The sequence below is a fragment of the Watersipora subatra genome, chromosome 8, assembly GCF_963576615.1.
Source record: "Watersipora subatra chromosome 8, tzWatSuba1.1, whole genome shotgun sequence".
Taxonomy (NCBI): Eukaryota; Metazoa; Bryozoa; class Gymnolaemata; order Cheilostomatida; family Watersiporidae; genus Watersipora; species Watersipora subatra.
The window spans coordinates 38953663-39025751 of NC_088715.1; the positions used below are offsets into that span (position 1 = coordinate 38953663).

The following is a 72089-nucleotide window of genomic DNA, read 5'->3' on the forward strand; positions in this document are numbered from 1 at the left end:
ACCCAATGACTACAATATAGCCAGCAAAGAAAAATAAAAGGTAGATAAATATCTCCCTCTTGGAGAAGAGATTGAAAAATGCTGGGATGTAAGAACAATTGTAATTACAGTAGTCATTGTTGCACTGGGCGCAGTAACACCTGCGCATAAAATGTGGTTTGCTCAGATACCGGCAGCAATCAACTCGAGTGAGTTACAGAAAAGTGTGCTATATGAAACACCGATCTTGAGGCGAGCAGAAACTATCACTAAGCTGCCACTACACTATCACTACTCTATCACAGCACTACCACTGCACTATCACTACACTGTCACTACACTATCACTACACTATCACCACACTATCACTACTCTATCACTACACTATCACTATCACTACACTATCACTACACTACCACTACACTATCACTACACTATCACCACACTATCACTACACAATCACTACACTATCACTACACTATTGCTACACTATCACTACACTATTATGCTATCTCCCCACTTCCACTATTAAAGTAAAAACAACACCCATTTTCTAGTTTTTGCTATTCACAGGCAGGTAAAGCATAAGGATCATACTAAGTTTCAAGCATTGTGTAGGCAATTTGATAGCTAAAATCTATACTTTTGTTAACCTTTTATGCATTATTTCATCTGATATAATCTGAAAATATGAGATATTTTCTGTTTAGGAATGTCATTGGCAACCCATGTGATTAAACTGATCTTACAGTTACCTGACATCTAAACACTAAAGATAAATTGACAAGGTGGGTTTACAATTTATTGTAGTTTCTTTTGTATCAACAAAGTTTCTCTGTTTGTCGACAGAGGAAAAATGGTTGTAAAGACGACTTCGTTCCAGTTACCGACCTGAGATCAGTAAAATCTTTCTCAATGTTTTTGCTAATGTTTGATGGTCATCGTTGACAGAGTACAACATGGAATTGACCAATCATACAATATCTCGCAATGTTAATAGTGCCAAAAATTTAAATGTTGCATTTCATTGTCTAAAAATGTGGCCATTTCTCTATTGTCAAAGATTGAGCTGTTATTGTATAGTTTTTGCAAATCATAAACAGAATAAAGGCCTTTCCAACCCCAACTCTCTTAATGGAGGCCTTTTTAATCCCAACTCTCTCAATGCAGGCTCAAACCCAACAACAGTAACTTCTATATAATGGTCCAGCATTTAAATTTTTACTAAATAAGCACAAAAGAGAGCTTCCTGACCTTTTGCAAGGATTTTACAAAAAAAAATTATATTGTAGGCCTATATATCAATCTACACTGAAAACAAGTGTTTAGAAGGCCAATGTAATGGGTTATTGCATAACTAAAATATGACATACCTAAAGAATTCCACTGAGAGTATCTGTAGGAAAGTTCTGGCAACTTGCTGATTTTCTCAACAGTTTTGTGTCTGTTGTTTTTTATCCGCAATAATTGATCCTTATGCTCAGGAGTTACGGCAGCGAGAAGAATGCCTAATGCATTGACATCTTTACAAATGGCAGCGTCATGTAAGGCTGTATTTCCATCAACATCCTGAAGTTTTAAAATCTCGAATCTGTGGCCCGATGAAAGGTCGTGAAGTAAACAGAATAGCATTTCGGTGTGGCCTTCTTGCGCTGCAAAATGCGCCGCTGTTTTTGCACCTTGATTCTGTATTTTTAAAATCATGTGTCGCTGATCAGTTGAGAAGCCTGCCAGCATATGTCTCGTACTCTCCCTGTCATTCCAAGCGGCTGCTCTGTGAATAGGTGTACATTTTGCGGCTTCACTTCTAATTTTCATCAACATATCATACCTGCTCTCTGCCCCTGCATTCTTTAGCACTTCCCTCATTCGCTCTGTCTGTTCTGAGTTTGTTCCCAAATTAGCATAACCCAACAACAGCTGCTGAAGATCAGCTCTGTCGTAATCCATTTACATCGATCATCTGATAATGTCGAGCATCTAATAATGCCGCGGAGTTGCCGACCGATATGAAGATGTATTTTGTCACATTCATTTAGGTTTTCGACTAAATACAGAAATGATTTAACTATTATCTCACGTTACTAGACCCTGTCTTGTAACTACATCACTGATTAGTGAGTGTGTCTATTGAATGCAGAGGCACGCATGTCGGATCACATTGTTGATTTGGTCAAAGCAAATATTGACTTTACGGCTGATCTAGCAAACAAAAGAGACTACATAATAGAGACTTATCTACAATCTTCGACTTTTATAGGCTTTAAGTGTGAGTTACTTTGAAATGACCTCAATTATGTTTAATGGATTTGCGAAATGATTTATAAAAATGTTCAATCCTTTTGTACTGCAGAACGAACTAATCTTGAAGTGTATAACAGGCTCTGCTAAAATAGTAGAGTAGAGTTACGTCTGTTGCTTGGCAGCGTGTGTGATGGCTAAATCGTACATTCAATGTGCGTGCCCTGATTTGTGGATCAGATTGCTGCCTGTTCCAAGGCAGCAACAGTAGATAGTAATTAGCTGAGCCTAAAACAAAGAATCTTGAATTACTTCCTTCACCCATATCGACCATAAAACACATATTCAATTTCCACATTACTGGTGTCAGTAGATTCACTTTATAACCATGGGCGATGACTATTTAATCAGTGTATCAGGAACATTGGGAGTCATATCCCAAAGCAGGAGCTCAAGTACACGAGTGCCATATCTTGATTAGTCATCCTTTTCTTGCGAGGAAACACTACCACAGGTGTATATTTAGGTATATATAGGTGTGTCTTGGAACAACCGTCTTTTCCACTATATGATGCTTGTGCCGTTGCTGGTACTGATGTCGTGTTATTATTGTTATTATTATCTCAAAGAAACCAACGTGACCTTTAAGTGATGTCAGGTTAAAATCTGCTCTTCCTCAAGTTCAGCAGGCTATACTGCTAGAATAATAGCTGCAAAGATTTTTGCATTATTAAATGCTAGATGGAGTAACAGCGCTGCGGAAAAGTGAAAGTTGAAATAAGGTCTGGCATCTAAATGTATCAGAATTTTTAAGAACAAAAGATAGAACCTCGGCAGAAATATATACTTCGCATAATCAATAACTTTTTACTATTATTCAAAGTACAGACGTGATATTAATAATCTGAATGCCATGTCAAACTCATGTATGAAGCTACATGGAAGAGTACGCTATGTAGGTAGTGCGTGTTGCCATGGAGACCAGAAAATAGAACTCTCTCTGATGTACTTGTGGGTGAACTTATACAGACTCTCTGGTGTACTTGTGTGCACACTTATACAGACTCTCTGATGTACTTGTCTGCACACATATACATACTCTCTGGTGTACTTGTGTGCACACTTATACAGACTCTCTGGTGTACTTGTCTGCACACATATACATACTCTCTGGTGTACTTGTGTGCACACTTATACAGACTCTCTGGTGTACTTGTGTGCACACTTATACAGACTCTCTGGTGTACTTGTGCGCACACCTATACAGACTCTCTGGTGTACTTGTGTGCACACTTATACAGACTCTCTGGTGTACTTGTGTGCACACTTATACATACTCTCTGGTGTACTTGTGTGCACACTTATACATACTCTCTGGTGTACTTGTGTGCACACTTATACATACTCTCTGGTGTACTTGTGTGCACACTTATACATACTCTCTGGTGTACTTGTGTGCACACTTATACAGACTCTCTGGTGTACTTGTGTGCACACTTATACATACTCTCTGGTGTACTTGTGTGCACACTTATACAGACTCTCTGGTGTACTTGTGTGCACACTTATACATACTCTCTGGTGTACTTGTGTGCACACTTATACAGACTCTCTGGTGTACTCTGTGCACACCTATACATACTCTCTGGTGTACTTTTGCGCACACTTATACAGACTATGTGGTGTACTTGTGTGCACACCTATACAGACTTTCTGGTGTACTTGTGTGCACACTTATACAGACTCTCTGGTGTACTTGTGCGCACACTTATACAGACTATGTGGTGTACTTGTGTGCACACTCTTACAGACTCTCTAGTGTACTTGTGTGCACACTTATACATACTCTCTGGTGTACTTCTGTGCACACTTATACAGACTCACTGGTGTACTTGTGTGCACACTTATACAGGCTCTCTGGTGTACTTGTGCGCACACTTATACAGACTATGTGGTGTACTTGTGTGCACACTTATACAGACTCTCTGGTTTACTTGTGTGCACACTTATACATACTCTTTGGTGTACTTGTGTGCACACTTATACATACTCTCTGGTGTACTTGTGTGCACACTTATACATACTCTCTGGTGTACTTGTGTGCACACTTATACATACTCTCTGATGACTCTCTGGTGTATTTGTGTGCATACTCTTACAGACTCTCTGGTGTACTTGTGAGCATACTCTTACAGACTCTCTGGTGTACTTGTGTGCACACTTACACAGACTCTCTGGTGTACTTGTGTGCACACTCTTACATACTCTCTGATGTACTTATGTGCACACTTATACAGACTCTCTGGTGTACTTGTGTGCAAACTTATACAGACTCTCTGGTGTACTTGTATGTACACTTATACATACTATCTGGTGTACTTGTGTGCACACTTATACAGGCTCTCTGGTGTACTTGTGTGCACACCTATACAGGCTCTCTGGTGTACTTGTGTGCAAACTTATACAGACTCTCTGGTGTACTTGTGTGCACAATTATACAGACTCTCTGATGTACTTGTGTGCACACTTATACAGACTCTCTGGTGTACTTGTGCACAAAATTGTCGTCAGAGAGTCACTTTTAAAAACACTGTAATCACCTTTTTCAAGTTGGTAACCAGAACAACCTTTTTCCTCACATTTGTTATTTTAATACAACTATTCATTCTAGTGGCACTGGGTTGCGTTAAAAACCTGAAACTTGCCAGCTTGAACTTCTGCTCTATACCATGGTCAGATTTAAAAAAGATAACGATTTGTGAGTTTCTAGCTTCCAGTTCCTAACTTGGCGTAGAAAATGTACATAGAAATACATTTTGGCTCCTACAATATCACTGCATGTTGGCAAGGCCGTTTCTATAGAAACTACAAAACTGCTAATGCTAGTTTTATTGCGTAGTTGTAGTAGGCTGTTGTTGTAATTGTTTTTTTAGTATACTCTTGAAGAGAGCTTGTACATTGAAACTATTAGTATTACAAACCATTATGTATGTTCTACATTACAAAATGATTATTTTATATGACTACAGCAGGTTTTAGCTTGCCTACAAAACAGTTTTACTTTTTATTCTAATTACAATACAAATTAGTACCTGAATTGGCTGCAAGTATCAGCCTGACTACCGGGGTTGGCAAAAATATTGATATTTAAAAAAATATAATATCACTGATATATATCATGATATTTATTGATATTTATGATATTTTTGAAACAAATGACATTTTTGAAAAAGTTTTGAAGCTAGGTTGAACTTATATGGTGTTTACATTGTGATTGATGTCTTTTATAGGTTGCTTGGGACCAGTCAGCAATGCTTAATACCAAACACTTGATTTATTGTAGGCCTAGTGTAATAATAATATTTATAAATACAAAAATGTTCGTTAAACATTGGATTGGAAATCATGACATGAATGCAAAGTGCAAACAAAATAGTGCAAATAGTAAATACACACTATGATAGTCCAAGCATGTTCTAATGTCCGTCATACTCTTGTCTAGTTTAGGTATTTGTAATCATACACCAGCTTGCCAGCCTTCACCACACCGAGACAATTTCTCAACTTGCTGTGAATCAGTCCATGTGAAGAAAACACACACTCAACACTAGCAGTCAGAGTTATATCATCATATTTATAGATTTTATACTGAGCCAGAATCCTTTGCAGATATTCATTGAAAGATTTTTACAGAAAATGATGAGATACTCTGTCATCTCAGTGAGCCAGTGTAATGTGCTTACAATTCTGTTTCTGGGTGTCAGATTGTTCAATTCAAAATCATGGATTATGAAGTTCAAAGGATTTTCAACAGACTGGTCTTCCGAACAGGCAATAAAATATAACAGTTTAAGATGAGATAATCAGGTTGGGAGATAGTACTGAGATGAAGGAATACAATTTAGATCTGAAAAACTTTTCTCAACTCAAACACTAATTGGTCTAGCCAATGTCACCGCCTTGGGCTGGCTGTCTTTGTTTGTCTGTGTTGGGTAAGCCTAATAGGCCCCTAGGCAAGTATTTGATGATTTTAGGTGTTATTTTGTATTTTTAGACTGTTAGCAATAGTTGTAAGGTAAAAACGGAATGATAAAATATATATTTTTGAAAAATATCAAACCTCGATTTTTTTACCTAAAAATATCATATCTATCGGCGATATATATCGATGATATATATCAAGCGATGTATATCAAACCAACCCTGCTGAGTACAAAACAGTTATATTTTAATCTAACTTCCCATTAGAACCTGACTTTTCAGCAAGTATTAGCCTGGCTACAAAACAGTTATATTTTTAACAAATACATGTTACACCCTGACTTGGCAGCAATTATCAGCCTAGCTACAAAACAGTTATCTTATTTGAACTTCATACACTTGAACAGCAGGTATTAGCCTGGCTACATAAAAGTTTTATGACTTCGTACACACTAAATCTTAGAGTTATGAAAAGGCATTATCATTGTATGTTGTTCGTAAAAGTTATATATTATTTAGACTTACATAGCATCTCTCAATGAAACATAATATGCATTAAATATAAAACCATTTAAGAAGTTAAATACACCAAGTCGCAAAATTGTATAAAGGAAAAGTACACACCGAGTGCAGCTGAGTACACACTGCCTTGATGCGTTTTCCACTAATGCAAACAAACTGACAAGAAATACAGGATGGCTAAACTATATAAATGTATTCAACATAAAAGTTAATAAAACAGTAGTTACTACTGGATCAGGGCATCAAATAGTTATTATTATGACAGGTAATACACTATAATAGTCCGCTGTGAACAAACAATAAAATTGTGTTTTAAAACATATTGAAGATATGCCAGTTATCCTCATACTAGCCTGGCATACTTCAATAAGTTAAGTAACAGGGCTGTTCATAGCTCAGTAATTGACAGAATAGGACCTAAGGTTAAGACTTAGGGTTCCCTAGTAATAGTTAATGTGTAGATAAATAATCCAACAAAACATTCCCTACTGATAATTGTTGAAGTCTTGAGACCTCTACGAATGAGAATGTCACTTACCTTGATAACATACAGCCCACAGCTTACACAATCTTTCTGTTGCATAGCCCGTCATCTCATTATCTTTCACAGCATAATCAGCAAGCTTCTCATCAACAGAAACAAGCTTTCTGCAAATATTGTTGCTAACAGTGAGTTTTTGATTAAATCATTTATACTAGAATGCAAAGGCTATAACTGTTGCTTTTTGTAAGATTTACCGACTAACCTAGTGAAGTATTTCATGCTCACCTTTTTTCAATGGACTGTTGTTCTTTATAAGAAAGAGAATCCATTAAATAAATTTTTTTAAGTTTCCTATCTAACAGCTGCAAACAGTACCATATACAACTTATATATAAAGCTATGCAAGCTAATGTAAGTTGCATGTTATATTGTAAAGGAATTTGCCGGCCTTTACTTGGCACGATCTAGACTATTTCATACAGAAATAAATAGCGCGTGATTTCGTTTAATGTTTTATTAGAGAAGGAAACTCACTAGCTGAGGAGCGTACGGCCATTTGCTTTGCTCAACTAAGTGAGCGCGCTCCTTTATATATAATAGCATCACCTGTTCCAGCTAACGGCAAACGGTAAGAATACCGGCTAACAAGGTGAATAAACAGGATCGCTAGTGCGTTGGTATGACAACAAGTGACGATAAGTGATAGCATAACGAGTGAAACAACGATACAATAAAAAAAGACATACAATAAAATAAGACAACAACATGAGTTATGACAAGTGACAGCACAATGAGTAAAACAACAATAACATAAAAAAGACAACACATACAATAAAATAAGAAATGTAACGTCATGGCCCGTCGTCCACCACAATATATACACGCAGAGCAACTATTCCCGCGCCTACAAAACAGTTACTAGTATCTTAGTCAAGTTGCACGCTATATAAAAGATAATATGGAGTCTTATAGTGCCCCGTTTTCCATGGTCTCAACCCAAGTTGTTTAACTTGTTGAAGTTTTAAAGTTAATAAATACATAGTTTATTTTCTATTAGGTAACGGGTGCCTGTCGGTGTACCCACTGAGTTATACTACCCCTGGAATAGCCAAGGTCATTTATCAGCGTAACCATTTGAGTGCCATCTTGAACCGTGCTACATGGTCATCCATAGATCTGACATTACTAATAGCGACAAAGTAGTACAAAGATATGCTGGAACTTCTCTACTAATAGGTTGTTGTTTCAGCCTCCTGAAAAAAATAGCAGTTATCCTTTGTTACAATTGGAAATAAAATGGAAAATGGTGCTAAAATATGGACTGAATAATGATTTTTACAAGAAAATTGTTAGGCAGTTAAGGTATCAGCCAAAGTGTCCCAATTACAATCAAACATACCAAGGAAATAGATTCATAGTCGAGCTATATCATAGTATCCAGCAATTTATGAATTGATTATAGCCTATTTAGGTTTTGGCGCCCATTATCTTGAAGCTTGGTGATATCATTTTGTGTTTCACCCTTGATTTGCTTTGCCCATTTGATCTATTTTGTGTGAAAGCAGTATTTGGTCTGAAAAGCTATATCCAGCAGGTAAAATAACATACTGCAAAGCATAATATGTGTGTTTTCAGCTATACTTGGATGAGATGAATTAACAAGTACTGTACTACATACCACACCTCCGCACAGCATTAAAGAACAACTCTAGATGGTCTTGTGAGAACTTGTACATCAGCAGGTAATCTAAATGACCAGGCTTCAGTAGCTTCTCAACTAAACCGAGCACTACATCAACAACACACACCAATCCAGTAATGCAAACATGCCTACAAACAAACCACAAAAATATGTCAATACATAAACATTGTTAATTTTTTTTACTGTACGTGAGGGATGCTCAAATAGCAGCCTGTGGTACCCCACTACAAGGTCTAAAAAAATTACTTTCTGCACATACTTGAAATGCAACCCATACACAATTTTAGTTTATATCATCATACATCTTGTGATAATGATACGAACTTGCATGAGACCTTTTTCGACCGGAGTGTTGCAAGAGTCTCCAGGTGCGGTGCTCTGAATGAATGAGTTGGCGAGTGTGAGGCGATTGATTGCGAGGCGATTGATTGCACGGCAATTGATGGCGAGGCAATTGATGGCGAGGCAATTGATTGCGAGGCGATTGACTGCAAGGCGAATGATGGCGAGGCGATTGATTGCGAGGGGATTGCAAGGCGAGTGTGAGGGGATTAATTGAGAGGCGATTAATTGCGAGACGATCAATTGGAAGGTGATTGATAGCGAGGTGATTGATTGCGAGGCGAATGCAAAGCGATTGATTGTGAGGCGAGTGCAAGGCAAGTGCGAGCCGATTTATTGCAAGGTGGTTGATTGCGAGTGCGAGGCAATTGATTTCGAGTGCAAGGCGATTGATTGCGAGTGCAAGGCGATTGATTGCAAGTGCAAGGCGATTGATTGCGGGTGGGTGCAAGAGCGCGATTGTCAATTGCTCGGCAGGTAAGGACAGGTTGGCCAAGCCGAGGACTCAGCAGCAGAAGCGTGCAATCGTCAACTGCAAATATAGACGGGGATGAACAGATGCATGAATCTAGACGCATCAATCTAGAATATTTACTATATTTTACACACATCTAGCTATAAAACACAATGCAGACTTCCCTTGTTCTCCCCAAAATTATTGACAAGTATGACTGCATATATAATTATGTGTATGCATACTCAGATCAGGGTCACAATTTCAGTAGACTGCATATTTGGAGTCGTTTTATAGTATGAAAGACAGCTTTCAATAAACCTCTTGCTATACGTGAATCTGTTCCCGTAGGCGGGTAATGCAGCTAGTGTAAACTAAATCAAACGACATAATAATGCTCTAAATAACTTGGCGGTGTAGGATAAAAAGGCGTCACAATGACATTCGACATCTTTTCATCCCTAATCACCTAATATCTTTTCGTCCCACACTCGATATCCCTCTAACTCTATATCTAGCTGTAGTTTCTCGCAGTTTCATATTGTAATTGCAATTGTTGGTTTTAAGCTAGATACGCTTGACAGATTCCCATTTTCCCACGAATAGGCCTGTTTCTTTCCTTCGCCACATTACTACAACGGGTTGCGAGTAATCGACGTATGCCATTCACTGACGCATTTATTCGGTGTCATTTTAGTTACCTCACTCAAAACCAGCATTCTCATCAAGATTTTAAATGTAAAACATGAACTCAGTTCTCGCTAAGCTTACAATCACCGATTGAGCGGATACAATGTACATGTATTTATAGATTGGCCGGCGTCGGTTTCGCCATTTATTTTTTGTACATTGCTTTAATAACTCACATTTTATCATACCACGACGCTGCATTGTTATTATTCAATGTATACTATGTAGATTAAACTTCATTAAAACATCCCATTCATTCGACGCACAATTACCGATTACCACAGATCAATGGACTTTTTAGATTATGCTCGCATACGTTACGCGTACAAGGCTATGCGAATCATGCGTACAGACTAAGCTCGGATACGCTTCGTAATACAATGTATTTATATGTATTTACAATGTATACTACCGGCAGTTTCTCATTTCTCAACTTACCGCCACCCATGTAGTTCATATTCTACATATTCCCTCTAGTGTGTATGTCAACATATTAATAGCTACATGTATTAGCACTCATCGATCATTTCATTTCGACGTTGAGTACATGGCACCAAATACTTACATATATAATCCTTAACAACTGGTAACCTCCTACATGGGGCCGCATCGATGAGGTGGATTAGTTCGCGATTAACATCGCCTGATGATATACCGCGCGATAGACATACAATTAATAAACCAGTCGGCGCATTTACTCTGCCGGTCACGGGAGAACTGAAGAGCTTTCTACGCCGCTGTCTATTTCTTAACAAACTTGCAGCTAGGTTTACCTAACTAATGCATGCGCTTTCTAGCAACTAGCATTTACGATAAGCTACAAGGATAAGACGACGGCATTCGTTTCACTTAGCTAATGATCGCTTTCGGTATGTGGGCTAGGAAAAGTTTGAGGATTGAGGCCCAAAATTGTTGCTACAACGGTAAAGTAAATATATTTAACTACGATCGTCAGGAACTCCTAACAAAGGCAAATCTCGTTACAACATGCTAACAACATCATAAAATCGTTACAATATGCGAACAATTATTTACTATAATAGTGAAGGGAAAATATGAATACAACAATAGAATATTCTAACAAGCAAAGTTAACTCCGAAGCGTGTATCCTTGAAATCTGGAAAGTAGTTCTTCCCTGAAAATATTTCTTCTCTTCTCGAATCGAAAGCAGAAGAGCGTACAGATGATGGAATGCGCCTCTAGAATGACGGGATGTACGAACAATGAATCTTTGCGTCGGTCCGCCTTTGAATGACTTATAACACAAAAGTCAAATATGCATGAGTGATTTCCGATGACTGAAACGACGTCTAGTTATCTAGACGTCTTTTGCTATCTGTATAGAGAAAAATGTAACGATCAAATTGAAAAGCTGAATTGTAAAATGAGAGGTTTTGAATAGTAAAGCATTTTCATAATAACTGACTTACCTCTTATAGGTCGACAAATATACACAAGCCATCGCTTTGGAAAGGCTCCCGTCAACGAGTAAGCTCACTCGTAAATACATTCGCCATCGATTCTTCCCTATAAATTGAGCAGAAAGGCGAGGTGAAAAAATTACGCGATTACGCAAAAGCGGGTACTGTATCATACTCTAGCATACACACGTTGATGAAACCAGGTAATGTATCATATTCTAGCATACACGTGTTGGTAAAACCAAGTACTGTATCATACTCTAGCATACGCATGTTGGTAAAACCGAGTACTGTATCATATTCTAGCACACGCATCTTGGTAAAACCAGGTACTGTATCATATACTCTAGCATACACGTGTTGGTAAAACCAAGTACTGTATCATACTCTAGCATACACATGTTGGTAAAACCGAGTACTGTATCATATTCTAGCACACGCATCTTGGTATAACCAGGTACTGCATCCTATTTTCTAGCATACACATGTTGGTAAAACCAAGTACTGTATCATACTCTAGCATACACATGTTGGTAAAACCGAGTACTGTATCATATTCTAGCATACACATGTTGATAAGAGCTTTAATGCAACATACCGTACTTTTCGGACTTTTAACTGTACCCCTATTTAAGCCGTATCTGCTTTATTTTCAAAAAACGATAATAAAACAATACATAGGCTGCACCTTTGTAGAGGCCGCAGAACTCAGGATGGTGTTTTTTAACGCGGCGGAAACTTTGCTAGTAAAGACGGAACAGTGTCGTTAGGCTGTCGTTAACTGTTCCATATTAACCGACACTTTTTAAGCGAGAGCCTAACGGAACAGTACCGTTAGGCATTGTTTCGCTTTTTCTTTCATAAATACACAGTCAACCGAGTACTTTTCCATTCTGCTCGGCAGTTGCACACGTCAAAACCCGAATTTAGAAACTTGTCAAAACTTAAAGGTTGACCTGCAACAAACTTCACATTAGCGTTATTTGGTATCAAAAGATTTGCAATGTTTTACTTTGCTGTGTTGTGAGTTTAAGATATGTAGAAATGTCATTACAAGCCCCTAAAAGCTCAAAAACAAACCGTTAATCGCAGCTACCATGAAAACGCCGCAGATTGAAATCCTTTTATTTCTAGAGTTGCTCTGATTTTGGTATCGGAATCAATATAGGTGCAGATATGGGTGTTAAGTATCTGAATCGGTATCGACCGATCTTTTCTGAAACTATCTGAAACTTCCGATACTTTTTACATATCATCTATTTTGCAGAAAACCGTATTTCAGCCTGCTACACTAATAAAAAATTATCAGCTGCAAGCCCCTTACTTTTACCTAATGAATTTTGGACCTGCCACACAATTTATTTCATGTCTATAGCCTGATCAACACACCTGAGAAACCATTTTGATTTAGTAAGGACGTAATCACAAAGTGTGGTATTTCCCAATTACAGCGATAGGATTTATTGCAGTCAATCACGAGCACGATAACAAAGATGGGAGACAAAAACGCAGTGTAATATTTCTATTTACTAGCATTACGAAAATAATTTAAACAGTCTATGCATAAAGTTACCTATCACACTTTTGATCCTGACAATACATTGCATCGTCAGGATACATTGCATCATCAGGAAAAAAACTGTTGTACAAATAACCCTAGTGGCTTATCGGTATTTAGCCTGTCCTCCATCATCTGTAGCAAGTGAGTCCCCCTTCAGTACGACTGGCTGCATTGAAGGCGGTAGAAGAAAGATACTTCTTACTGAGAGAGTTGAATCACTAACGGTAATTGTAAAAGAAACAGTGATTTGCTTTATACTTGTACAGGCGCAGCAGTTCATCCAGCAATAAAAGAGGGACTTTGTTATCACCGAGAGAACTGTACCACTAACAGTAATTACCTTTATTTACAAATTACAAGAAACATGGACTGTTTTGTTACTATATGCACGATTTGTCAGTATGTGAATATGTATATACACATTTTTTTTCTCCATAAATACAAACAAATAAATGCAATAATATTTATATTTTCTTTGCATTATGTTTACATTTGCATAAAAAATGAACAACTATCTATACAACACAAAAGGTCTGAATCGGCATCTGAATCGGCTGGTGAATTTAGAATCGGGGCATCCCTACCATATAGACCGCATATCTCGCATAGGCCAAATAGGCTGTATAAACTGTATGGAGCGAATAGCCATTGATGAATAATAATGAACAACTATATAGACCGTATGAACCATATAGACCGTATAGGTCATTTAGACTGTACTAGCTGCATACCCGCCTACAGGAACTAATTCACGTGCAGCATAAAGTTTATTGAGAGTTGTCTTTCATACTGTATAAAAACTTCAAATATACAGTTTACTTAAATTGTTGCCCTGATGTATTATTATGTAAATTGTCTTCTGAAATTGTTGCCCTAATTAGGCATACACATATACATGTCAATGTCGAGGAGAACAATGGAAATCTGCAGTGTGTTTTACAGCTAGATGCGTGTAAAATCTAGTAAATATTCTAGATTCATGTGTCTAGATTTATGCATCTGTTTACACCCGCCTATATTTGCAGTTGATGATCGCGCACTTCTGCCACCGAGCACTCGCCTTGGCTGACCAGTCTTTATCCGCCAAGCAGTTGACAATTGCGCTCTTGCACTCGCCTCGCAATCAATTGCTTCGCACTAGCAATCAATCGACTTGCACCCCCCTCACAATCAATTGCCTTGCACTCGCCTCGCAATCAATCACCTCGCAATCAATCGCCTCGCAATTAATCGCCTCGTAATTAATCGCCTCGCAAACAATTGCCTTTCACTCGCCTCGCAATCAATTACCTCGAACTTGCCTTGCAATCAATAGCCTGACACTCACAACCAATCGCCTCCCAACCAATTGCCTCGCACTCGCAATCAATCGCCTCGCAATCAATCACCTAGCACTCAATCGCAATCAATTACCTCGAACTCGCCTTGCAATCAATAGCCTGACACTCGCAACCAATCGCCTCCCAACCAATAGCCTCGCACTCGCAACCAATCGCCTCCCAACCAATCGCCTTGCACTCATAATCAATCACCTCGCAATCAATCGCCTAGCACTCATTCGCTTCGCAATCAATCGCCTCGCACTCGCCTCGCAATCAATTACCTCACACTCGCCTTACAATCAATGGCCTGACACTCGCAACCAATCGCCTCCCAACCAATTGCCTCGCACTCGCAATCAATCACCTCGCAATCAATCGCCTAGCACTCAATCGCTTCACAATCAATAGCCAACTCATTCATTCAGAAAGCCGCGCCTGGATACTCTCGCTGCACTCAGGGCAAAAAAGGTCTCCCGCACATCCCCGAGTGAGGCCATGGCCTCAAACCGCTAGCTGCATTACCCGTCCACGGGAACAGATTCATGTACAGCAAGGGAATTATTGAAAGTTGTCTTTCATACTGTAAAACAACTCCAAATATGCAGTTTACTGAAATATTTTGCCTTGATCACACTATGCATACACATAAGCAGTCGTACATGTCAATAATGTTGGGGAGAACAATGGAAATCTGCAATACAGCTAGTGTACAATGCATCAGTCTCAAACCACTCAAATCGGAGTTGCCCTATTTGTGTACAGAGAACTGATAATGAAATTAACATTGTTAGGCAAACTGAAGCTCTTCAATATGGCAGTGTTAAAAATTGTTGCATCTTTTAAAAATTATACAAAATACTTTGCCATCGCCAGCATTTATTGAATGAAGACTTCTACATGCTTAAAACACTAATCATGGCTCACCAGTTTTTCTTCTATAGCCTGTGTTTTGACATGGTATATACAAACAGTAATGAGGTTGTGTCGATAAAATTTATACGTTTAACAGCACAGACAGTATGATGTCAAGGCAGATACAGCATTAGCACCTTACAATAATAAAACATAACACCAACATCATAGCCTTTTTATGAGATACAATAAGGAAAACGAATGCATGAAAATATACATATACTAAAAAATATTAGTTCAACGCAACACTCGCAGATAGACAATATTTTTTGTTTTTCTGCCGGGTGTATGAACAAATAGTTTTCGGCTTGTGCCTAGTTTTGAGCAGGCGACGTAGAGCTGGTCATGGCTAAAGCAGGGTGAGAGTAAGTCGATACCAGCTGCTCTCTTTCTTTTAACCATCGACTATTGCAACCTTCGGAGTACTCGTGCAAGTTCTGTAGTAGTAAGTTACAGTAGGCCTACGTGTAGCTGAAAAAAAATTAGTAACTCAGCTGCTGAAGGAGATGAACTTGTCCCAATATCACGAACAGTGGCAAATCCAACGTTATTAAGTAGTTGATATTTGTATTCATAGTCAATACTTAGGACTGAAAACTAATGCAAGTTTAGCATTCAAAGATCACACACAATTCTTGAATACTATTATATTCTACCGGAGGCAAATAACTCCTGCTTCACAAATTATTAGATATTACTTCTACAAACATAAAATGAAGTGTTTGCGTTTTTGTTCTCTGCCGTTGTCCAAAAATATTGGTTCTTAAATTACTGGTTTGGAATTGTTTTCTGCCTTGCATCGGTATAACATATCGGAGTTGTATTATCACTTTTTGTAAGGTACATATTATTTATATTAGAAAATTTATTGTAGCAGGGCTACAAGCTCATTGCAGGATGCTAGCTAAGTATATAGTTCTTATTATTAGTTAATATTGCCTTTTGCGTTTGCTTTTTCTTGAAAAGCTTTTAAACGCCTACTACTTATTATTTGTTTTTTTATTTGGTCATTTTCCCGCTATTTTGTATTATAACCAAATATTCAGCATCTTGTTATTATACACACAAACAATCATGACAATGTTTTTGTTGAATTATAAACTAGGAAAGCTTCATATTTGATGTCAGCTTTTAGTTTCTTTGCTACCACACAGTTTAATTTGTATGTAAACTAAAAAAATTTATAAAATGTTTCCTGATAGCTATTTAAACAAAAACTTCTTCATTTTTAGCCCAAGTGATGCAAAAATGTACAGAACTAAACCATAAAGTAAAATAGCAGCAATGAAGTCAAAGTTATAATAGGCAGCTATAGCTAGAGCTATGAGTAGCTAGAGCTATGAATAGCTAAAGCTATTGGTAGCTAGAGCTATAGGCAGTTAGAGCTATGAGTAGCTAGAGCTATGAGTAGCTAGAGCTATCAGTGGCTAGAGCTATAGACAGTTAGAGCTATGAGTAGCTAGAGCTATAGGCAGCTAGAGCTATAGGCAGTTAGAGCTATGAGTAGCTAGAGCTATGGGTAGCTAGAGCTATGAATGTAATTTGTTAGTTTACATTTAATAATACAGATCCCTTTGGTGGAAAAGTTGGCTCTCTCAGCAGTTTTTTGCGAGCTAAAACCTTCATTTTTATGATGAGTAATTTATGTTGAAATAAGGTATTTTTTGTACAAAGTCTGTCCTTTTTTTCATGTATCAAACCTGTTTTTAACATATGGTGTCATGAAAGTGTACTAGAGCTAAAAAAGTAGCTGTAGTATTAGCTCTCATATTATTTAAAAAAATAGTACAATAAAATAGCTTTGTTGAGTTAAAATAATATGTTAGCATCACTTAACCCTAGTTTCAATGCTTAAACACAACTAAACTCTGCCTTACCTGTTTTCATTACACAACTTGTCAACTATATAATATATAGCATATCGCAAGAAATTGCCTATGCACACACCTCTACACACTAAAAGCTCCAACCTGTCTTCAGTATGAGGTTAGCTGAGACGAGAGTTTAATGACTGTTCTAGTTCCTGAATACACAGCTAGTATGATAGCTTTCTTTGATCTTCAGTTTTCTATTCAATTCTCTATCCATACCATATTCATTATGAATTAAACATCGGCTACCAGCGATAAAAGAATTTTGGAGCTTTGATGATCTACTTACTCCAATGTTCTAGGCTATTATAAAAAAAGTTGAGATAACAAATTATTATGTAATTTTATGACTACATGCTACTGTAAAATCAAGCTGATGCTCTTAATAGTTCTAAATATATTCTACAAACTACCTCTGCACGTACCTGTAAAGACTAGTGCAACATTTTAAAGCAACGCACACGTTCTGTGCGTGGTTAGCTGGTTGAATAAGGCTGCACTTATACAGAACTCACTCACCAGTGAGTAATGAATACATTTGATTAAGTTATTCAGATGTTATGGTACGGCACATAGGAGCTTCTTGTAGACATTCTTTACTATATTGAGAGAAGTGTTCATTCAAAGCTACGGTTTGAGGTTGTGAGAACCAACCAGAGGTTGTGCAACATGTGACTTTGCTGCCCGTCTCCGTAGCATCTACATCAGTTGGCCGTCTAATATTGCCATATAACTATGCACATACTTATTATTTATGTTTTACTGGCACTCATGACAATCTCTCACGACACACTGGACTGCTACAGTTCTAGTTATGACACCAGTTTTTGACAAAACACTGTATGCCCGAGATGTCACGTTTTTGTTATTCATTGCATGTTCTATAAATGCACATGTTCATTCAGAGCTATGCTCCAATAGCCTCATATAGCAATTGAAGTTATTGTATAACACGGTTGATACCTCATGCTTACGTGTACTAGAGCCTGTACTTACTATCACTCGTACTTAATATCACTCGTACTTACTATCCCTCGTACTTACTATCCCTCGTACTTACTATCACTCGTACTTACTGTGAAGTTCTTAAAACTTTACTTACAAAAAGCGGCAACAACTGTGCTGACTAAAAGAGAATAAGGTTTCTACTGGTGATGCTTTAGTTGTGTAACTTTATTACTATATGAATCTAACATCAGCATCTGCCGCGAAGTCTGTAATAGACGATACTAAGATAAAACTACAAGTTAACCTTGATAGAATTAAATGCAATTACATGATATAATGAGCACAATAATAAAACATATGAATGAATATATGATTTAAGCCAAATAATAACAATAATACTCAGGAAAGTATAGAAATATGCATATGTAGTTGACTGACCTTTTGCCTCCAATGTCAGGCACATTGTTGAATATAAGCTGAATATAGAGTAATGAAATATGATTGAAACAAAATATTGATATGTTGATTGCATGAAGGCAAACAGTAAACTAACTAAGAAAGAATGAAAAACTGCTGATCTGGTTGTACGGTGTTGTGACATGGTGTTTTCTCTAAATTTTATTGGTGTGTGTTACATCCGGCCATATTTCTGGATCATTTGGGACCGGACACACCACGCCACAAAGGTCAGGGGTTGGCTTGACCACCTACTGGCAGCAATAAAAAATGAGGACAAAGGCATGACGTCTGTTGAGCCATCTCAGGTCAAATATTTCCTTCACACTCCCACCTTATTTTTGGCAAAATTAACCAGATCGAAAAGTTATAAGAATATTGTACTACTGCTACAGTTGAGATATTATAGCTACTAAACTACTACTATATGCTATAATAGACTATCTATATTACCATGTGCACCACTGCTCACAACTAGTCACGTTTTGAAGGGAGGAGAAGCACCAGTTTTTGAACTGGCCTTTCCAGTACAGAAGCTGCCTCCATTTGATTCCCCTTCCTATCTAGCATCTTATTCGTGAGACGAATCTTTACACGCCTCACTAGATTATCTTTCCCTGGGAAAGTTTCCTCAATCACCCCTGTCCGCCATTGATTCCTGGGAGCGTTGTCATCGGTCAGCAATACAATGTCACCTTTGACTAGATTCTGGCACTTGCTTTGCCATTTTTGGCGAGTGTCTAGTGTGCAAAGATAGTCTACCTTCCATTGTTCCCAAAATATGTTTGCGAATTGCTGTACCTTCCGCCATTGTTTTCTGTCATAGATTTCTTGATTGTCAAAGTCTCCTGGCGCGGTTGATAAGGTTTGAGGTTTGGCTCTCACAAGGTGATTTGGAGTGATAAATGTTTCTGATGGGTTGGTTAAATTGTCGGTCGCCAGTGGTCGACTATTGACCGTATACATCGCTTCATAGAAGGCGGTTCGAAGGCTAGGGGTGTCTAATCTTCTTTTGAAGGTTTGTGTCATGCCATTTAGCACAGCCTTGACAGTTTTGATGCTCCGCTCTCACAGGCCTCCTGTGTGACTAGCAGAGGGAGCATTGAACTTGAATTTGATCATGTCATCTTTGACCTTATTTCTAGCTTCTTGGCTGATACATTCCAGCTGTTTCTCTAGTTCATTTCTGGCGCCTATGAAATTAGTGCCTTGGTCGCAGTATATAGTACTCACTGGACCTCGTATGCACATAAAGCACCTCAAAGCGTTCAAGAAGGCGTCGGTGGACATTTGTTCTAGAAGCTCAATGTGTATGCCCTTAGAATACAGGCAAACGAAAATAAGACCCCATCGTTTCGCTTCTGTTCTCCTGTCTTTCACCGTGTAGGGCCCAAAGCAGTCGATTCCAACGTGAGTAAACAGGTATCCAGGCTCTGTTCTTTCTTTGGGCAGGTCACCCATCTGCTGGTCTGCGGTCTTTCCTCTAAGTCTCTTACAGACCACGCATTCGTATATGGCATCCTTGACTAGCTTATTTCCTCGAATGACCCAATAACCAGCTCCTCTTAGAGCTCTGAGGGTTGTTGTTCTCCCTTGATAATATACTTTTTGATGGTAATATCTTACTAAAAGCTTAGCTATGTGGGTGTTCTTGGGTATTATGAGTGGGTGTCTTTCTAGAAGACTTAGGGCAGTCAAATTTTTTACCCTCCCACCAATACGCAGTAGTTGGTCGGTGTCTAGATATGGATTCAGTTTGGCAATGCTACTCTGTTTCCAGGTAGTTCCTTTGTTGATGTGTTTGATGTCTTGCTCATAGGCTTCAAGTTGTGCTATTTTTATGATGACTTTCTCGGTTTCTTTTAGGTCATTCACAGTTAGTATAGGCTTCTTCCAACATTTATTCAATATCATTTTTTCACAGTTTGCTATGGCTCAAACAAGGCTTTTCCAGGAGCTGAACTTGCTGAAGATGTTTTCTGCGATTTTTATTTCTTTAGACTGGCATTGCAGAGCTGTTTTGACACGCTTTAGTTCAGGGTCTTCATTTGCAACTTGTTGATAATCTGTTTGATCTCCAGACAGGGGTGTAATGTTCGAAGTTTGCAGAAACTCAGGACCTTCCCACCACCTAAATTGCTGCGAATCTTTCACACGGGATCTTCGAGAAACTATGTCAGCAGGGTTCATTGATCCTGCGATGAAGAACCATTGATCGGGGTGAGACAGATTGCGTATCTCCTTTACTTGGTTGGCTACATACATGTGGTAGCGTGCATTGCTATTCTTTATTCTTCCTAGTGTGATTTGGGAATCTGACCAGAAGAACTCTGCATCAAAGTCCATCCATAGCTCTGATCGGAGCACATTGCTCAAGTGTGCTGCCTCAACTGCGGCCTGCAGCTTTAGACAAGGCACAGTCATTGTAGACTTCAGCGGCACAACTCTAGATTTTGCAATGAGCAATGCTACATGTACCTGTTGTTGTTTGTTGGTGAATCTTACATATGAACAAGCTCCGTAGCCAGACAGACTGCCATCGCAGAAGTGATGGAGTTCTGTGTGAGCTATTTCACCAAATTCAGGTGGTTTTACTCACCTGCTAATCTTTAGCTTTTTCAAGTCGGAGAGCGATTCCATCCAGGTCATCCACTCGGTCTTAATATCAGAGGGCACTTCTTCATCCCACTCAACTGAGCTTTGACAGGCCTTTCGCATGATGTTTTTGCCGAGCAATGTGAATGGAGCCAGTAGTCCAAGTGGGTCATATAGTTGCGAAATGACAGAAAGTATTCTTCTTTTAGTGAAAGACTTAGTTGTCATGCTATTTTTAAACATGATGGTGTCGCTGTTGGAGCACCACTCAAGGCCTAGCGTCCTTTCTGTTGGCAGCTTGTCTTTCAGGAGGTCTAATACTTGTACCTCACTTACTCTCTCAGAAATAGGGATTGTGTTTAATAGCTTTTGACTGTTGCTGACAAATTTGTGTAGCTTTAGGTTGGCACTGCTGCATACCTCTGTAGTATCCTTTACAAGCTTTATGGCGTCTTCGATTGCTTCTGTGCTCATGATGCCGTCGTCGACATAGAAGTTTTCAGTAATAAACTTCCAGGCTTCTGGTTTGTCTTCTTTGTGTTCAGAGGCAATTTTTCAGAGTGCAAAGGTAGCCACTCCTGGTGAAGAGGTAGCTCCAAACAAGTGACGTGTCATCCTATATTCCACGATCTGTTCTGTAGCGTCATCTATCCACAGAAACCGCAAGAAATTGCGGTGTTCTGGTGCTACGATGAAGTTATGGAACATTTTCTGCACGTCACATGACAGTGCTATGGTATTCTGGCGGAACCTTAGTAAGATTCCAACTAAGTTGTTCATCTGATCGGGTCCAGTCAGCAATAACTCATTATGCGACTTGCCCATATGTTTTGCGCTAGCGTCGAAAACGATGCGCAGTTTTTTCTTCTTGGGATGGTACACTCCGAAATGAGGAATGTACCATGTTTCCTTATCTTTGATGTTGCTGGGTGCTAACTCAGCATGGTTGTCGGAGATCAACTCTTTTATGAAAGTGCAGTATTCTGCTTTGTATGCCTCGTCCTTCCTGAAACGTTTTAGCAACTGTTCAAATCGTTTTTCAGCTTGTATCTTATTATTGGGAAGCTGTGGTTCTTCCTTAAGGGGCAATGACAGACTAACAGATCCGTTTTCCAATTTTGTCAGGCCATCATTTAACAACTCTAAAAACTTCATATCATTTTGTGATATCCTGGACAGATTGTGTTCTTCTTTGCTGAGAGCTGTGGTGTGCACATGCTGAACATGATTGCACTCGGAGACTTGACCACATAGCGTCCAGCCGAACAATGTTTTGATTGCAAAGGGTAGGCCATCGGCGCCTGAGATTGTTTCTCTCGGCATGAGTGCCTGTGAGCAATCAGTGCCAATAAGTAGTGCAACAAGAATGTTGAGCTTTGGAGGTAGATTTCTTTCTATTGACCAAAGGTGTGGCATATTTCGTACATGGTTCCTGTTTGGAATCTGTGCCTTATTGCACGGTATATCATCCTGCTCATAAGCTGATATCTTTAGCTGTTCAAGGTTGGCAGCTCCAAAGCCTTTCAACAGTAAATTATAGTGCTTTAGTTTTTTGTCGTCTCTCCATTTAGTGTGCGAATCGTCACGTTTTCTTGGGTATAAGTGGGAGTTGTTTTCTCGGCTATATCTTCGCTGATGAAACTTGCATCTGACTGGCTATCTAACAGCGCGTATACTAGCTCTTGTTTGTTGTTATGTGTAACAAAGACGGGCACAATCATACTGAGGAGCTTCTGTGACTGTTGCTTTATTGCATTGGCATTTAGTGCCTTGGGTTTGCTATCAGTTCTCTCATTCGAATCATCTTTTTTGTCTGCGCTTGAACCTTTTGTGTCATTTTCAGCTGTAGACTTGTCTCAGGGAATGAAATAAAAGGCTGTTGGATGAGTGTTGTGGCATGTGTTACATGTCACATTACTTTTACATTCTTTCTTGTGGTGACCCGAGTTTAAACATCGGAAGCATAGTTTATTTTCAGTAACAAAGCTACACTTATCCTTGTAAGGTGGTTTGGTAAGTTATCGGCACTCGGTAGTTTTGTGTCTTCCTTTTTTGCAATACAAACAATTTGTGGCGGCTTGAGTGCTAGTTTGATGCGCGTTGATTTGGCTTGTTTTGGCCAGAGCTTCATCGAATTGCCTTTTGCCTTTTGAGGCACCTTCCGAGCTTCTCTGACCTTGTCGCGTTTTATGGTGATAGGCGTCTGCCGAGTCATTCTTTCCTTTGTGGTTTGCATATTCTCCAGATTCTCGCAAGGAGTTGTTACTTACTTTAGCTTGAAAAGCTACAAAGGATGCGTATCTGGAGAAAGGCGGGAAGCCTTGCTTTTCTTCTTCTTCTGTTACGATTGTCAGCCAGCGGTTAGCAACCCATTCGGGCAGGCATTTGATAAACTTTTTGTTTTCTTTTTTGTCGCTTTAGACCTTTAGATTGTTAAGGGATGACTGTGCTGCTACACACTGCTTTAGAAATATAGAGTACTTTTTCAGAGCATCCTTGTCAAACTTGCTAATTTTAGGCCAGCTTTCTAGTTTGTCACGAAAGCCGTCTTCTACAAGATCGGGCCTTCCAAACTCCTCATCCAAGGTTTGCAAGGCTTCTTGGTAGACATCTTCCGTCTGTAGGCGGAAGTATCCACTTATTGTTTCTTTAGCTTCACCGTCGACGTATTTTCTGAGCCTATGGAGCTTCTCTATTGGCGAACCAGCCCTTGCACCAATTAGATAATTGTAGGCTACATGCCAGTCCGCGTATTGTAGTGGGTCACCTGTGAATACTCCAGGTGGGGCAATCAGTGATATGTGCATGTGATCTGTTATTACTTTGGCTACTTCAGCCGGGTGTGATTCTGTCATTGAACTTTGATAAGGTGAGCCGTGGGGAACATAAGGATATGGTTTTGTCACAAGTGATGGTGTTTTGGGTATGAATGCCTGAGCACTCGGTGTTGAGATTATAGGTGCACCTGCCTGTGGTGCATGTAAAGGTGCCGCATATGCAGGCACTGTCTGTGTTGGTTGAATGTGTGTGGGCCATGTATGTGTTTGCTGTACATGTGTTGATACTGTGGGAATGAGTGCTGCATGTGCTAATTCTACCGGTGGGGGTGCTGCAGATGTGGGTACTGTATTTGTTTGTAGTTCCTGTGTAGGAGCTGCGAGTGTTGATCGTACATGTGGGGGCGCTGCAAGTGTGAACACTGTACTTGCTTGTTGTACTTGTGCAGCTGCTGCATGTGTAAACACTGTGCTTGCTTGTTGTACTTGTGCAGTCACTGCATGTGCTGATTGTGTTGAAGTGTGGATGCTAGGTGAGCTAAAGCGTCGCATGTCTACTGGGAAGTTGTCTGCTGTTGCAACAAGGTTTGCATGCGTGCTCTACGGGCTTCCATCATGGCTGTCATTACTTTCATATCCTCTTCTAACTTCCTTCTTGATTCTTCTACGGCTTGTTCTAATTCCTGTACTCTTCTTTCTTCCTCTCTATCATGCATTTCCTCCTCCCTTCTCCTAGTACCGTACTCAAACATAATGTTTACAACAGCCCTGTACTGTTCATAGAGCGCTGCTACATTTACATCAGGTTGAATTTCTGATGATTTCTGTAGTTCATTAAATTTGGAGTGAATAACTGCTGTGTTTTAATCTAAATCTGTGAGAAAAGCTTCAACAGTTTGATAAAGCTGACTGTCAGCATGTCTCAAAAACTCTTCATTTTTGTGTAGTTGTTCACTCATGTTTTGAAGGAGTGAGTGCGACAATTCTAAACATCTATTTTCCCTGGCTTTTAAAGACAGCTTTGTTTCGCGCTGCGAGCGTCGTTGCTGGTCAGCACCTACTACACTATTTGCAGCATCGCTAGCGCTTACTGGATTTTCATCTAACAATTCGCTTTGACTAACGTCAGCAACTAATATTTCACTTTGACTAGAGTCATCAATTTGCTCAGTGTTTTGGCTTGGTTCACTGAGTTGATCTGAATCAAGACCATTACCAGACATTTTAGCTGATTAGCAACACAATTTCAAACTTGTGTGCACTGCTTAGTTGCTATTAGATATGAATGCTATACTATTACAGCCAAACTTCAATAACTCAATAACTAGCACTGTCTACTTACTGCACAGGTGGTTGTAAACAAATGTGTATGATACACGCTATTGTGAGCTTGTTTTAGTTAAACAGAGCTATATCTCATATCTTAACCAACTGATGGGCTAATGAGTGACCAGTGAACAATGCCTAATGCACTATTGTTGTCTGATTAAATGCTATCCTACTTAATGGAAAGTTAACCTACACGTATACATACATGAGTGATGACCCTGGGTCTCTATAAAAACTGCCGCCAGCAGAAGGGCAAAACTGAACCTTTCTAACGTTTACCGGCGCAGCCAACCAGTCTCAAACCGGACCGTCGATATGACAAAATGTATGCACACACCGAAGACTAAAGGTGAGCGTTTTTCTAGAGTGTCACAAATTTGTACAACCAGCTCAGCTTACATAAGTAGCAAATGGTATAACAAAAGGTCAAAGCAGATATCCAATTCCAAATGAAGTCAACATAAACATATTTATGTAAATTCTGTAATGAGGCAAGGTTAGACAACTCACACTGTTTGGTTGTAAAGGAATGCTAATAATCAATTACTTAGCTTCCAATCCTGTGGTCCTCGATTCCAGCTTGCTTGCATGTAAATAACGATAGTTACGGTTCATTGACTACGTGTGTATCGTATGGTAAGAGTAATTTTGTTTAGTGGATGAAGAGATTTTCCTATGCTAAATGACAATGTCTTGCTTTGGGTGATGATGATGTCCTTTGGTGGGCGATGAAGATGTCCTATGGTGGGTGACGAAGTTGTCCTTTGGTGGGTGATGAAGATGTCTTATGGTGGGTGATGAAGATGCCCTATAGTGGGTGACGAAGATGTCCTATAGTGGGTGATGAAGATGTCCTTTGTTGGGTGACGAAGTTGTCCTCTTCTCTTTGGATAAGACTTCACTGTGAAGTTCTTAAAACTTCACTTATAAAAAGCGGCAACAACTGTGCTGACTAGAAGAGAATAAGGCTTCTACTGGTGATGCTTTAGTTGTGTAACTTTAGTACTATATGTATCTAACATCAGCATCTGCCGTGAAGTCTGTAATAGATGATATTAAGATAAAACTACAAGCTAACCTTGATAGAATTAAATGCAATTACATGATATAATGAGCACAATAATAAAACACATGAATGAATATATGATTTAAACCAAATAATAACAATAATACTCAAGAAAGTATAGAAATATGCATATGTAGTTGACTGACCTTTTGCCTCCAATGTCAGGCACATTGTTGAATATAAGCTGAATATAGAGTAATGAAATATGATTGAAACAAAATATTGATATGTTGATTGCATGAAGGCAAACATTAAGCTAACTAAGAATGAACGAAAAACTGCTGATCTGGTTGTACGGTGTTGTGACATGGTGTTTTCTCTAAATTTTATTGGTGTGTGTTACATCCGGCCATATTTCTGGATCAATTGGGACCGGACACACCACGCCACAAAGGTCAGGGGTTGGCTTGACCACCTACTGGCAGCAATAAAAAATGAGGACAAAGGCATGACATCTGTGGAGCCATCTCAGGTCAAATATTTCCTTCACACTTACTATCACTCGTACTTTCTATCACTCATACTTACTATCACTCGCACTTACTATTACTCGTACTTACTATCACTCGTGCTTACTATCACTTGTGCTTACTATCACTCGTACTTACTATCACTCGTACTTACTATCACTCGTACATACTATCAATCGTACTTACTATCACTCGTACTTACTATCAATCGTACTTACTATCACTCGTACTTACTATCACTCGTACTTACTATCAATCGTACTTACTATCACTCGTACTTACTATCACTCGTACTTACTATCACTCGTACTTACTATCACTCGTACTTACTATACCTGGTACTTACTATCAGTGATACTTTTGAGTTTATTGTACAATTGTGGTTTATTTTGTAAGCATTTTTGCATCTTGGAAGTGTAATTTTGTTGTTGTTACGACTAACCCATTTGCATTGACGACTAACCCATTTGCATTAACAGAAAAAATTTTTTAACTTTGAACGTACATGTAGTTGTTTGAGTTTGCTAGACACCCATGCATGCTTTAGAGGAGACTAGCTGCATTACCCGTCTACAGGAACAGATTCACGTGCAGCATAAGGTTTATTGAGAGTTGTCTTTTATACTGTAAAATAACTCCAAATATGCAGTCTACTGAAATTGTTGTCCTGATTAGAGAATGCATGCGCATATACATGTCAATGTTGGGGAGAACAATGAAAATCTGCAATGTGTCTTACAGCTAGATGCGTGTAAAATCTAGTAAATATTCTAGATACATGTGTCTAGATTCATGCATCCGTTCACCCTCGTCTATATTTGCAGTCGACGATTGCGCATTTCTGCCGCTGAGCCCCCGCCTTGGCTGACCAGTCTTTACCCGCCGAGCAGTTGACAATCGCGTTCTTGCACTCGCCTCGCAATCAATCACTTCGCACTCGCAATCAATCGCCTTGCAAATAATCGGCCTGCACCCGCCTCGCAATCAATCGCCTTACACTCGCCTCGCAATCAATCGCCTCGCAATCAATCGCCTCGCTCTCGCAATCAGTCGCCTCGCACTCGCCTTGCAATCAATCACCTCGCACTCGTCTTGCAATCAATCACCTTGCACTCACAACCAATCATCTCGCAACCAGTCGCCTCGCAATCAATCGCCTAGCACTCTTCTCGCAATCAATCGCCTCGCAGTTAATTGCCTCGCACTCACCTTGCAATCACCTTCCACTCGCCTCGTAATCAATCGCCTCGCACTCAATCACCTCGCACTCGCCTTGCAATCAATCACCTCGCACTCGCCTTGCAATCAATCACCTTGCAGTCGCAACCAATCGCCTAGCACTCAATCGCTTTGCAATCAATCGCCTCGCACTCACCAACTCATTCATCCGGAAAGCCGCGCCTGGAGACTCTCGCTGTACTCGAGGCGAAAAAGGTCTCCCCGGCATCCCCAAGTGATGTCACGGCCCCAAGCCTAGCTGTGCTACCCAGCGTTGCCCGGGTAGTAAAAAATGTCTTTGCACAGAAAATTGATTTGTTTTTAACATATAACAACATTTGCCATTTTAACTTTCAAACTACATATCATGAAAGAAGTGTTTTGTGTAGTTGAAATAAATTAAGAGAAAATAAAACAACTGTAAAGGTTTTCAAACCAATGTAAATTTAAAACTTCATAACTTTCAGTGACCTATATCTTTTGATAACGTATAGTGGAACCTCAGTTCTCGAACATAATCAGTTCTAGGAGTTCAAGATCTGAAACAATTTTTCCCATTAAAATAAAAGAATGTAAATTTTAATCCGCTTCAAGGCGAGAAAACAACTTCGGTAAAGTATTTTTTCAACATTTTACACCATAAGCTGTACTTGTACCCGGGTAATAAAAATGTCTTCGCACAGAAAATCTATTTGTATTTAACATATATAACAACATTTGCCATTCTAACATTCAAAATACATAGGTAACATGAAAAAACATGATAGGTAACCTATCATGACAAAAGTGTTTTGTGTAGTTAAAATAATTTAAGAGAAAATAAAAACAACTGTAAAGTTTATCAAACTTTGTCAAACAACTGTAACTTTCAAACTTCATTTCATGAGAAAAATGTTTCGTGCAGGTCAAATAAATTTTAAGAGTAAAATGACTATAAAATGGTTTAAATGTAACAGTGAAATAATTATCAAGTAATAGCTAAATTGAGTCTGTTTTGCTACGATTACAATATGAGAGGATTCGGTAATGATACAATAAATACGAACTGAGAAAACAAAATAAAATTCGTGAATATGTTGAATTAATAAGAACAATTCTTGCATAGAAGTGTGTGTATAAAAAACTTACTGTTTCACCATCAGCTATCCATCAAAACTCTGAATACGACGATACTGGTATGACTATGTGCTATGTAAAAAATCAAATATCGTAGTGTCTTTGTCGGATCGAAGGTGAGAGAATCTGGATGCTATTCCTACTCGAGATAATGAAATTGTCCGCGTGAAAAGTAGTGACCTTAACAGCGATTAGCAATTGAACCTTAAGAAAGCCAGAAATAGAGGTTCACAAAAACGGCATCGTGTTTCTTAGAGTTAATAAAATGTAATCGCCATGTTCTAATATCGAGAGAGTCTATTGTCAATATCGTTTTGCCGAAAACCAATTAGCCCTAGTACGTTGAGGACAAAAAAGCATCGCGTGTCATGAAGCTAAAAGAAAGCCATAGAGTTGTAATTATTACATCATTTTTGTGTGAAAACAGCAAACGATGAATAGGTTATGTATACAAAGTAATAGAGGTATGTACTAACAGGAGATTCCCGTTAATGCGCCCTAGATACCTAGTACCGGCTAATAGTCCGAAAAGTATGATACTCTATAAGGCACACACACACGCACACGCACACAACGATTGTCGTTTATATAGTAGATCTTGAAACTCTACTGGTGCTGTTCGATGTATGGCAATGCATGGACTGAGGCAGCTTTTTGTTGTTTATTTCCAGCGATTGTATTTTCACACAAGAATAAATTATATGAAGACTATTAAATAGATCAAATATTGGCTTAAACTGCAATTCACATGATAAAGGAAATAGAGTCATGCTATTGCTAAGGTGTTGATAGCTTCAGGGCTACAAGCGCAAAAGTTACTTTAGTTGCATATTTCATTAAATTGTAAATGAAAAGAGGGAGCTACTATAGTGAAACCAATCTTTTGTTTTCTCTGTAACTTCCTTTAGACTTTTGAGTTATTGAGCGTGTACAATTGTGACAATTCAGCAAAAAACTTGAACAACAAAAAGGGGAAGCTGTTTCATCACTTGCTCAAATAGGTCTGCCTAACAATCAGAAAACTAACCTTCTATCAGAGTACAGAACAAATCCTTGTAAAGAAAAGAATCAGTTTTATTTCACTGATTATCAAAAATTGCACAATTATCCGGTTCAATCCCTGTGAGGTGAGTTCAGGTAAAATCCTCCCAAATCACTGTCATGCGCTTTTTCACGGGCTTTACAAATGCTGACACAACTCCCAAACTCCGTTTGAAATTCTACTTGAATCATAAGCTGCAGTCTTTAAAGCACCATTTTTAAAAGTGTTTACTTGCATTTGTGAGGATGCTCGCCATTAGCGAATGTCTACCAATATTAGCAAGTGTCTCCCAATATTAGCAGATGTTTACCAATATTAGCAGATGTCTACCAGTATTAGCAAGTGTCTACCAGTATCAGCAGGTGTCTACCAATATTAGCAGGTGTCTACCATTATTAGCAGGTGTCTACCAATATTAGCAAGTGCCTCCCAATATTAGCAGATGTCTACCAGTAATAGCAAGTGTCTACCAGTATCAGCAGGTGTCTACCAATATTAGCAGGTGTCTACCAATATTAGCAGGTGTCTACCAATATTAGCAGACTTCTAACAATATCAGCAGGTGTCTACCAATATTAGCAGGTGTCTACCAATATCAGCAGGTGTCTACTAATATTAGCAGGTCTCTACCATTGCTTGCAAGGGTCTACCAATATTTGCAGGTGTCTACCAATATTAGCAGATGTCTACCAATATTAGCAGGTGTCTACCAATATCAGCAGGTGTCCACCAATATTAGCAGGTGTCTACCAGTATATGTTTTCTTGTGATAACTCCTACACTACCTGATTAATATACTCTCAGCCAACAACTGAAAACTGTGTTGTTTACAATGACCGTAATCCTTGAGCTAACTATTCTGGCAGTTTTCACTTGTTTCTATTTTTTATCAGCCCACACCAGCATATGTCATAACTGGGGGAGTGCACATACAGCACATGAACGCCTACACAGATAGCCTGCTCTAAACATGTGTAGAGACAAATCGTTGATTTTGCTGCCACCCACCAGCGTCAGCTAATTAAACCATTCACGCTGGTAGGTGCTTACATTTGCCAGCCACTCCGCTGGTCAACAGGATATTATTAAGTCATTAATTATGGACTGATGACAAATGGCTAAAATTAGAAATCATTGGCCCATGAAATGCGTTTCATGGAGAGAACGATCTCCACACGGCGCATCGGCGTATAAAACTCTTGTAATAAGCAACTCGTTTCATTTGTCCTTCGCACATCAAGGGAGTACATTCGCACATCAAGGGAGTAGTCTTGAACTCTGTCTACTAAAAGAGTTTCTTTTCTGAAAAGACAAGATGGTGCTTGCTAAAATTCTCAGCTTGCAGCTATTTCTTGGATTGCAAATCTGCACTGCCACTTTTCTTGGATTTGTTGGTAAGGTTTTATTACTGTGGGGTACCTGAAATTTTCCTTTATTTTTTAACAACTGTTTGATGAGATTTGGCAGAGTAGTGCCATTAGTTTTCAGTTATTAAATATTGTTTATGGCTGACCGTTGAAAAGGTTTAAAGTTGAATTTAATTGTTAAACCTGCTTTTAAACAATAATTTTACATTTGTATTCTCCTTGGAATATTTTTATTGGAATTAAGTAAAGATCTGTCAAATTTAAAAATATCTTTAGAAAATCTCACTAAATATGATTCATCGAAAACATGGATGACTAAGGTCTCACACGAAACAAAGGAAAGTGTTACATATTATATATATATAATTTATATAAACAGCTAATATACTGTATATATTAACTATCTGAGTAGGATAAGTATATACTTAAAAATATAAATAGTTAAAAATCATTAAAATAAAGAATACAATGAGGGCCTTCATAGGCATGCCCCCACTTAGTACTTAAGTCCAGAATTTTCAAAATTCTGGACTTTGTGAATCTTTGTTATTTTATACATTTATGTATTTATATTGTACTTGGTATGTTTCAGTTTATACATTTATGTATTATTTATATTGTACTTGGTATGTTTCAGTTTATACATTTATGTATTATTTATATTGTACTTGGTATGTTTCAGTTTATACATTTATGTATTATTTATATTGTACTTGGTATGTTTCAGTTTATGCATTTATGTATTATTTATATTGTACTTGGTATGTTTCAGTTTATACATTTATGTATTATTTATATTGTACTTGGTATGTTTCAGTTTATACATTTATGTATTATTTATATTGTACTTGGTATGTTTCAGTTTATACATTTTTTGTTACTTCAACCTTCAATTTACCATTCCGAATCTTCCACAATACTTTAGATTAGCAAGTTTTAAACACTCTTGTTCAACCCACTCAATAATTCATGATTTCTGTTTCTTCATTTATGTTTTGGTATGTAATGAAAAACTTCATTTTGTCACCGATTACTCATGCCAATAAAAGTTATTCAAATGAAGGATAAAAAGTCAAAAGCGCTTCCAACCTTCAAGTAAGAGTAAAATAACTATGCATGCTTTGATAGACTTGAATTGCTATAATTGTCATGGTAACATCATCTGATTTAACCATTTCAGTAGGCTAGAGGGTCTGCTATCTAACAGCTATAAACCATATGCTTGTTTTCATGAACTCATTGTTTTCAGCATAGTATTAGCAACTCCTTGAGAACCCATTTCCTGCAACAAACTGAGATAAATTTAAAGTTAAAAATTTTGCAACTTCCTAATTTCTATAAAAATCTATGAGGCAGCCCTTCCCACCAAACGAACCACGCTGATTAGATGCAGTGTGATTCATTCGATAGGAACTTGCAACCACAGCCAGGTCTATCAGCTTGCTACAATCTGTGTTGAAAAATATTATCTACACACAGTCATAGCCTCTGGTTCATATTCATAATGCTCATTCACTGCTGAGTGGTACAAGAATCATCCCTGTTTTGCAATAGTTTAAAACAATAAAACTCGCTGTACATTTGTGACATCGCATGAATCAACGGCACAAACATCGGCATGCGTAAAGATGTTATTTATGCATTCATGAGGCATGCGGAATATTCTGGAATGATTATATCTTGAATACTTTTATCGCTATACATGAAACATTGCATTAATAATGGATTGTTGACTCATGTAGACTTGTACCAATATGACTGGTAGAGTGGTTTGTGCTACATTGCATGGTGACTTGTACCAATATGACTGGTAGAGTGGTTTGTGCTACATTGCATAGTGATTTGTAATTGTATCTGACATTGGCAGTCTCTTCTCTAGTAATGTTCCTCCTTTACTTACTGCGCGTTTCTAAAGCTCTGAATATTTAGTATGTTATAATTCATATTAATACTATCTGAAGTTTTCCCTTGTCTTGAATACTCAAAGTTGCTCTAAAATTAACTAAAAAAAGCCATACATTTCATGTCAGCTTTTAGTTATTTTCCTGCCATGCAGTTTATTTTGTAGGTAAATTAAAAATATATTAAAATTCCTCTCAAGTTTGAGTAATTACACAACTTATAGGGAAATTTGTTTACTATTCTTTTCCTGTTATGAAATTATTTTTCAATTCAAAGTTCTATGTAACAAGTTAAATTTCATTTTGCAAGAGTTTCTTCTTAGAATGTAATCATTGAAACATTTTATTATTGTATTATGTCGATATTAATTACAAATTAGTGCCACGTTATTACTATTATATCATATATACTATATATTCTCATTATGAAGGTTTCTAAAAAAGCCTCATAAAAGACATGCCATTAACAAACCTTTACGTCAGTCAATTTTATTTGTGTACCAGTATGGTAAGCAGAGAATTCTCTACCTTTTACAGAAGTGGATGTTGCATTAAGTGAAATTTTTAAACCAGAGTAATAATGCATGTAAATATGCAAATAAATTTTGAATAACTCGACAAATTTACAAAGGCATCAGTGAAGGCCAAGAAAGGTTGTAAGTTAATCTCCATATTGCGATGTACCGTAAAAACTGTATTTGAAAGCCACCATTAACTGAACGCCACTATGGGAGAAGGTTGAAAAGTAGAGCCCTATAGCATTTAACTAAAGACTTTAGAATACTTGACTTTCTATTAAGCTAAATGTAACACTTTATGGTGTGTAAAGTCCATTATTAGCTCATTGTAGTTTTTAGTCTGATGCACTTGCAAAACTGTGCTTGAGATAATCTAATACCTTTGGGCAGTATGGGTTAACACCTGGTTCACAGGCTACCCTCACACCTTGGACAATTATGATAACTGTACCATGATGTCCCATTTAAGACATTGGCGAACTCATGATGATTGCAGGCTCTATTAGCGTACCAGAGGATAGTATGCATGCATGTCCGACACCGTGTCTGATGTTTGTTGCTTCCTAACATGATTGGTGGTAAAACCTATGTTTTAGAGTGTCACACAGACTGCATGTAATTCTACCATCAGTATAATTATGACAGAATCCTTTTTAAATTTAATCTTCCAACCTAAATATTAAATAATACAAGTCTAATATGTGCTCCAGTTTATTGTTGCCATACTATATCACTGTTGCAGCAGCGCAGAAATCAGCAGAATCTATTTTTTGTTTGGGTTTCATCAAATGTATTTAAGTATTACAAAAACCGCTTATATAATTCTGACATTTTAGTTTGACTGGAAAGAGGAAAGAAGCCAAAGTTTTAACTCTCGCCTAGATTCACCAGTTTGTATTGCGCGTTGTGTAGGCTACCAAATTCATTGGCATTATTTAAATGCATGATTGCGGCAAATGCAAATAGAGGCGGTCATATCTTAAATGGAATTTGGCAAACAAACAGGAAAACGCTTTCACTTTATTATATTATTTATTATTTATTTCATTTATTATTTATTTATTATATTGGGGAGTTTTTTACGTGAAACTTTTAAATTGTTAATATCATAAAATGCATGAAAGGCTTTTAAAATATGGTTAGTTTAGCCTGGGTTTTCTCTTAAACACTTATTATGACTAAAAGTAATCTGATGGTCTTTTTGTAAGTACTTTGGCGGCGGCAGAAATTCAGCTGCGCTCAGAGTGAAAGCATCTCCAAGGCCATTAGGTAGACTGCTAGGTAGGTAGACTGCTAGGTAGGTAGACTGCTGGGTAGGTAGACTGCTAGGTAGGTAGACTGCTAGGTAGGTAGACTGTTAGGTAGGTAGACTGCTAGGTAGGTAGACTGCTGGGTAGGTAGGCAAGTTCGAACTATAAAGGGAATATGAATGTAAACAGGATGCTATACCGACAGGTTCTGGTTTTCCCTTTCATCTTACAGAAGTTAACATCTTTTTTATTATCCACTTATTTAAACCAAAGCTTTTCGTCTGGTGTTAGATTAAAAAGCTTTGTTGATTGTCAGCAGCATGACTCATACTTGCCTGATCAAAACTTGCCACCTGTCAGCAGATGTAAACCCACCTATGTGTTATGACACATCATTCATTAGATGTCATTTCGTTGAAAAACTTTGCCCTCTACCAATATTTATCTGATGCAATATTTAAACTGTCCCAAGTGCGGATGACTGATTGTCAATACAGCTTATCAATACCTTTACAAAAGCATATCACACCGAACACTTTGTTGACAACGATGAATAAGCAAATATGAGCTCAACCATCACTCACTTATAAATAATAGATAAGATGTCTGTGTTGTCTAGAGGTCTTTGGCTACAATGGTCAGAGTGATGTAAGCCATGAGGTCAATGAGGAGTACTTGAAGAATTGTAAGATTTCTAAAACCATTTTTGAGATAACTGTGGGCCTATAGGAAAGGCATGAGTGATATTATAAGAATTGTACTCTGGCAGTAACGCCCTCAAAGATTGTACTCTGGCAGTAAAGTAGGCCCTCAAAGATTGTTAGGCATAATAAGCACCTGCATAGTTAATCTGAAACAAATTAAAGCAAGTGATTGATTCAAGTGGTACAGTGAAGGTCTGCTGAGTTGAGTGTTGTGGGTTCAGAGCTCACATACAAAGCTATATTTTTCCCAAGCTCAACCATAGCTTTGAATAAACGGATGGACAGACCATATTATATATGGAGTATATATATATTATGGAGTTATTGTATTATATTCGGTTACTTTAGATCTTCAACTCTGAACGCTACAGCATAAATAGTGATAGAAATGGTTCTTAATTACAGTGAAGTTAAAATAAGCATATTTATTCTTCTGTCACAAACAAATCCATATCGCTCAAGTTAGAACCGAGCAGGTTGATGTGAAGCACCACCATTGGCACTTATATATTTGGACACGCGTATAGCTAATTTTATTTAGGACCAGCCTCCTGGTTTTCTGTCAGATTATTTCTGCACTGCTCAGTTTTCACTTATTCATTCTGTTATTGTTGCCTTCACTTGCCCACACCTGCCCACACCTGCCCACACCTGCCCACACCTGCCCACACCTGCCCACACCTGCCCACACCTGCCCACACCTGGATAATCTGAAAGCTCTCAAGCATAGTATTTCTTTTACGGCGGAAAATAGAAAAACATATTATCAAATAGCCCTGACTTCCTCTTTTACTATTATTATAAAAAGTAGCGTGTGTGTGTGTGTGCAAATGCGTGTGCACAAACGTGTGTGCGTGCTTGTGTGTGCGTTTGTCTGCAGCAGTATTGTGAGGAAACCCTATGTTGTCACTTTGTCTTTGACCATAAACAATCTTCCTTTGGAACCACTAAAGCCCGCTTTGAACACTCTCCTTTATCCTAATCTTGCATCATTACTTTGAACCAGTTGACTAAGGGTCCATGATCAAAGACAGTACGGTTTTTGCAAATGTGGCGGGAGATTAGCTTTTGAAATTTTATACAGAGAGACTAATCCTCGACTACTGAGAATGAGTTATTCTATACAGTTTTATTCAATCTTCAAATTACAAAAATTGCTCGCTTTTGCTGTAAGTGAATAAAATGACATGTTTATATGTGGGTGTCATTTTACAGCATTTTTATTGTTTTCAGCACAATGCAGGCATTTTATTCACTCATAGAGATTTTGACGAGTTGCAGAGGAGTTGCACTGTTTCATATTTCAATAAGCATCAATTAAATTACTCATTCCTTGATAATGACTCATTATTAGGCTGCAGTTTCATATTATTTTTGGTCAGCATATACAGTCAAACATGGATAACTCAAATTTCACGGACCGAGCAAAAGTGTTCAAGTTATCAGAGCGTTCAAGTTATCAGAGCACTGTCACAAGTCCATGTATTTATTAGTAGATACATGTACATACACAAACTATAATATATATCAAAAGCATAAATGTCTTGTTTCAAATTAAATGCTTCTAATGTAAAGTTTAAAGATTTTCTATCAAAAAATATAGAAATTTTCTATCACTTGAGATTGGTTTGTTGTTTGAGGTGATGTGATTGTCAGGACGTTTTTTAGATTGAAATTAGCAAAACTTGATCGCTGTTGAAATGCTCAGAAAAAACCATCTTTTTCTTTTGAGCGTTTTAACCAAGATCAATTTTGCTGATTTTTTTTGAAGTTTATGCGAAGGTCACCTCACTTTTCCTCGCTTCCGAAGGGCCATCGCTAAGCGGATGTTTGGTAAAAATCCAATTTCACCAAACCTTTAGAAAATTCATTGTCAAAAATATTTTGCCGATGATGGTAATAACGGCGCCTATATATGAACTACTAAAAGTTGAGGTTTATCTTTAGGGCTTGGAACAAAGTGAATTCGAAAGCGATAACAACCGTCTCGGTAGCCATTGGGCAAAAAGCTGTTCGAGTTAACAAAGTTGAGGTCAAGTTATCTAAAGCAATTTATCATTACGTGGGAGTGGACCAAACAAAACTATTCGAGTTAACCATGTGTTCGAGCTATTCGACGACGAATTATCCATGTTTGACTGTAATCGCAAGTAGAGGACCAGAGAGAGTTTAAAAAAAACATTTATGTAACTTAACTACTTTTTTTAATTCGTTGTTAATAAATATTTCCAAAACCAAACACATTTTCATATCCTTACTTTCAAATCCTTACTAACGAAGATTTAGCATAACATGTTGTTCTAAATATTCATAAGGTTAGATGAGTTCAGTACACCTTATTAAAAGTATACGGCTGATCAAAAGGATTTCGCTAAACAGTGAGTAAAAAATATTTGCGTTTCTGAAGACAGTTATTTTAACGGAAGCTCAATATTTGCTCCCTTATAGTATCGAACGATTTTAAAATTTTATTAACAAAAAACAGAAACTATAGTAGGTACAACATAGATTAGGCAACTCCTTATTCTGTATTTTTGCAGATGAAGAGGTTCAGAGACACGAAGTAGATGCTTTCATCCCAGATGTCATCGTAAACACTGGTGGAATAATAGAGCTGACTTGTGCTGCTTCAAGCTCTGATATGGTATCTTGGCAATATCCTCGGATGGCGGAGGTAAGAATCTCCACTCCCTTAATAGGTTTTTAGTAATTACCTTAATATTTACAACAAGTTAAAAAGTTTCATGTTGCTATATAATATTTTTGTGTGTTTTTCACAGTTTTCATCGATTTTATAATCTCTGTGGTTCTAGGATCACTTAAAGGTTGACTTGCAACAAAATTTACTTTACAATTATTTGGTATCAGTAGGTTCACCATGTTTTACTTTGCTGTGCTGCAATTCAAAATATGTGGTAATGTGATAAAAAGCTCTTAAAAGCTCAAAAACAAACAGTTAAAAAACTGCCATAGGTTGGAATCCCTCTATTTTGATGATGTACTCAACTCGATGTGGTTATTGTTTTGACAAGCGATGTTATCTTGCGAAATGAAAAGGCCAATAAAGGGCTCAATATAAGCTAGCACTACTTTTATGACAAACACTTTGGATTTTACCCGAAAAGCCCTTATCAAATATGAATACTCGCTACTTGACAGTTTCGTTTGAACTTGGTCTAATCATATAGTCATAATCTGATCATATAACCTACATTTTTTGCCAAATGACGCGAACAATTTCTGCAGTATTTTTCGACCATCACAGGTGACCAACAAGCTCCTCATGTTTATCAGAAGATGATATCCACCTCTGCGAGCTATTGTTAAAAAACTAAACTTGTTTTTAGGCTAGGTTTTGAGATATCAGTGCTCAAAGTGACAGCATTACAATGATAATGAAAAGATGCGTAAGTACAATAGACATGGTTTTATTGAATGCGTGAAGTATATTCGTGGAAATATTTTAACGAATGAGATTGCATAAAAGTGTAAAAGTTTAAAGAGGCTGCCTATGAGCCGTTTTAGGAGGGATTCCAACCTACCGCCATTTTTGTGACGGCTTCGGTTGACTGTTCGTTTTTAGGCTTTTAAGAGCTTGTAATCACATTTTCAAATATTTTGTACCTACAACACAGCAGAGTAAGACATGGTGAATCTTTTGATACCAAATAACTGTGATGTGAATTATGTTGCAAATCAACCTTTAAGGATGTTTCAAAGCAGCGATAACCTTTACCTAAATAATTTTTCAAATTAGTGAAGCAGTATTTTCTCATATATTTTATGATTTATTTACTCATTTTAGTAAAATTTCTGTTGCTCAAAATAAAATTGTCAACTTTTTTTAATTAGGCTCAGTCAGATAGTAATAGCTCTTCTCTCTGATTAGATCGTTGTATTGAGAAAGACAAAGGTTTTGAGAAATTTTTGTGAGGCATATTTAAGGGGCCAACAGCAGCCCATTGCAAGTGGCTGTTGCTTGCCCCAACTCCTCCAACCTCTTCTCTCTTTTACCTTCTTTCCTTCCTCCTTTTTACCTCCCCTCCTCCTCTTCTCCCACCACCTCCTCCACCTCCTCCTCCTCCCCCTCCCCCTGTTGCTGCACGAGTTTTATGGCAGTGATTTATTAGGCTTAACTGAACTGATTGAGTGCTTTGCACCAAAGACCTACTTAAATCATGACACAATAACTGAGTCATAACTATAGAAGAATCTCATGACTCTACTGTACTGATGTTTGGTGGAAATATTGTTGATATTGCTGATCAAGGTCAGTAAGGCGAACAGTGCTGTCTATAAATAAAAATAACAACTGCTGCTTTGACCAACAATCACAAACCAAGTTTATAGTTGCTAAATAACCATAAGAAGGAATAGCAAATACTTTTATTATGTTTCCAAGATGGCCGACGCATAAGTTTGTGTCATCCGCAATATGGAAATGGCAAAAACTCGCAGGACAAGGGAGTTGTGTTCCCTCAAATCTTTGTGAAATGTTTCAAGCTTGCGAGAGATGGAAACACCGCTTGCAAATCATACGTCAGACAAAGTTGTGCAAGTCAATTGTAAACATTTATCACAATTTAGTCGTTCCCATTTCGAACACGTGTTGCTGAGTGAAACAGGAGTGCACCATTATGATCTTTCATGTAGAATTTTTTTTTTAACAAAGCACCCGCACTGATCTGCAATATGCTGAATAAAGTGCTGCGCTGTAACTTAAGAGGCTCTCATTTCCACATCCACATCACCCGCGCTATGGAAACGTTGCGTGCTGATGTGAAATGGTGCGTGCGACAATGCAATGAACTTTCTCATACAAATGTTGGTCAGCTGACCATTGAGTCATTACCAACAGTTGATCATATAGTCATTTAGGGTTAAGAACCGCTATGGAACTCAGCCAATTCATCTGTGAAGAGTTGTTATTAACAGCATAAATCACTTGAACGTATTCGTATGAGTCCATTTTGAACTTAAATATCAGTGAGAGTTTGTGAAAAGGCCAGGGCGCGGTGAGTTTGATAATCTCCCAATCAATATAATCCTGTTATGACATCAGTAAAGGATTACCATACATCCAGAAGTCGTTCTTTCATGTGGAGACTATTCATGAGATGTCTTTCCTTCAAATTGCAGTGACTTCTAATTCATGTAGGCTACTGCCTGCCTGTTATACCGCAAGCTATACACCCCATGCTCTGCACCTTGACCAACCTAGCTATTGCGCACATGGAGCCTTCATCAATCATTTTTAACATTGTGTTTTTTAGTAATTGTCTCACTTGATGAAAATATAAAATTCAATTTTAAAAAAGACGATTGATATTTGAACTTAGATCTGCGCAACAATTCACCAGCGTTGCGTTTCTGGAAGATTATATACCTAATCAGTTAGTGGAATGATTGACACCCTAACAGGACAGTTGATACTCATGGAAGCTTTGCTAACCACCAGTTGGGTCATCGTCAGTTAACCCAGTTAAGCCATTTGCAATATTACACTGATATTAATACCTGACTTTGAGGGAAGTATAGATGTTTTAGTCATTCAAACCTCTTTGAAGCCTCTGAAAAATCCTTTCGTTATTACATTACTGATGGCAGTAGAGCAGATGCTTTCACAAGCGCAATACAATGCAGTCTCACTTCAATATATTGCTTACATTGGATCACTTTCTTTAGAAAACTTGCCTGCTGACTCGGTGCTCTGCCTCTACTACAAATTATAAAGGACGTGTATGGCCACTCCTCTAGTAATGCATTTAATGTGTTTAGATGGACAAAAGTTTGATAAAAACATACAAAATAAAGAATTGACAGCAAGATATTTTATCAAACCTTCTACTGTTCAATCACTAAATATCCTATAGGTATATATCAATGAAATGGAATTCGCCCTGGTTACGGGCAAACAATTCCCACTTCGGCAATTGGGGTCCTTTTCCCAGTGATTATTTAATCTTGTTGTCTTACGAGCCTATGTTAAAGATTCAGTAGCAATAACCAAAGAACAACACCACGATCAAGATCAAGACAAGTCGAATTATTATTAAGCACCATATAGATATATCATATAAACGTTAGCTTACCGGGGTTACCAGGGTTACCGTTAATACAAAATATCGTAAAGAAAAGTCGTTGAAGCAAATAAATCACCGAAACACACATGAATATATTATATCATCATCAAATATCCTACAGTTTCAGTTTCTAAGTTTGTCATATATAGCAATTAAAGCAGCATATAAGTGCGCTTCCAGTTGATATGGACTTTTCTTTAGCCAATGATAAACATCAGGAACTTATACCTTTACACAGCATTAAGAGGAAAACAATTGGACAATTTTGAATGAAATCCTTAAATCATTGGAAGCAGCATTGTCTCTGAAGCTATATTTGAGGTTTTATTCCAACCATCACTAGCAAATACAAACATATGTAAACAAAGGTGTACTACTGCAGCTTAACTGTTATAGCCGATGGCGTAACGAGAGGGACAAACAGGCAGAATGAATATTGGCCCCATTTTAGAGAAGTCACTTCTTTTTCTTTTAATTCTGAGCATTCTAAAATCAACTTTAGTTTTAAAAAGTCTTAGTAGTCAGATCACTGAAAACAACAATCAAACTCTCAAATGATAGATAAATATTTATATTTTTGATAAAATCTAATAGCTTCTGATGCAATCACGTCTATAACCACAGTCATTTTCAATTGTAGGAAAACTCAACAGCTGTAACTGAAGTCAGCTTACACACAACCAACAGCGATGGAGAGCTGATAACTCCCTACTACACTAGCAAACTTATTCTTGCAAATGTTACCCGCGAAGACTCCGGCGACTACAAGTGTTTCTGTAATGGCGCAAAAATGCTGGAGCACTTTTATGGGTCGCACCTTGGACGAACCCTCATCAGCGAGTTGACTGTCTATGTCTATGTTAGAGGTAGGTCCTGTTTAGTTACACATGTTTGGAATTCCTTCGGAATGATTCAAGTCTAGCATGAAATCTTCTCCAGATGTGGCTGGCTGTCATTAAGTGTAACAGCAATTCTGTGTTCTTGAAGATGCAAAATTTAAAAAACTAACAAATGAAATAGCTGCAGGGGTTGTTATATTTAACTCTCTCTGGTAACAAGTGTATAAGCAGTCCTGAAGTGTCTCGTGTACACTCCGAGCCTATTACCAACAAGATTTGACTTTCAAAGCAAAAAAGCTGCAATGACTCACCTCCCAGTTAGTGTAGATCCCAAATAAATATGCATTGAAAAGCTGAGAAATTTCTCTGCAAAGTGATATTTTTCGCTTGCAGATCTTATAATCTGAGTTTCGATTTGTTGCAGTTGGGAACTTGTTTTAACATTCTGAATCCGAATGCATTTTGGACTTTGTAAATATATTTGAAAATTTTGTATGAAAATTCATTGATTGATTCATGTTTCTAACTGTGCACAGGAAATATTTGGCTTTTTATCTGTAAAATATACAAATAATGGCTGGTGTGAAGAACTGGAATGGATATGATGAACACCCAGCAAACGCGTGTCACTCATCATAAAATAATTGTTGTGATATTCTATTGGTCTGCATAACCATCCGGTGCAGAAAATAATAAACATCATGGCTGTGCAATGAAAGTTTGCTGGTACTTAGGCTATTTCTGAAACTTGCCATAAATCTATTGCAATTTAATCGAAGCTTTGAAGTCTAATTGGCAACAGGGAAGGGTGGGAGGAATTTATGACACGACTCTTACTGAACTCTGCAGATAGTGATCTGCACTTAACTACAGGATACAGTAAATATAGTATCTACTGAATCAGCCCTCTGCTCGCTATCGGCCAATCAGCCAATCAGCATGCATGTATGGCAGCGCTAGTTGGTACAGCGAAAGGCAGCCTGTTAAGACGTCATCACAGCACCGTTAACAAATAGATTAGTGAATGGGACAAACATCTGCTTGAAATTAATAATAACCGTAACAGTAGTTCTTGTTGCATCAACCTTGTGTTTGTTTACATGTACATTCTCTGTTCTGTATTCTTAGTAAATAAAACTGCGTCTTCATACGTCATAAGTTAGTCATTCCTAGAGTTCTTCGGTGCACCCAGGATTCATCATTTGAAGGATGTATTTTTACTGTTCTTATCCTTTATTCAACTGATACAATAAGTTTTTCAGATTGTGATTGCTAGAGTGGCACCCAGTCTGTGTTATTACAATATATCATGTATTATTCAGCCCTAAATAATATCAAAATTGTAGATATTTTATTTTAAACTGCATTCGACTGCGTACCTGTTTGGAAAACTTACTGCAATTTTTGTGTAAGGTTTCAATGGAATCTAGCAAACTTGGTTACCTATGATCAATATTTTTCTAACTGTAAAAATACCGACCTGTGAGTATTTTTTGAAGTAAAAGAACCTGTATGAACAAAACAGTGTCTCTACTTAGTAAAAACATTAAACTGCATGAAATCGTGTGAATCTTTTTAGCTATCTGGTCAGCAAACACTTAATATTTATTTAGAGCCAACCAACTAAATTACATTTTGACTCTTCAAGAGCGACATATTATTTTTTGTCAAAATAATTGAAATAATGAAAAAACTCAAAAGCGCTTACAGCCTTCAAATAGTTGTTTAAGTTACTAGGAACGTAAATAGTAGAGAGCCATGTGACCGCAGACCAGGTCGAGGGCTTTCCTAGGCCTGCCCCGCAAGTAGGTAATCAGCTAGACAATTCTAGACTTTTTGAATCTTGTTTATATTATGTATTTCCTTAATGTTTATATTATACTTTGTATACTGCAGTTTATAAACATTCTGTTAGCCCAACCTACAATTCAGTATCTCAACTCCTCCGCAGTATTATCAGATTACCAACTTTAAAAACACTTTTGTTTGACTCACTCAGTAATTCCTAATTTCTGTCTATTCAATTTTGTTTTATATGTAACGGAAAACATCATTTTGTTGTTAATGACTAATGCCAATAAAAGTTATACATATTATTTAGATAGACAAATGATAAAGGTGAAAACAGTTACCACCTTCAAACAAAAGTAAAACAGTTTTGTATGCTATGATAGATTTTAATTGCTATAATTGTCATGGCACCATCAAAATGTGGTTGAAACAGTTTAGTAGGAGTTTTACAAAGTAAAAGCTATACACGATGAACTCACTAAACTCATTGTTGTCAACATCTGTTTTGGGATTGTTTCACTAGCAATACTCTAACATTATAGCAACAGTTTCACTAGCAATACTCTAACGTTATAGCAACAGTTTCACTAGCAATACTCTACCGTTATAGCAACAGTTCACTAGCAATACTCTACCGTTATAGCAACAGTTTCACTAGCAATTCTCTAACGTTATAGCAACGGTTTCACTAGCAATACTCCAACGTTATAGCAACAGTTTCACTAGCAATACTCTAACGTTATAGCAACAGTTTCACTAGCAATACTCTAACGTTATAGCAACAGTTTCACTAGCAATACTCTAACGTTATAGCAACAGTTTCACTAGCAATACTCTAGCGTTATAGCAACAGTTTCACTAGCAATACTCTAGCGTTATAGCAACAGTTTCACTAGCAATACTCTAGCGTTATAGCAACAGTAAATGCAGCAGAACAGACTGTAAAATCGTGTTAGTCTGTTGTTAGATAACAGCACATTGTTCAACGGAGAAAAGCAATCAGAAAGGATGCCGGTTACGGGAGTAGTCTCAGGCACAGTGGTTTTCCCCTGTGGTGTGAACCACCCGAATGTGTCCATAGAATTGGTCAGGGAAAAGGGCTACAACAGGCAGAGTGTAATTCCGGTGAGTCGCTTAGCATCTTGTGGTTTTTATTCATAGATAATGACCTATGCTGGTACTAATGCCCGCTGCTGGCATCCTTGCAAATTGCTGGCATTGCTGGTAGAACAGTCACAATATTTGAACAACATGTTAGCTTATATTTAAATATGGCAGCTTTCTACTCCTGTTGGTGGTTGTGGCACTAGTTCATAGTCATCGGTGTAAATGGTGTTTGGGTTTTTAAGTTGTGAATTACTGAAAGCTGTTTTATTCACATGATATTAAGACTTTTTATTGGAAAATAAAAAGCATGAATGTTTTAGCAGAGCTGACAGTTTATCGCTCTATTGCCAGTTTATCGCTTTTTGTTGCATGCATTTAAAATATGCTATAGAATCTTAGAGATAAGTTCTGTTAAATAGCTGGAGTGTTGAACTTGCAACTAAACACGCATACCTCATAACATTCAATATAATGACACAAGGCATTTAGCTCCGCATATCTATTATTATCATCTTTATGAGCTTTAAAAGAGCACTGGCCAATAAAAACCTCCCTCAATCAATGAATATTATTGTATTCAGTCGTTGCTAATCAGTTACTAAAGAAGTTCAATGAGTTTAGTTGGAAGTGTGCAGTTTGGTCATTACAAAAAATCTTTGAAAGACTTCTTGGTGAGGTGCTTAAAAAATTATTTTCATTGCCTTTGTTCTAATTTCTGTTTAATTTCTGACCTCTTCACCTCTCAGTAATATACTAGAGTTGTTAACCTAGCACTAAATTTATTTTTATATCAAAATATTTTCCGTGTCATTTTTCTGCGCAGTGGGTTAACTTATTTCTCTAGTATACTAATTTGGTACGACTAAATTTTGTGGTAACAACTGCAACCCTGTTTTGCAGTTGACACTTTTCAGGCTGTGATATATCTAAATATATCATAATATATATATATATTTATGTATATACATGTATATCTATATATATATATATAAATATATATAATATTATATGTTTATATGTATTTATGTATATATATATACACATATATATTATATATATATATATACAGTCAAACATGGATAACTCGCCCACGGATAGCTCGAACACATGGTTAGCTCGAATGGTTTCTTTGGTCCGTTCCCACGTAATGATAAATTGCTATAGATAACTCGAACTCAGCACTGTTAATTCGAACTGTTTTTTGCCCAACGGCTACCGAAATGGTTGTTATCGCTTTAGAAAATCACTTTATTCCAAGCCATAGAGGTAAACCTCAACTTTTCGTAATTCATAAGCGTCGTTATTACCACCATCGACAAAATATTTTTGTCAACGACTTTTCTAAAGGTTTGGTGAAATTTGATTTATACCAAACATCCACTTAGCGATTGCCCTTCGGAAGCGAGGTAAAGTGAGGTAATCTTTGCACAAACTTCAAGAAAAATCGGCAAAATTGATCGTGTGTAAAACGTTCAAAAGAAAAAGATGTCTCTTTTTTAGCATTTCAACAACGATCAAGTTTTGCCAAAGTCAATCTAAAAAACGTCCTGGCAATAACATCACCTCAAACAACAAATCAATCTTAAGTGATAGAAAAATCTCTATACTTTTTGATAAAAACGTTTTAAACTTTACATTAGAAGCATTTAATTTGAACCAGGCCATTTGTGCTTTTGATTTATATTATAGTTTGTATATGTACCTGTATCTACTAATAAATAAGTAAATACATGGACTTGTGACAGTGCTCTGATAACTTGAACGCTCTGATAATTCGAACACTTTTGCTCGGTCCCTTGAAGTTCGAGTTATCCATGTTTGACTGTATATATATATATATATATATATATATATATATATTATACAAACCAATAGATTCAGCAATTGGCCTACTTCAAGATCATGTTGCCTAGCAACACATTTCATGTTCAAAAGACAGTGTTGCAGCTGCTCTTTCTGTCTATATTCTCTATATTAACAATAATAGTTGTTGCTCACCATATCATAATTTATATATATTTTAGATTGATGGCAAGAAATATCAAATTGATCTAAAGACAGGGTTCACAGTAACTAATCTTTCTATCAGGGATGCAGGGACGTATGCCTGTTTAGCCTCGATGAATGAACACTTTGTAGATACCAGGCAATTTTATCTCCATGTTATGAGAGGTATGAGATAGTTCCTGTAAATATATATTAAGCAAGATGATGCCTTTGTTGTTAATTAAATATTATCAATTTTTCTTCGCATTACCATGCACTAGTTTATAAGAAACAACTGAATCACTTTGTTTCCATTCTTCAAATGGATTCGTAGTTTCTCGCTGCCGATGAACTCCTACCCTATTGTTTCAACGATTCGTAGTTACACTATAGATCTTTTCCAGATTTTCAATGTACCCCTCCAAACCAAAATTGTTACAGTTTTATAGCTTTTTTGGTCAAAGTCACTTTGCAATTAATGCATAGTCAACTAGTTGCACTAACTAATCCATAATTCCTCATCACTATGTTGAATTTTTTTAGCCAAGTATTATGTATTTGAATCTATCAGCTGCGAGTGTTTCTATTATTTCAAATAGTGCTTTGACACCGAATGCCTTCGCATAAAGTTTTATCATTTTCATGATTTTTAAATAAAGCAAATCCGAACCCACTCGAAGCACGGAAAAACAGTTACAGAAAGCTATTTGACTATGTTCTTCCATACAGTCCTGTCACTCTTTCTTACAGCGCGTCCATTACTCCAAACACCACTGCTGATTGGTCCAGCTTCTATCTCGGTAGGCCTATCAACAAACTTCAAGTGCCAGGTGGCTGCTGGAAGAGATCAAGTGACAGCAATTACCTGGTGGAGAATAATTAATGGCGTCGAGGAAGAGGTGAGATAAGACAACTCTAAGTATTGAGGGTTTGATCAAAGATCTCTGTACAGTTACTTTCTAAGTACCCTTCTCGGGCTGTATTTCATAAACCAAGACATTTAAACCTAAATTACAAACCAGATAGCTTTAAACAGATTGCGCTATACGCAGCCCAATTTACAGTAATGTATTTTCAAGGCCATTTTGCCCTATTTCTCTTTGTCAGCACTTTAACCACAAAGTCTACGGCCACACAAAATGTACGGCCACACAAAGTGTACGGCCACACAAAGTGTATGACCACACAAAGTGTACGACCACACAAAGTGTACGGCCACACAAAATGAATGGCCACACAAAGTGTACGACCACACAAAGTGAACGGTCACACAAAGTGTACGGCCACACAAATGAATGCGCAGAGAATCACTTTAACAAAAATAAAAGTTATTTTGCTAGATCGTGGGAAGTTCAAGAGTAACAGTTGAGGAGCCGTTACTGTCGGAGTCTATGTGCAGCGGTAACAGAAGCATGTGCAGCTTCAAAAGACAGCTGACGAGCAATGGAGGGCTGGCCAATGAGAGCCAATACATAAGAGTAAGCATATATTAGAATTTATCACTCATTTCACACTTGCATTATCATGATAATCAATAGAGCTGTACTAAATTTTGGAGTAGTTTCCTCTTGTGCTGTTACCAAAGTTTAATTTAAGCGTATTTTTGCACATGTTGTTCATTTTTAATAGCATACTCAGTCTATTACGTTCCCAGAAGACCATAATTAGCTTTTATGATTATCGTTTTATATGCGCATACAAATGCAGCCCAAAAAGGGCATTAATTTTTAATAATTTCTTACTTAAAGCCCATAAAATGAAGAGAGATTTACGACTAAAAAATTACTCCGTGTACTACATGTAGTACACGGAGTAATTTGTGGCTTTTGTGCTAAACAGCAAAATAATACAACTGAAAGTAAAAAATGAATTTTGTAAAAGAGCTTTTCAGTTGTAATTTTCAAGAATATATCAAAATTGCTAAAGATAATTTTCTCTGTTTCATTGGGCGCTACCAACTAACATTGTTTGCTTCCTAATATACTTGAAAATAATACAAATAATTCTTTTTTTTGTGTTAAAAAAGTGTAAAAGCTTTTTAATGAGTTTCCCTAGCCGTTATCGTGCCACGTTTAGTGGTTAGATTCCGGGCTAAGATGTGGCTCAGAGGTCTAAAAATCTGACCTACAAACGACAGGTTGGGGTTCCTTAAAAAGGTCACTGGTGACAGAAATGACATCCAACCTCAAATAGCTCTCCTCAGCTGGGTATGTTTCTCATCATCAAAGCTCTCTTGCCACCGGACTCAGGCATGTCCAGCCATGATCATAGAGCCCCTGTTTGTATAACACTGGCTCTTGAAACACGCGCAGCTTCTGTTTGCAGTAAACTAAGCAGACATCATACTTGATCTTCGAGATACTGCTACACATGGCAAGGGCGAAGGGCGTAAACTAGTGTAAAGCACCAAGTAAATAGCAGGATATACAGAGTTTGCATTGTTCAACTCTCTGAGCCTTTTTCACTAACTTTGCTCATCAGCTTGCCCTGAAAAAAATTTCTAACTACATGTATAAACACGATAATAAGAGTTGTTTCCTTTTACCTTACAGCTAACTGGACGAATGAGAATACACAATGCGGAATATTCCGAGGAAGGCAGTTATTTGTGCAAAGCCTGGTCTAGTGGGCTGACTCTCAGCAGCAATGTGATAGAGTTGCGGGTTAGCGGGCCGGCTGTCATCATACCTAATAATAACAACAGAAACGAAGAAGAATATAGTATATTTGAGGAAATATAAATGATAAGCCACATCTACTGAAATGTAGCATAAAGGTCTAAAAATAACAAGCTGATGAGACCAAATTGTTATAATATGTATATTTATATAAATAGTTTTCTACTAGAATACGTTTCCACTTTTTAATTTTACCCTGAACTATGTAAATACGCTTTTGTCGATGTATTAGGACTACCAATCATTTCTGGAGAGTTGCCAGAACTACAATCTCAGCATTAACTAGTACTAACTCTGTATATGAATAACTGTGTTTTATTGTTTTAAAAATTTTACTGATTTGCATTTCTGGAAGCAACTGGGTGAGGTATAAATATTAATATGACATGATTTTTTATACATTAATAATTATTTATCAGAGAATATACGTGTGGATTTTGGTTTAAAATGTGAGTCATTTTTGAGCAATTTTCTGTAATCAGCAAACTAAACACTTTTCCGGTTTGCAATCAGCTTCAATCAATATAAAGATGCTAAAGTGAATATTTTAATCTTTTAATTGCCTGTCCTTTTGTCTGTCTGTCTAAAGCAACAGTTGGAGGTTGAACAGACGGATTGAACTGAACAGGATATGAAAATGCAATATTCCAATCTACCATGCAGCACAATACCACCTGCACCAATCACTTGCCCTCCTATTGCTATGAATGATTGTGAGCATACTTATTCTCTGCGTTTTATTGGCACATATGATTATCTTTCATTGCACTTGAGACTGCAATGGTACTAGCTAGAGTAGAGCTCACCCATCTCTCTGAAGCAATGATTGGAAGCAGGAAAATAAATTTCACTACACAGGATTTGAACTCTTGACATGCAGCTTGGTGAATCACCACTCACACACTTGCCTCAAACTGTTACCTTATGCCACACACACACTTGCCTCAAGCTGTTACCTTCTGTCACTCACAGCCCCGCTTCAAGCTGTTACCTGGTGCCACTCACACACCCACCTCAAGCCGTTACCTTCTGCTATACTCACAGACCTGCTTCAAACTGTTACCTTCTGCCACTCACACACCTGCCTCAAGCTGTTACCTTCTGCCACTCACAGACCCGCTTCAAGCTGTTACCTTCTGCCACTCACACACCTGCCTCAAGCTGTTACCTTTTGCCACTCACACACCCACCTCAAGTTGTTACCTTCTGCCACTCACCGACCCGCTTTCAGCTGTTACCTTCTGCTACTCACACACCTGCCTCAAGCTGTTACCTTCTGCTACTCACAGACCCGCTTCAAGCTGTTACCTTCTGCCACTCACACACCTGCCTCAAGCTGTTACCTTTTGCCACTCACAGACCCGCTTCAAGCTGTTACCTTCTGCCACTCACACACCTGCCTCAAGCTGTTACCTTTTGCCACTCACACACCCACCTCAAGTTGTTACCTTCTGCCACTCACCGACCCGCTTTCAGCTGTTACCTTCTGCTACTCACACACCTGCCTCAAGCTGTTACCTTCTGCTAATCACAGACCCGCTTCAAGCTGTTACCTTCTGCCACTCACACACCTGCCTCAAGCTGTTACCTTTTGCCACTCACACACCCACCTCAAGCTGTTACCTTCTGCCACTCACCGACCCGCTTTCAGCTGTTACCTTCTGCTACTCATACACCTGCCTCAAGCTGTTACCTTCTGCTACTCACAGACCCGCTTCAAGCTGTTACCTTCTGCCACTCACACACCTGCCTCAAGCTGTTACCTTTTGCCACTCACAGCCGCGCTTCAAGCTGTTACCTTCTGCTACTCACAGACCCGCTTCAAGCTGTTACCTTCTGCCACTCACACACCTGCCTCAAGCTGTTACCTTTTGCCACTCACACACCCACCTCAAGCTGTTACCTTCTGCCACTCACACACCCACCTCAAGCTGTTACCTTCTGCCACTCACAGCCGCGCTTCAAGCTGTTACCTTCTGCCACTCACACACCCACCTAAAGCTGTTACCTTCTGCTACTCACAGACCCACTTCTAACTGTTACCTTCTGCTACTCATACACCTGCCTCAAGCTGTTACCTTCTGCCACTCACACACCTGCTTCAAACTGTTACCTTCTGCTACTCACACACCCACCTCAAGCTGTTACCTTCTGCTACTCACAGACCTGCTTCAAGCTGTTACCTTCTGCCACTCACACACCTGCCTCAAGCTGTTATCTTCTGCCACTCACAGACCCGCTTCAAGCTGTTACCTTCTGACACTCACACACCTGCCTCAAGCTGTTACCTTTTGCCAATCACACACCCACCTCAAGCAGTTACCTTCTGCCACTCGCAGACCCGCTTTCAGCTGTTACCTTCTGCCACTCACACACCTGCCTCAAGCTGTCACCTTTTGCCACTCACACACCCACCTAAAGCTGTTACCTTCTGCTACTCACACACCCACCTCAAGCTGTTACCTTCTGCTACTCACACACCCACCTCAAGCTGTTACCTTCTGCCACTCACAGACCCACTTCTAGCTGTTATCTTCTGCCACTCACACACCTGCCTTAAGCTGTTACCTTCTGGCGTTAGGAATAATTGTGAATATAGCTATTACACTTGATGGTCTCTCATGGCACACTAGACTGACATGGTACTAATAGATATAAAAATGAAAGGTGATTACATGCATGAAGGATGGGTTTGAACACTGCCCTTCTGTTTGCTGATCTATTTATCTCAAGAGAAATGGCTAGTTGTAATATAATCCCCCTTCATTCTCTTCCAGCTTTCGACATTCATTAGAATCAACCGCTTATAGGTTTCTTCTGTATTGCTGTTTCATCTATCCCACTCAGGTCACTTGTAGCTTTCTTCGGTGTCAATAAACCCATTTAGGGGTTTCTTGCATTATCTTCAATGATAACTCACTTCTTAACACCCTTCCTTTACCACTCCTCATTGCTTCAAGCAGCGTGTTTATACCACCTTAGCGCTACTAATCTTACACGAAGGATCGACTATATAACAGCAGAAAGGGTGAATGCTTTAACCCTCCACTTCAGGAATTTATCTTGAAATAAGCAGCTGCATGCCGTGCACCAAAATGCAAGGTCATAAAATAAAAGAAAGTTTAGTGGCCCTGTCAATGTATCCATAACCGATTCAATGACCTAACACAGGGCAATGAACTAGTTGCTGTTGATGGTCAACGGAACTTGTGCTGAGAGTACAGTAACCTTTTAGATTAATGAGAGGTCAAAGAAAAACAATAAAGCTGCCTTCACACCATTTGATTTACAGACCCAGTTTATGTGGCTGATATCTGAATTATTTTATGAGAGTTACCAGCCCAATTTTTTCAATTCACATTAAGAAGAGTTTGAACCGGAAGCAGGTGATTTTGCCAGTTTTATTTGCAGGGTCAGATAACTTTAGTTTATATATTTTAGTGAGTCAAGATTTACATTTTGTTGACTCTCCTACAAAAACTTTTGTGAACATTTTTTGCGAGATACCAATTATGTTGCACTGCTCTGTTAATTAGTAATAATAAATAACTATAGAGGGGACGATCTTTTGTTAACATTATTTGTTTCAATTATAATGGCATAGTAATTGAAGCAGAAGGTTACTATCAACAGAATTAGTACTCAGGTTTAAAGCTATGACAAGAGACATGCACAAATTTGAAAACAAATATGGCTTTCACTTCACCTCACAATGTGTGATTTGCTGTGAAAGTGGTTCCATTGGCTGCTTAAATTGAAAAGTTATCTAGAATCGTTCACCGATCACCACAACCTGATAAAATTCCTCTCCTATTTTAAAAATTCAATTAAAATTCCTCTTTTAACAATAGCTTAATATTTTACGATTTTTATATATAGTTTACTTAATAGCAGTTTTTATATATTTAATATATTAAATATATGAATATCAACCTGTGCAATCGACCTGTGCAATGATTGACTCCAAATATTGGTTTTCAACTGTTTGTTTTGTGATTTTTGTGTGTTATGTCCTACAGGACTAGGGGTACTTTCATTAAATTTATGAGCAATTCAGTGTTCGTTCTGATGATGTTTCAGCCGTAACAAAATAGAAAAATACTGCAGCGATACGCTGGTGAACATCGATAAGAAATAATTCCCAGCCATAAAAATGCATTCTGGAAAACACCAACCAAGTGAAACACGTCTTGCTAGCGATAAAGTTGTAATAGAGAATGTCTAGCGTTATCACTCTGCATGAGCTTGCTGAGCGAGTTCTAGCGCAGATTAGCGCCACGCAGCGCGATATCACACTAAATGTCACCCAGTGTGTTTTCACCTTTAAAATACAAGAATCGTTCTTTCTTATGTCTTCTCATAGTGTAAAATCTGTGAAAGTGAGATAGGCCTAAAAACAAAAGCGGAAGTTGTTTACGTCGTTGCCTAGACAGCGCCCTATTGACTTACCTAAATTGATTAACAACTTCGAGGAAACTAATGATACAGAATTTTATTAGCAGTTTGTGCAGAAAGCAGGTGAGCAGAATTGCTCAAGCGTGTTTAGGCACACACCAGCAATGTCTCCGCCCTCCTCATGACCACGCGATAAAATCGCCTTGTATGGTTGGACCTTAAATGTCAATTGTTATCTACTACATCAAAGCTGTCTTGTTCTTTTTGCAGTCACTTTCGGTGACAAGAAATGCATATAATCATCTGTGAATACGAAAGTTGGCAGACAACCATCAACAAGGCCTAAAAATCAGGGTCAAGTATCATTTGTCCGTCTCAAGTAGTCTAAAGGTAAATTATATCAACCCGAACTAGAGTTGTCTGCCCACAGTTGATTTTGCTGAAGTAATCGCTCAATCATTGTTATGAAACTTTCGGTTACATACAAGGTTATCTTTACACAATTTAGTGAGCAGCCACAAAAACTCTTTTTGTCTATTTTTCAAAGCAAAAACGAGTGATTTTAGCAAAATTTAAACAACTAAACGTAGCACACCAGTTCATCAATATTTTCTCAGTCTATCTGCTGTTAATTCTACTGCATTCTCCTTCTGCTACATCTATTGCAACCCGTTGTCATTTTGGTCACTTCTATCTGCACCATTGAAATGATATTATGTAAATAAATGAAACATATGAGACAATTCCTCTGCTCTACATACTTATAGACTCTGAATGTCTAGTAATCTCGTTACATACTCTCTTGATAAGGAAATAATATAGCTAGTAATTAACATGCTTCCTAAAACATTTCTATATAAGGTTCTTGAAGTCACTACAATCAGTTTACAGTGCCATCTACTAACTGTACTAATCCAACCATTTATAGGAACGCCACTATAACCTTCACTATAGTAAGAGCGATATTTTGTAACGTAAATTTTTTTCGCTCAACAAAAGAGTTGTAAGATCAGACTATCAGAGCTCCACACCCTGTATATGACTTATATACATGTGAAAAAATAGGCTCACTTTAAAAAATGCCGAGCTCAATGACTTTCCCTTTCCTATATATATGGTACTACAATAGTACTACAATGGTACTAAAATGGTACTAAAATGGTGCTACAATGGTTCTACAATAGTACTACAACGGTACTACAACAATACTACAATGACACTAAAATGGTACTACAATAGTACTACAATGGCACTAAAATGGTACTAGAATGGTACTAGAATGGTACTACAATGGTACTAGAATGGTACTAGAATGGTACATGTGTAAACCAACCACTAAAATCGCTACAACTTGGAACATCATGCTTTAAACTCAACTTGAAAACGACTGAAAATCAAAACTTATTAGGAGCTGAAAAGAATGTGTTAGGTCACAGACCTTAATAGCAACTGGCAAAGGAATTAGCGATCAAGCGTAGTCGGTGATTGGTAAATTAACAAGAGGATTATATTATTATTTCAATGGCAGTATTAGTTGTCACTCATAAACAGTAAAAAATGGTAATAATTTGTGATGAGAGGTGATAAACTCGATATTGAACAGCAACAAATAATGATAATATTAATAACATGCGCTATCATGGTTAAAAAACTTTTCTACAACCATTCTTGTCTGCGTCAGTCTAGGAATAGCCATCTAGGTAAAAATGACATAAACATTGATAATGTTGGCAAGTCTAATGATATCTTAAACTTCATAGTAAAAGTTAATTGCGATTTACTTCGTGTTTTTTATTTGGAAATTTTCGGTGCACCACGTACGTAAAAATTTAGTCGAGTGTTTGCTGCTGATGTCTCCACAACAATCGCCTTTACTGCTGTTTGTCATTTTACTTCAGAACAATTGAGTTTCTTTGGATATATAAACAAACAATTTCTGTTTGCTTTCCACACTCAGAACGTATGTCTGAGTTTATCACTTCATAATAAAATTAGCAGTACCGAAGAGTTACTGGCCCACACTAACTTTAAATATATAAAATAAATGTAAAAGATGTATATGCATATAAACATCTTTATATATGTATATATGTATATATATGTATACGTATATTTATAGATATAAACTCCTAACTCCCAACTCTGGAGATATGGGTATAAAACTGTTTCTTCACTTCTGTTAACCCATATGGGTGGTAATTTCTGCTCTAACTCGCGTCTCCTACTAGAGACCTGGGAGTTAAGAGTTAGAGACCTGAGCACTAGCCTTAATTATTAGTCTGAGTCCATTTCATCCGCTTTGAACCAATAGCCCATTTTTCACTGCCTCGTCCTGGTTCAGCTACAGGCAGCGCAAGCCTTGCTTGACTGGGTAACATTCGAGGCTTCCACCGGCCTTCCACCAATCAATGAAGGTCTCAAAGGCCGGGGTATACATAGCCGCCTCATAGTACTTTTCAAGTTAATCCGACATGTCCTTGTGTAATGCATCAGTAGCTGCTTGCCTTAAAAAAACTCAATAATATGTACATTTGCATATCCTAAATAGTAATATGTCCCAGTGTTATGTAATCTTGTCTTTTAACTATTGAATCATCATTGTTCACACAGAGTATGTACTTCAGCATGAATCATAAAATGTACAATCATTTGAGAAGCAAAAATCATTACTGAATAAACTGACCAGGGGATTAAACACACCACTGGAGTAATGAAGCAAGAAGCAGAAGGTGGTAAGTTTGTTGAACAGAGAACATAGGGGCTTCTGACATGATTTTATCAAATCAATTTACACAGTGGCAAATAATAACCATCAGGTATGTTATGCCATGATGATTGCTGACATGTCATAACAGGCATGTGTGACAAAATAGCTTGTAACTGAAAAACATGTATTAATTTTTTTTATGTTGATCATGTGCATTGTCTCGTGGCCTACCAATTCTGGCGCTGTAGTTCAGAAACCTTTGGTATCACTTCCACTTCTGAATAACTGTTCTCGCTAGAATGATAAAAACAAAACAATTGTTCACAAAATTTAACATATCAAGCCACCTAATGAATTTTAGTGTTTGAGTAATCATGCCCACATATGACCAAACTTTATATCGTATAACACAAGTAGGTTCTAGTTAAAAGACATTATTTATACTTTCGTACTGCAAGTGGTTCGAATGAATTCTTGGTCTCAAAGAATTTCCAATCTTTAGTAATAGCAAGCTTTATGGTTGGCTTTTGTTAGTCATACATGACCACTCCATTGTAAGCGTTGAGGGTTAATACTAGCTAGGCCAGTACCTTTTAACAGTCTCTTCATATTCAAGATTTTCTTCTGCTTCTCCTTCTATATTAATCATTTTATTATGTATAAAAGTATTGTGGTGGAGCGGCTCCAACCAGCCTTTCTGTGCTTTCTGACCTGTAAAATAGTTCAGTGTTTTATGAGAGTTCACTGTGAATAGTCAAACTTTACGTGTAACAAGGCCAAGCAAACTCGTTGATTTTTTATCATTTTAAACAGTAATTATAGTCCTATGGTATTACCTGTTGAAAGCCAAAACAAATCCTTCCTTTGGTGCTGGAGTGGCTTATAGTGGTGTTCATTTGTTCCATGTTCAAATTCACTTTCCATCACAGCCTACAGGTGCCTACAGAGGTTTCCTGTGTTGCCATAAGTGCAGCTACACAAACTTAGGTCAGCTTGAACGAGTCTCGTAGTCTCCCTATGACAATTTCGTACTGGTCACCCACCTTCTGCAAAGACCAAGTTATATATATCTATATACATAAAAAACCGTAAGGTCATTATTGCAGCAGAACTTAATATACTTGAGGAATTCTTAATGGAAATATGTGGACTTGAAAATTGCACTCCAGTTATCCTGGGAGATTTCAAATGTGATCTACTGCTCAGTGCCTCAGACCAAAGCAAGAGAAACAATGTGTTGGAACTTTTAGAACGGCTAAATTTAAGACAAAATATCACAAACCCCACGAGGATAACCCTCACTGTCAAAAATCTCAAGAACATCATCATCACTCGTAAGTACCTGTCCCCACTGAAGGCAGATGGTATCCCAAAAAGCACCAGCGATCTGGACATAGTTTTTTATATAGATAAAACTATTCATGCGTTGCCTTATGAAACAGTAACTTTCTGTGCCACAAAAAACTTCAACCAAGAGAATTTCTTGAATTATCTTTATCTAAGCGATTTGATTGCATGCCTTCAAGAAATCCGACACAAGACATTCGCCCCCCCCCCCCCCCCCCCGTGTAACTCAACTTACCCTACTCTAAAATTACATCCAATAACAGAAATTGAACTAATCTACCACTTGCTACTCACATGCTTTATTACCGCTGATGAGATAGCAAGTTGTTTCTTTCTGCGTCTCAGCTCTGTCCTGCCATGGGCAATATCAAGAAAGTAATTACAAATTGATGTCTCAAATTTTGTGATCAGATACTCAGTCAAATGGACACAGTTAGATGCTCTAGCTCGATGAAGAACTGTGTTCTTGAGAAGTTTACGTAAATGCTGCCTCCACAAAATCGTTGGTGTTGTTACCTTAAAGATCGAACATAGATGTTAAGTATAAAAGAAATACCTCGGCAGCACAGGCCCACATAAAATCATACAAGAGGCAATATATAATAAAGCTATAAGGCCACACAATTCGGGCTTAAATGAGTATAAACTAGACCAATGAAAGAACAATAACATTTCATGCAATCTCTTATCGTACATAATACCAATTGCATACTCATGCCAAGCATTGAACTTTGTTGTGTACACTATTATGTATGACATGCAATGCAACACCACATTCATTTGACCACAGCCCCGTGTATATACCTAAAAAACTAAGGAGATGATGAACAGAAGCAAGGAACAGTGAACAGTATGCAAAAAGTTTATTTTAATAGCCACCTCTTGTGAGACTGCTTTGGCTGAAGCACAAAGCCTAAATACTTCCCCTGCCATGTAACACCCCAAGATAATTGGCATAATTTGGATACTTTACCAGACACGAATGGCCACTCTCATAGCTATAAATCATTAAGGAAGCTGTTAATGGCTGCGTTTCAAATCATCAAATATACATTTAAAGATGTGGTTGCGTCAAACTTGAGTTGATTTTAAAAGAAAATATTTTTGTTTGTCTATCAGTTGGTATGTTGTATGTTGTGTTAGGCGATCTCATTGTCAAGATATTTGAAGATTAAAATCGAGAAAACTCGATCGCGGTAAACACTCTCAGGCCAAAAAAACATGCCCAGACTTGCCCAAAATGATGTAATGTGTGATACAATCTGTCTCTATCTCTCGTATTCACATCCGCTATTGCGATAAAAGTCTAGTCCTACGCAGCTCTATTGGCATATATTTTATCTTGTATTTACTCGTGTTGGCTAGAATAAAATTTTAAATCCAGCTACAGATACATTATTTTCAATGTCTCAAATGCCTCAAACAAGGAAAATTAAAAACTTGTCATATTAGCTTCTTCTAAATGCTGTGTAAACATCTTAGTACCGACTACCAATTCTACCGGTAATTCTGTCAAGCAAACTATGTAGAATAAGGTCTTTGTATCGGCACAGTTCCGTCGCTACCCACACTAACGATATACAGCCCCCAAAAGCCCCGCCCACATTATGCCCGTCGCCTATCCTGGAGGTGGGGGTGTATATGATTGCCCACACCAAAAACTAGTTTCTTACTACCGTAAGTAAAATAAGCAAACTGCGTCTTTGCAAAAAATGTGGCAAAACCAACTATATCCCTAAAAGTCATGCACATTGTATAGTCGACTGTCAACGTTATTGAGTCATTATTGGTATCAATGTGTAGAAAAAAATTCATTGATCACATTTGATTAGTTGATTTAAGTACTAAACAAATGGTCGAGCTATGCAAAAGTACCTGTCCATGCAGCTCTGAATGCACTTCATAAATCCGTCTATCAGAAAAGATTTCAGCACAGGTGCCAAGGGTGCTATGATATATTCAATGTTCTGCAAATCATGTTTTGCATTATCTTCAACAGTATTATTTTATTATATAATTTTTACAAGCAAATAAATTTTTATCTTGGCATAACGCTTGTATTAAAAATATCCATTAAATCGTGGCCACTCACATAGTTTCAGCTGATACAGGAAGACAAATTCATCTACTGCAGCAAACTCAAACAAAACAATGGTTATGCATAACATAAAGCATAACATGGTTTATGCAGCACACATGCAAGTCTCTCTTTCCCATTTATGGCAGTTTCCACACTGACAAAGCTGCTTCGGCTGGTGGGACCACATACACATCCTGTAATCTGTAAAACAAATGCAATAAATATATGTCATTCATAGATGTCATTCTAACGCGTATCTACTGAAAGTTTTCAAATTGGGAGTTAGATAGATTGCTAGTGTAATTTTAAAAATGAATAAATGTTTAACAAGAGCATAAGTACACCAAGCCAATGATTCAAAGCTTTGGTTCACTCTGGTTTTCTTCACTTTCTACTAGTGAGAAGTGAACATCTAAAGTCAAATCATAAATCTAATTTACTAGATAAAACTGCCACAGAAAATTTTAGGCAAATATAGCTCGGTGAAACGATAAAAAATTTAAAACGATGAATGGTGATAGCAAAAAGTTATAATTTTATTAATTAGTACATGTATTAATGAGTACTAAAAATATTTCCTTTAGTATATTCATCAATCTACGCCATTGTATTGCTAGATGCTGTGGGTTAAAAAGAAGTCGTCAAGAACTCACTGTACATACGTGTCTCGCACTCGCAGGAAACTACATTATAACCTCAAACGGGAAATATAATCTGGATGTAAACTCAACAGTATATCTATAGGAGACTCAAAGTAAAAGATAAATTTACCTCCATTCTCCCATCTTCCTCTGTAGCACTAACCACCTGATGCCCAAAAAACTCGGAGTCACCTTCGCAGTAACTTTACAGCAATTTTTACAATTCTGTTGTTCGTCAATAAAACGTGTCGATCGAGTAATTCATTAAAGTAATGATGTTAATTAATTTAGTAAATATCGATTCCATGCGATATAATAGTAGAGTAAAATCCCTAAGTTTGAGATCACAGACAACACGTTTTACGAGTAATAGCATTTATTACGACCTATATAAAAAATTTGTGCTGATGATTGGCTAATGAAGTGACCTTATATTTATCGCTCGTGGACTCTTTTCAGATGTATCACTAGTTTCGTCACGAATGAAGCACCAGCTGGAATGTGAGCTTTTTAAAAGATTGCCTAATTCAAACGCATATATCTCTGGACAGGATTGGTCTACAAAGACAAAAATGACATCAAATTGTAGCTGATGTTCAGCCTTTTATTGGTCTTAATTTCATTAAATCAACCTTTCTGACGCAACCAAATCTTTAAAGTATACCAAATAAATTAAAAAGAATTACACCTAGCCTAACTATTAGTCCCGAACCCCCCTCCCACCCCCGCGGTTTAGGAACTAATAGTTAGGCTAAAATTACACCAAATAAACATGGTGACCTCTACACAACAACACCAAGGACTGGTGTTGATATTCTACTGTTGTTATTTTCATTATCCATAATACAGGGTAATCATTGCTGGTCCATTTAGTACTCTTGCTCCAAAATACCTGTAAGTATATAGAAATCGCTTTCTGATTAATAGAAATATCAAATACATAGCATTATAAATCATACTTACATTTCCATGTATTCAGATTCACTATCGCTGTAGAGAAGCCTACGAAACAGTTCCATGCATGTGTTACGATCTCTCAAGTGGATCTTGTTGTGGCTGTTCCACAGCCATCTCCACACTGCTTGCTGTATGTGAAATGTGCAAAAACAGCACTCGACTTTTTGGAAACACAGTGTTAATGGCCGCATGTTCTGCCTTTGAGTCATCAACCATAAACAACCTTGGTCCAACTAAACCTAAAATTGTGGAACGATGGGTGTTGACCATACCAAACAAGAAGAGGGGTAGAGTTGGGTTCCTTGTCACCAAAACACTGATTGTCAAGAGAAGCTTTTATGTGATATGTGAAATGAATTGTTCTGGGTACTACCAAGTTCACTCATTAACCACTAAGCAGAGTGGGGATTTTTTCACCTGTCTCTCAGCCTACATTGTTTTCTCGAGTACCAACATTCAATGAATTGTAGTTTCAGATGAATTATCTTTAAAAAACATTAATGACAAACCTCTGTTATAGAAGCCAGAACTGTCAGCAAACTGTTTGATCTGGTCTAATCCCATGGCGATGGCATCTTCACTTTCACTTGTGGTCAGAAATGCACCTGCAATAAAATCACAACATGTTTAGTTTGGGTTTTTCGATGTTGGTCAGATCTAAAAAAGATAACGATTTGTGAGTTTCTAGCCCGCAGTTCCTAACTCGGTTTGAAAACTGTGTAACTGTGTTGGCGATTATATGTAATCAGTAGTACCATGGACGTAATGGATTTATTTAATAGAAATATAACTGTTTTGTAGCTAGACTAATATTTGCTGAAAAGTCAGGTTCCAATATGTATTTAATAGAAATATAACTGTTTTGTAGCTAGGCTAATAATTGCTGAAAAGTCAGGTTCAAATTTGTATCGTAATTAGAAGAAAAAGTAAAACGGTTTTGTGGGCAAGCCAAAACCTGCTGTAGTCATACAAAATAACCGTTTTGCAATGTAGTACATACGTAATAGTTCGTAATAATATTATCAATGTACAAGCTTTATTCAAAAGTATACTAAAAACCATTTACAACAACAGCCTACTACAACTACTCAGTGCAACTAGCATTAGCAGTTTTGTAGTTGCGTAGAAACGACCTTATTAACGCGCAGTTATAATGTAGGCGCCGAAATTAATTTACGTGAACATTCCGCAACCGATTTAGGAATTGCGGCTAGAAACTCACAAATCAATATCTTTTTTAGATCTGACCTTCGATGTTTTAGCGTTTCAAAGCCTCCATGGCTTTTTGCAACTATAGCATGCATTGTCTTGAACAAACAACATCAAATCAGGTTGTTATTAATGAATGAAGAATTACATTGTATTTAAATTTTATTCATACCTAAAGGGACAACAACTCCTCCATGGCAGTAGGTTAGAAGTAGAAAGAGACCGTCTAGTGACCGTTGTCTAGTGACCGTCCATTCCACCACTGACATCTAAAAACACTAACTCTGCAGACTCTCTGCAACAGATTATGTGCCATGCATGTTATTTTCACTGCTAGTTGGAACATAAAGGCGCTTTTAAATTATAGAAATAAATGACACTGAATGACAATTAATAGAGGAATATAATCAGTGGTTGGGGTCACCCATAGAGTTATCTCCCCCTAGAGATAACAACACGAGCATTTCCGGTGCCAACAAGGAGCATTTAGGCCACGCCCCTTTTTTGTGCTGGTCAATCGTAGTGATTGACTAGATCAATAACATCAGCCATGAGAATGGTTAAACAAGGATCACGAATTTCCACAATTAAGATAGTAATTATTGCTCATATTAAAGAAATGATGATTATACAATGTAGTTTATTACTCTAATATATGCTTATTTTTAAAGCAATTCCATACCTACATGACTTGCAAAGGCACTGAATAGATAGTGTTAAGTAAGTGAGTTAATGCAATCAATTACTCATAGATAAGATAGATAGTCATACTGGGGTTGTATTACATTGATGTGATGGGAAGCTAATCGACTGCCATCAACTGAAAGTATTGACATTATATGGTGATAGAGTGATTCATTGTCACCACAGTTCACAAACAGCCCTTGCATGTAATATTAGATTTCAATACATATCAATCAAATACATAGACTAGCTTGAAGCAAAGATGTCCACTAGTTAGTGGGCATCCTTGCTAGATGTAAGCAAGCAAAAAGTTTGAAAGCTAGAGTGGCAAATGTTATTATATGTTAAATAAAAATAAATTGTAATAAATTGTAAACTTAATTATACTAAATTATAATTATATAAAAATAAAATAGACTTTTTTGTTACTTAAACCCTTTCGCGGGCAGAGCGACGTTTTTGTCGCTTCGCGATACAGCTGCTAATGGGCAGAGCGACATTTTTGTCGTTTCGGTAACATATTTTATTATTGCAGTTTCTGGTTAGCTAAATGCCGTTTTTTGTTTACTTTTTTTACCAATAGCAAGCTACGATATAGTAGCTTCGGTTAGTCTAAAAAATTGATTTAAAATTAAAAAAAACGATCGTTTTTAGCAGTGATAAATAAATAAACTTTCGAAAAAAATTAGAAAATCGTTCTAAATAATTTATCAACTTTTATTCTTCTTGGTTCGGTTTTAGCTTTTATTTACCGAATTTTTCGAGAGTATGAATTTAGTTCACTGTCATGGCGACTTCTAAAAGAACCTCCCAAGATTATTCTAATAAAGCAAGTACTAGTACCGAAATTACTAAGAGATTCAGAGCTGACAGTGAATTTTTAGATTTAGTAGCGAGAGATGACAGTGAATAAGGTTCGGATTGTGATTGGAATGACTTTGCATCTGGAAGTGACAGTGATGAAGAGGCTGGTAGCAGTAATGATGGGTATGTGAGTAGGAGTGATGCCAGTGCCTGAAAGAATATAACCAACATGAACAGAGATAAATCTCCTACAATTCAGCAGTTCGTAGCAGTGACAGGCCCAGTATTTACTCCAGTAGATGCTCAGCCAGTAGAGTATTTTGAAAAGTTTTTTGAGCCTATCAATCCAGGAGGTACATCTTTGTGGGAGCTCTTTGTTAAAGAGACTAACAAGTACAACAAGTACTACTTGAAAAGGAGAAATGTAAAGGAGAATGCCTTTGTAAAGGAGAATGCTTTCGAAAATATCATTCGTAAATAGACAATTATTATGAAAAGCATATATTTTATGTTATACATTTTTATTCGTTTATAATATATATATATGCCTATAGACATATACATGTATACATATTCACCTTTAAACATAGATATATGCACATAATAACACACAAAAAAGTGTATGAACCTTTAAAAAAAATTGATTTTTCGGAAAATGAATTCGCCCATGGGGGTCTGATTTAGTTTTGAACAATCGCCCGCGAAAGGGTTAATTATTAAATAATTTTTTATTGTAATCATAGCTAAAAAGATTATATTTAGCCATTACTTGCTAATTATTTTACATTTACATTTAAACACATTTGCATTTTCATTTTTCTTCCTAATTTATTTCAACAAAAAACTTATTTCATGATATGAAATTTAAAATTTGTAATTGTTTGAAAAAGCTTGAAAACCTTTACAGTTGTTTTCTTTTTTAATTCATTTGAACTGCTTAAAAATATTTTCTCATGATATGAAGTTTAAAAGTTAGGATGGTAAATGTTATAAAAATAAATTTTCTGTTTAAAGACTTTTTTTATTACTCGGGCAACACCGGGTAGTACAGCTCATAGTTGATGGCAGTCAATTAGCTTCCCATCACACCAAGGTAATACAACCCCAGTATGACTATCTATCTTATCTATGAGTAACTGATTGCATTAACTCCCTTACTTAACACTATTTATTTAGTGCCTTTGCAAGTCATGTAGGTATTGAATTACTTTAAATAATAAGCATAATATTATATTAGAGTAATAAACTACATTGTATAATCATCATTTCTTTAATATGAGCAATAATTACTATATTAACTGTGAAAATTCATGATCATTGTTTAACCATTCTCATGGCTGATGTTATTGATCTTGTGATATTGATCTGATGTTATTGTGCTAGTCAATCACTATGATTGACTAGCACAAAAATGGGGCGTGACCTAAATGCTCCTTGTTGGCACCGGAAACGCCCGCGTTGTTATCACACTAGGGGGAGATAACTCTATGGGTCACCATATTCTATGTCCTATCTAGTAAGTGCATGCTGTACATAGACTATACATATGTAGAGCCACAGTAATGTTTAGAACTGACCTTAATATGTGTGAGCGCTCCATAAGTGGAGTTATCAAAGAAACTACCATTTGGCCCTCTCTGTTAGACCTGTCAAAAACTTGACATCCTCATTCTCCAATTTTGTTTGTAGAGCCTCTCTCATCTCTGCGGTCGTCTTTTGAAATTAACCATCTTTGATTTTTTTTAGTTTGTTATAAAGTCTAAAAAGCAAAACATGAGAATTGCTAGCAATTTGAATGATTACCAAATAAGTTGTGAGTCAGACAATGTATGCAGAGTGTATAAACAATGTTCAACTTGCCTCCTCCCCTTCACACAAATTTTCTTGAGCAGAACTCGGATGATGGGATGATTGACCTGTCCGAAAGTAGGACAACATCCTCTTCAACGGTCATTTTCAAATGACTTGAAGCTGAGATAAGGAAATGTCTGTCAACAAAAAACTGTTCTAGTGCTCTAGTGGTCTCTTCAGAGACACAATTCTTTCCATATGAAGCAGCAGAAGCTGTTTGGTGGTTGTGGGCCAAATTGAACTTAACCACTGCTTCACTACATTTTCTTGAAACAGAAAAAATATATTTCAATTAACTAATCTGATGAATTCAGTCCAACAGTCGCTTAACAAGTTACAAAATTCTTTTAGACACATAGAATCAGGGGTAACAATATTCCCAGCTTTATGATAAATGCATATGTGCACACAACTCCCGAAAAGTATCTATCAACGTCATACCCAAACCCTTGCACCGAAATCCCATCAAAAAATTGAACCATTTTTCTGTGGAGTCGTTTAAGTATAATAATGATACAAAACACATATAAACCTATTCAAATATATTACCAAGTCTTTGAAAAGTGTCGACAATATCCTAAAACTTACCCATCTGATCGGATTATACATAACTAGAAAGAATAATTTGGTCTAAAATCGCCATTAAAACCTGACAAGCCTTTTTAATCAAAATTAAGACCGGCCAACAAATCGCCCATAAAGCTGTGCGACAGATAGTAGAACTATAAAGCAGTGCGCATTTCACAAGAAAAGCATGCACATTTCATCAGCACACGGCCGAATATCTGGCTGGAATATTGTTTATTGCTCTCTCTCGGAAGAGTACAGTTCATATTGAAATAAGTTATTTCTTTGTTACAACAGTAAAATATTGAGAATAGTACTTTAAGATCTTGAGATTAGATTTTACTGAACTATACTTTTCCCTATTATTGGAGACTGAAAAATTTGTGCACCTTCAGTAAACTCCAATTTCAAGATCTTAACCCTTTTACTATCAACCATGTACAAATTCGGATATCTGCCAAGTGCCAGCCATTTTACCGAAAATTTCCGATATTGCTTCATGATAAGTAAATAGTATTTCTTCCAATTTAAATCTCTACCTAGAACATTTTTGTTACATATTTTGTTTTGCCAACATTTTAACCAAAAATGCTATGCAAAAATTCAATAGATCAATACTTTGTGCGATGATAAAGCTGTGTGAAGCTACGATCGATGCGAAGCTAAAACGATTCTCCATAATGTTCCTTACTCTTACAAAACAATTACTTTCACCACTATCAGAGACAGTGCTGCTGCTTTAATTATCTGTATAATCACAAAAATCTGAATCCGAATTGGCTATAATGCCATCAACATAACTAATTACCTGTTTTCTGGCTCGCGCGCGGTAATTTATGAACTCTCACACAAAATGTTCTTTTTTAAATTAGAAATTATTAAACAAAAGTTTAAAACTGCTTCGTTATTTTAGGCTAACTTTATAGACAAATCTTCAGACAACACTGTCAATTTCATAAAAGTCTTAAAGACCGTGGGTTATGTTGTCAATGAATAATAAAATTAGGTAACTAAGCAATTGCTGGGAAAGTCGCAAAAAAGCATCTATGGCAGTCGTTCCACGAAAACGCATTTATGCATCTATGGTAGAGAAAGGGTTAAAGTTACTATTCATCGGCTCACACAAACCAACTCTCAATATTTTACCGTTGTAACAGGAAACAAACTTTTTCCAATATGAACTATACTCTTCCCTCTCTCGGGTTCGAAACATTACTGACTTACTTGTTAACAACTTCGCTAGCATCACTCAATTAGCTATCAATGACCAAATCCTACAACGTAAAAGATGAAATAAAATACTTTGTTTCCCTTTCTATATCTCTATTATTATACAATTCCTTTGTTATTAGTTGTATACAAAATACTTTACATATACTTATATAGGGCCTACATATAAACCTATTTACAACATTGTTCTATATCATATACCATTATTCCATTTCTATTACTTTATATACAACTTTACATTCCCCATATACCTTCCATTCACAACATTCCTAACATTTTTCTATAATTGAACTTCTAAAATAGAACTTTTTCACCTTTATATATCTATTTATATTACACTACCAAATACAACTGTAATATTAACAATTAATCAATTACTGATATACCTGGTTTCAACCCAATTTTTCCTCCAAAATAAATTGTTAGCTGCATTTTTTTGGAGTCGTGCTCTCTCAAATTTATTTTATATCATCTCGAACAACTCTCATTTACACTATACTCTGTCAATTCCTGCTGGCTATTACCTTTTCAACAACCAGCAGTACCCTTTCGTTTTTTCCATTATCACTTTGGTCATGGGCTGTATGACGGGAATTTCTAGTTTATTCAATTGTTATGTTACCGATTGATTTTGATAACTGATTTTGGTTTGACATGCAGGCATCACTTAAAAAGTATTTCCAAAAGCGATTGATAAGGGAGACTCGCTATATTCTAACTTACATGTTTCCCTTTGGCTTTAAATTTATTGTGAGTGTGGCTGGAAATCCAGTGTTTTTTATGTTGTAATATTTTTGTTTCCTCTTCTGCTTATTTTTGCAGCTATGCTTGTTTTGGTACTGTGTTTGATGCTGACAAACAGCTCTAAGTTGAAAAAGGTAAGTAATATATTAGATCCACAGAATACAAACTTGACAGTGTATACCATGTTTGAACCGATCCAATGCACTTGAGGTTCTTCTTTCACAACTGTATAGTGTGTCGGACTCGGGTCTTGTGCCCGTCTTGTGTATTTCGGGTGTGGTTAGAAAACTATTGAACCTGTTCTTGAGTCACAACCAGCGCTTCTGGTTATACTTTGTAGGCTGGTGATAAACCTGGTTTAACCATACTAGAGTATTTCCATTGCTATTATATTTGTGCTAACTTACACGAAACAGGAGTCATTCTGTAGACTTTTTGATTTCCTTTGTGTGCCATCTGTTGTTTGCCTGAAACGAGGCCTTCCAAGCCATATCGGAATTTGATTCTAGTTCCTTCACGGAGAAGACAAAGGTCGACTTGGAGGTTATTCTGACAATCTCGTGCTTTAGAAGGTGGTAGGCAAAACCTTCAGGTAGGCTATTCTAAGAACAAAAGTATCATCAAATACCATCATTGGTGAACACATCACAATCATACTCAGACCATGATTGATAGCAAAGATACACTATATAGTTACTTCATCATTACTAGTTTGACCAATGTAGTGAGTAGCTGACGGCAAGTGTCCACCAACTCCCTCCCCTCAAATAATGTAACGGGGCAAGTGAAATGCATGGATTTTGGAAAACTTTGACAAACAAGGTTTCATATTAAAGCGAAGTACGTTCTAAAAGGCGAAATCATTTAAGAAGCGCTGCATGTATTTTGGACTAAGTAGGCTTGACTTAAAAGACTGATTCATAATCTAATATGCTTGGTAGGCATATGATACTTATTCTGTGAAGCAATTGTATGAGCAAAGGTTTTCCTTGGCTTTTCTTTGATTTGAGCTCGAGGAGAGTTCAGTATTCATTCAGATAACCCAAAGTGCAAGTAAAATAAGTAGTTTGTGATTGATTTTGTTACAATGTAGTTATATACAAAATTAAAAATCAAATGATTATATCTCTGCTCTACTCTTCACCTGACCTAAGTAAAAATCAAAAATCTAAAAGACCGACGACCACTCTTGTTTTCCGTTCATGCCTTTGTAGTAAATTGGCATGAAAGCTACGAAAAACACTTTCCGCCACTAAAGCGAAAGAACAACTCGTCATCAGGTAGTGGTGGCCCTGAAAAGGGCCAGTGGAGTGTGAGCACAGGCTATAGCTCTATGTGCACTGGCGAATCCAGTAGCCCTAGAGGATCAGTGTCACTGAAACAGAAGGAAGCTTTCGGTGGTGGCATTTTAGGGCGAGTCACAACGGACTCCATAGATCGGCGAGATGTAGGAGCCTGGTCCCGTGACGGTAGCCATCTTGGTCTCTTGGACTCCCTGTAGTCTCCCCTTAAGGTCTGTAGTCTTGTACTGGGCGAGGCTCGGGTCGCCGTTTGTGGGGATGCGGAGACCAGCTATCTCTCCCTTCGGTTTGGGTGCCAACAGACCTTCGATGGAAGGAGTCTTTGTGTGCGACTAGCTTTTCCTGCTATTCAAAGTAACAGTCACAAAGAGTGCATCTACAGTGGTGATACAAATTATGGAACCGCCTCTAATTTTCGTTACATAGCAATGAATTCTGAGTTGTGTTTGTTTTTTATACAATCAAAATTTTACATAACTATAAAAATTTATATATCATTTGAATCGTCACAATGTTGGCTTTTTGATAAACTTAAATTAAAACCACATTGTATTTTCTATAAAAATATTATTAGAGGTTTACTGAAAGCTGTCAGAGAGTTACTGTACAGTTGTCATTTCTATTAAATGGTGTCTGACCAAAAGTCATAAAATAACATATTTCTTATCTTTGAAATCACTTTTAATGTGAATTAAATTAAAGACAAGGTATAGTAGCCTTGAAAAAAGCTGTTTTAGTCCTTAAGATGATCAATACTTGGTTGGCCTGCCTGTTGTCAATCACTGCTCGGCAGCGCCTGGGCATACTATCTGTCAGTGTCTGAAGCTTTTCAGGTGTCACTATTCGAT

At 37.3% G+C, this 72089-nt stretch overlaps 7 protein-coding genes across 7 annotated transcripts in view; 1 reads left to right on the forward strand and 6 right to left on the reverse strand.

Annotated features, from left to right (window-relative positions):
- The window catches only part of LOC137402031 (uncharacterized), a 13737-nt gene extending 11685 nt beyond the window's left edge, over window positions 1-2052 (reverse strand). The window contains exon 1 of the mRNA XM_068088497.1: window positions 1353-2052. Coding sequence (XP_067944598.1) covers window positions 1353-1929 — 577 coding nt within the window. The 5' untranslated portion in view covers window positions 1930-2052. The remainder of the gene's footprint in view (window positions 1-1352) is intronic.
- Window positions 2053-19361: 17309 nt separating this feature from the next.
- Window positions 19362-19853, reverse strand: LOC137402534 (uncharacterized). Its single transcript, XM_068089035.1, has one exon. It carries the CDS (start codon window positions 19851-19853, stop codon window positions 19362-19364), a length of 492 nt encoding a protein of 163 aa, XP_067945136.1.
- Window positions 19854-19955: 102 nt separating this feature from the next.
- Window positions 19956-20801, reverse strand: LOC137402535 (uncharacterized). Its single transcript, XM_068089036.1, has one exon. It carries the CDS (start codon window positions 20799-20801, stop codon window positions 19956-19958), a length of 846 nt encoding a protein of 281 aa, XP_067945137.1.
- A 21-nt stretch (window positions 20802-20822) lies between these two features.
- LOC137402536 (uncharacterized) lies at window positions 20823-21311 on the reverse strand. Its single transcript, XM_068089037.1, has one exon. It carries the CDS (start codon window positions 21309-21311, stop codon window positions 20823-20825), a length of 489 nt encoding a protein of 162 aa, XP_067945138.1.
- Window positions 21312-21482: 171 nt separating this feature from the next.
- On the reverse strand, window positions 21483-21956 carry LOC137402537 (uncharacterized). Its single transcript, XM_068089038.1, has one exon. The coding sequence runs from the start codon at window positions 21954-21956 to the stop codon at window positions 21483-21485; it is 474 nt and encodes a 157-aa protein (XP_067945139.1).
- Window positions 21957-22037: 81 nt separating this feature from the next.
- LOC137402538 (uncharacterized) lies at window positions 22038-22898 on the reverse strand. The gene has a single exon (XM_068089039.1). It carries the CDS (start codon window positions 22896-22898, stop codon window positions 22038-22040), a length of 861 nt encoding a protein of 286 aa, XP_067945140.1.
- Window positions 22899-31736: 8838 nt separating this feature from the next.
- On the forward strand, window positions 31737-51172 carry LOC137401578 (vascular endothelial growth factor receptor 1-like). The gene is made up of 8 exons (XM_068088005.1): window positions 31737-31894; window positions 38781-38914; window positions 42964-43189; window positions 45921-46078; window positions 48085-48232; window positions 48797-48945; window positions 49387-49524; window positions 50599-51172. Exons 1-8 carry the CDS (start codon window positions 31816-31818, stop codon window positions 50785-50787), a joined length of 1221 nt encoding a protein of 406 aa, XP_067944106.1. The 5' UTR covers window positions 31737-31815; the 3' UTR covers window positions 50788-51172.
- Window positions 51173-72089: the final 20917 nt, after the last annotated feature.

Excerpts from the sequence above, each read along its gene's own strand:
- LOC137402537 (XM_068089038.1), bottom strand. The coding sequence starts at position 21,956 with ATGAGCACAGAAGCAATCGAAGACGCCATAAAGCTTGTAAAGGATACT.
- LOC137402538 (XM_068089039.1), bottom strand. The coding sequence starts at position 22,898 with ATGCCACACCTTTGGTCAATAGAAAGAAATCTACCTCCAAAGCTCAAC.
- LOC137402534 (XM_068089035.1), bottom strand. The coding sequence starts at position 19,853 with ATGTATACGGTCAATAGTCGACCACTGGCGACCGACAATTTAACCAAC.
- LOC137401578 (XM_068088005.1), top strand. The coding sequence starts at position 31,816 with ATGGTGCTTGCTAAAATTCTCAGCTTGCAGCTATTTCTTGGATTGCAA. Across the intron at positions 38,915-42,963 it reads AATATCCTCGGATGGCGGAG|GAAAACTCAACAGCTGTAAC; the intron begins GTAAGAATCTCC and ends TTTCAATTGTAG. Across the intron at positions 46,079-48,084 it reads ACAGGCAGAGTGTAATTCCG|ATTGATGGCAAGAAATATCA; the intron begins GTGAGTCGCTTA and ends TATATATTTTAG.
- LOC137402536 (XM_068089037.1), bottom strand. The coding sequence starts at position 21,311 with ATGACTGTGCCTTGTCTAAAGCTGCAGGCCGCAGTTGAGGCAGCACAC.
- LOC137402535 (XM_068089036.1), bottom strand. The coding sequence starts at position 20,801 with ATGATATTGAATAAATGTTGGAAGAAGCCTATACTAACTGTGAATGAC.